This window comes from Chamaea fasciata, unplaced genomic scaffold (genome assembly GCF_029207755.1).
Source record: "Chamaea fasciata isolate MVZ Bird 193981 ecotype frontalis unplaced genomic scaffold, bChaFas1.0.hap1 SCAF_32, whole genome shotgun sequence".
In the NCBI taxonomy this organism is placed as follows: Eukaryota; Metazoa; Chordata; class Aves; order Passeriformes; family Sylviidae; genus Chamaea; species Chamaea fasciata.
In genome coordinates, this window is record NW_027094117.1 from 2,148,083 (window position 1) to 2,218,537 (window position 70,455).

Genomic DNA, 70,455 nt, shown 5'->3' on the forward strand with positions numbered 1-70,455 from the left:
ATGGGAACATCAGAACCTGAGCAGAAACAAAGGGCAAGTCAGGGTGAAGTGACCGCGCCTGCTGACTCGTACTGGTCGACACCGTACCTGCTGACGACCGACTTGTTCTGAGTTCTCTAAATGAACACACTGCAATGATTTCCCCCGCCTGTTTGGCCAACTGCCTGTCGCTTCGGAGAGGACTATAAAAACCCTAGAGACTCCTGCTCACTTTTGAGATCTCCCCACTGGAGAAACTCACGTCTATAGGCATCTTCAAAAGCCTCGAGGACTCCACCCTCCATGCTGGTAGCTCCATCCCCGCGATGATTTGGGGGGATCATGTGTCCCTCCAAGCCCTGCTGTCACTCTGGTCCCAACCCAAGACGATCTCAGTGTACCCAATAAAGCTTCCCAGTTCACCGCAGTCCCAGGGAGCAGCTGGAGCAGCTGCTCCAGAACCTCCGCCAGGGTCTCCCAGCGCAGCCGGAGCCGCTGGGCCTGGGGTCCCCAAAGCCATCAGCAAGCCCCAAGGCCCTCCCAGGAACCCTCAACTCCCTCAAACCCAGCATCCCCCACAGCCCCTGCAAGTTCCCCCCATGGCACCGGCCATGGCCATGTCCCCACATGTCACTGGCCATGTCCCACCATGTCCTCACCCACGACTGTCTCCCCACCATGTTTCCATCCCTGTCATTGTCCCCCACGTCCTTATCTGTGCCCGTGTTCCCCTCGTGTCCCCATGCATGGCCACGTCCCACTCAAATGTCCATGTGCGCCCATGCCACTCTCCATGTCTCTGTCCCACCATGTCTATGTCTCCCCCATCATCCCAACCACATCTTAGCTCAATGTCTTTATTTTTACCCCACTGTTGGATATTTTAAATGCATGAAGAGAAATGAAAAGCAAATCAAGGCCAAAAGAAAAGGATTTCCCTGTCCATGCCGGCTGAGGATCCACGTGCTTGGGTCGGAGGGAAGAACCATTTTTGGAGGGATTCCCACCCCACTGCCTCCAAAATCTTGGTCTTGGCCCCAGATCATCACCATGTGGCTGCACAAGATGCCCCCGGGCAATAGGAAATCAAAATCGTGTGGAATCCCTGAGGTTGGAAAAGATCTCCAAGACCATCCAGTATTCCTTGATGCCACCAAAAGATAGGACTGAACGAAATAAAAAATTCTGGGGTTGAAAGTCAACAAATCCACTCTCCCCAAGGAATTCCCAATGTCAGTCTGCGTCACAAGGGATGTTTCTGCCCCTGTGTTCATCCAGGTGCCCACGGGGAGACAGGAAGATGTGGATCCCCCACAGCCAGGTGTCTTCCCAACACAGATCACCAGGACCATGGATCACCAGGGCTCTGCCCAACGGGTGTCACTGGGGATCATCCAACGCCGATCCTCCCATGGGGGATGGAGCTGGAGCAGCACACGAAGCTCTTTCCGCACTCTGTGTGCTCTAAGGGCTTCCCTTAGTGGTGCCTCTGTTGGTGTCTGGTCACTTTAGATCTGTCTGAGAAGCCCTTCCCACACTCAGGACACTCGTAGGGCCTCTCCCCGGTGTGGATGCGCCGGTGCCTGATGAGGGTGGAGTTGTACTTGAAGCCCTTCCCGCAGTCGGGGCAGCGGAATAGCCTCTCATCCGTGTGAATCCGCTGATGTTGGAGGAGTTCGGAGCTCCTTACAAACCTCTTCCCACACTCAGGACACTCATAGGGCCTCTCCCCAGTGTGGATGTGCTGGTGGTATATCAGGTTTGAGCTCCATCCAAAGCTCTTCCCACAATCCAAGCAGGTGTAGGGCCCTTCCCCCGTGTGGATCACCTGGTGCCGGATCAGGTCATAGCTTCCTCTGAAGCTCTTCCCACATTCCCCACACTTGTAGGGCTTTTCCCCAGTGTGGATCCTCTGGTGTTCCCTCAGCTGGAATCTCTGGATGAAGCTCTTCCCACATACCCCACACTTGTAGGGCTTTTCCCCCGTGTGGATCCTCTGGTGTTTCCTCAGGCCGGAGCTGTACCTGAAGCTCTTCCCACATTCCACACATCCATAGGGCCGTTCCCCAGTGTGGAGCCTCTGGTGCTGCATAAGACTGCCCTTCTGGCCGAAGCTCATCCCACATCACCCACACTCACAGGGCCGTTCTCTGGTGTGGATCATCTGGTGTTTCAGCAGGTGGCCCTTCCGGCTGAAGCTTTTCCCACACTCCCCACACTTAAAGGTCCGTTCCCCGGTGTGGATTCTCTTGTGTTGGATCAGGTGGGAGCTCCAGGCGAAGCTCTTCCCACATTCCCCACACTCGTAGGGCCGTTCCCCAGTGTGGATCACCTGGTGCTGGATCAGGTGGCAGCTGTAGCTGAAACCCTTCCCACATTCCAGGCACCTGTGGGGCTTCTCCCCTCCATGAGGCTTCTCCACCAGCTCCGAGCTCCGGATGGATCTCCGGCCGCCCTCCTGGAACAGGGCGGGTCTCTCCTCCTCGCAGCTCCCTGGGCTGGGTTTGCAGCCCCTCCTCCTGCGGGATCTCCGGGGCTTTTCCTCCTTCTCCATATGGACACTCCTTGGGTATGACAAATCCTGGTTTGGGGAGAAAACAAGAGGAGAGTGCTTTAGGCTGGGGGTTTCTCCTTGCCCAAGTTCATCTCAGGAAGTCATTGCTACCTCGTGTCTGTAAGAACCTCCAAAACACCAAGATTCAGCGCACAAGTCCTCCAAACATCAAGATACAGATCAAAAACTCCACAAATACTGTACTTTACACCAAACTTTCTCCAAAATATAAAGATGCAGCCCCTTGCAATAAACCGCGATACCAACATTTAGGCCCAATAATACTCAGAAAAACCAAGATTCACTCCCACGAAAATGATGAAGACCCATGAAAGGAAGAAAGTGTCTTTACAAACAGATGCTGCGAATCTGTTTGGGGATAGGGCCAGGCACTTGGACATAAGGAAGGGACAGAAGAAACCATCACTTCCACAAAATGTTACTAACTGACCACACAGACTGCTGCTCAGCCAAGGTCCTGCTAAATCCATGAACATTGAGAAGAAGAACAAGGACATAATAGAGATATGAACATCGTTACCTATACAGAAGTGGGGTGCATATTAACGGAGGGTATGTAGTAGGTAGATTGGGAAGTCTGTACCTCCCAATACTTCAGCCAATGGGGAAAAGGAGAGGGAGATGCAGCCAGGAAAATTAGGATGGAAAGGAGACTGTGTGCTCCAACAGCTGTAGAGATCCCATGGGAAATGTCCCATAGCTTCTCCCTTTTTCTATAAATGAAATTACTTTTACAAGACTCCTCTGTCTTCTTTGTGGACACAAACCCCTGGTGATGTCAATTTTTCCACACACCTTGGGGCTCCTCTGGAATTCCTTCCACCGTCCGGGGCGGCGGGCAGTGAGTGGAGCTGAAGGTGCCTCACCCAGTTTGGGTGATCGGCTCCCTGGGGTGGCGGCGGCACCGGGGGTTTGACTGGGGACCCGAGAGTGTCCAGGAGACAGATCAGCAGTGACACATCAGGGGGGTCTGTGAAGAGTCGGCAGGGAGAGAGCACTGAAAATCTCATCAGTGAGGACACTGGGATCTTCAGGGAGTGAACATGGCAGGGCATCCATGGAGGGTGGAAAAGGGAAAGCCAGGAAGGCGTCCTGGCAAAAGGGATGATGATCCCGAAATATCTCTGAAGGGTCCCTTTGGAGAATGTTGAGGCAGTCTGCACATTCTCATTAATTACTCCCAGAGGTAATTAAGGACATGAACACCCAGCAAGGCAATAAAGGAAGTCCAGAAGGGATTTAGACAAGTGGGGATGGATGGCGTTGGTGTGCTGGGAAGGCACTGGGTGAAGGGGAGTCTGCAGGAATATGGTTAATGCAAGAAGCAGCAGGAGGAATCTCTGCAGTAAAAATAAGGATGATGGAAAAGAGGAGGAAGAGAAAAATACTGAGGACTGGGACATTTTTCAGCAGGGTCTTATCCTCTAAATTTGCCAGCTGCTGCAGATCCTTTGTGCCCCCAGTTTCCAGGAGAGGAAAACAAGGAGGTCAGGATCCCAGGGGGGTTCTCCGTGCTGGGGAGCGGCAGCAGCGGGCGCAGAGGTGCGGCACCGGGAGCACGGGCTGGGGGCCTGTGGGGAGCTGTGGGGCAGCCGGGGCTCAGCAGGAAGGAAGGAACAGCTGGGAAATGTGGATGGATCGAGATTCTCCTTTAAGGATTTTGTTTGGGTCGCTGGAGAAAGGAATGACTCTGCAGAAAGCTCAGCAGCTGTCAGAGGAGGAGCACCCACAGGCACTCAGGGGGGCTGCAGGAGCGGCACAAGAAGCCCCTGGAGCACTTGGGCACAAAGGCACAGCAGGTGAAGGCAAGAAGGGAGGAGGAAAAGGCCAAGCTGGAGGCAAAGGCCATGGCAGAGTTTCTACAGCCCCTGAGGGATGAACCCCAGCGCCCAAGGGGGCCCCAGCACCGAGGGGACGGGCTCGGCCACAAGCACCTGGCACAGGCATTGCCCTCCTCGGCGGGGGAGAGCCCACCCAAACAGCCCCTGGCAAGGAAGCAGGGTTCCATCTGCAGGCCACAAGGACACTGCAGGCACACACAGCAGCACCCTCAGCAGGAGCAAGTCCAGCCCTGCATGGACATGGATTCCTGGGGCTGCCAGAGCTCCCATTCCACCAGGGACCCACCACACTGCAGCCCTTGACAACATTCAGGCTGGGGCTGCATCCACATGAGGCCTTTCCTCATACACACAGGGGCCTCTCCATCCACTCTGGATCTTAGACCTAAGGGGGGAAAATCCCAAAAATGTCTTTGATTATTCAGGGGACAAGTGGGAAAGATGAGCAGCAGTGTTTTATCCAACAATTATCAGCAGATGTGGGGGATGAGTTTGAAATGCAGGAATTTTTACTTGTTCCTAATTGTGATTGTAATTTACTGGGAAGGGATTTGATGGGTAAATTGGGAATTAAAATTAATACTGTAAAAGATGATACAGAGGCCAGTTCTGTGGTACCTTTGTGTCAAATGTCTGGCAAGGCCTGTGCTGAAGTGAACCCACAAGTGTGGGCAGCGCCAGGGAAAGAGGGAAAATCAGATACCCAGCCTCTCCAAATGACTCTGCAGCAACTAGGACAAGTGGTGTCTAAAAGCAATCCCCTATTCCAGGGAGGGAAGGAAGGGCGTACAGCCTGTTACTGAGCCCCTGTTCAAGGCAGGGCTTTGGGAGCCAGGCATCTCTCCCTATAATGCTCCTCCTATGCTGCCAATCAAGAAATCAGATGGAATCCACAGAATGGTGCAGGACCTAAGAAGAAGAAATGAGATGATCAAACCCAGGCACCCCACAGTCTCAGATCCTTACACCATCTGGAACCAGGTTCCCTCCTCACACTGCTGCCATTCAGGACTTGATGTCAAAGATGCTTTGGGGGATGCCCACTGACACAGGATGCTGAACAGGAGTTGGCCTTTGAGCGGGAACAAGAAAGAGAAAGGAAATGGGAAAGACATGGACGGTCCTTCTGCAGGGATGCACAGAAGCACCAGCCTTATTGGGGCAAGCTTTACAGAAAATATCAAAAGAATTTACCTCACCCCCAGGGACAGGGGTAATGCAGGATGAGGATGACTTGCTCCAGTCAGGAGGACACGAAGTGGTAGAAGAAGCCTCTGTGGAATGGCTCCATTTTCAGGCTAAAAAGCATTTTGGAGTATTTGAAAGAAAAAGCGCAAAAGGTGGAGAAAGAAGTTAAATATTTGGGGCATTATTTGACTGAAGGTTTGTAGTGAATTGACCAACAGAAGGTCAAGGGAATCTCAGAAGTAACTTTACCCAGGATAAAAAGGAGCTGCAACAATTCTGAGGATTAATAGGGAATTGGAGGACTGGATTGAGGATTCTCTGTTCTACCCAGAACATTGTGTGGCATTTTAACCCCAGACAGCCTCAATGTTATGGTATGGACATGAGAAAGAGAACAAAACATGAGAAAATGAAAAAACGAAAATGATTGATGCCCCAGCCATGGCTCTCCCAGACTCCCAAAAGGAATTGGAATTGTCTGTGCATGTTAAACAGGCCACGACTGACCCCGCACTGAAGGCACCGGAGCAGCAGCCAGGGCTCCACAGCGGGGGAAGCCCCTGTGCCTGCCCACAGATCCTCTGCTGGATCTGTGGGTCAGACTGTAGAAAGTTTAGGGAAAATCCAGTAAAACTCACGTGTCATGGAATGATTTTCGCTGCACACCCAGGCTACGTGTAGATGAAATGGTTTCTGTTGCACATCCTGGCCAAAATCAAGTAATGCCTTGACTCTCTAACACTAAATGTATTATTGGAGAATTACTGTTTATCTCGCAGTTTCAGTGAAATGATTACACCATCAGAATAATCTCTCATAATAATCCTACTTTTAAATTGTCAGTTATGTTTGGACCAGGGGTGTGAGAAACAATTTTTAGTCCTAGGAGAAGAAGCAGAAAAAACTTGATGGCTTCGGAATGTTTTTGTGTATGTTTGTGGAAGGCACTTAGTGATGGCAAAATTTTGGTATGGGTTTTTCGATGTTCACCGTTAGGTTGCATTTTACAAAACCAGAAGAGCTTTAAAAGCGACCCTTTAACAGTAAACAGTGAAAAGAATTAAACAGCTAAATTCACAGTTAAAACAAAAGTAGATTGTAGGGAACCACATGAGAGTCATTCCATGGCTGCTCTGGAAGAGAAGCTTCCTTCCAGGCAGCCAGGAGAGGAGCTTTAGAAATGCAAATTAACACTGCTGGGGAAAAGTGTGGACAATGCACCAGGCTCTTCTTGCCCGGGGGTGGAATTGGGCTGATTCCCTCTGTCCCTCACCCCAAGCTCTGCCTGCTGGCACAGATGGAATTGGCACAGCCAAAGGCAGAGCCCACAGTGAGGAGATCTGACTCTGCAACACAAATTGCTTCAGCTGCAAAGGGAAATAGCAAATGGAGAATGTTGTGAAAACTTCACTAAAAGTAGTGGAGGGGAATCATCCCTCTCCCCACTCCAACATGTGCTCTCACTGTCTGTGTCACACAGGGAGCATTAGACCACTGGGGTGTTTGTGCTACCACAGGTTCAGAGAAATCACTTGGGAATCCAAGTGTGTGATGATTTAATCAGAGAAAAGAGATCAATTGATGCAGCCCTGGCTGGAGGGAGCACCCAAAAATGGGAAAAGATGAACGGCCATCAGAACAAATCCTGCAACACCATGGACCAGCCCCAGGGAACCCGAACCAATTCAGATCAGGGGCCAGAGAACCCACTGATCATTTCAATGGCAGAATTAGATTACAAGACGTCCACAAGACAGATCCAGCTCCTCAGTCTGGCTCACCAATCCACTCAAACGAAGAATGCAACATTTCACCGGGGGATGGGATCAGATTATATATTAGCAGAAGGAGGAGGACAGTGTGGAAAATTAAATGACTCAAGATGCTGTTGACAAATAGATGACAACAGAAAAGTGGTGAAACACTTAACAAAGGAAATAAGAAAGCAGCTCATGTTCCGGTCCAAACGTGGAAAGGATGGGAATGGGACACGGTTTCATGGTTCCCTGGCACACCATGGGTTAAACGAAGGCTCTTTCTCCTCTGTTGTGCTCCAGCAACTCTCATCTTTGGACCGTGCACAAACCTCGCTGAGGGCAGCTCATTCAGCAGCTGAGCAAGGGGATGCAGGTGGCAGCCAGGCCTCCTGATCCACACACGGCTACAAAAGGACAGGGAATGAGGCCACTGACAATAATCCCAAAGTCAAAGAGGACCCAGCAAGAAAAAACAGAGTGAATCAGTGAATCTGCTTGGTCATAGGGACAGGGACTTGGAGATAAGGAAGGAACGGGAGAAACCATCAGATTGAGAAAATGTTACTCATTGACATGGACTGCTGCTCAGCCAAGGTCCTGCGAAATTCCTTAACATCAAAAAGAAGAAAAAAGACTGAACAGAGCCATGAATATCGGATGTTATACAAAAGGGGGGGCATATTAACGAGGACATGCAGGCGGCGGATCGGGAAGTCGGAACTTTCCAAGGATCTTCGCCACTGGGCAAAGGGACAGGGAGATGCACAAGGGAAAATCAGGATAAAAAGGAGCCAGCGTAATACAACAACTGGAGAGACCCCGCGGCAAACGCCGCACGGCCTCTCCCTTTGTTCAGGAATAAAGTCACTTTTACAGGACTCCTCGGTCTCCTCCGGGGACAGAAACCTCTGGCCACGGGAATTTTCCCGCACAGCCCCGGGGACAGGGCGGCCACCTCCGTCCTACCCGGAGGAAGCAGGACGAGGCAGCGCTGCTCCGGCACCGGCTCCTGCCGAGGCAGCGGCGGGAAGGAGACCGCGGGCAGCCGCTCCCGCAGCGCCCTCAGGCCACGGGGAACACGGCGCCGACACGGCACAAGGAACCCGCCAGAGCCCCCTGCCGCCCCCTCCGCCCGCAGCCGGCCCCGAGCCCCGGCAGAACCGAGCGCGGCTCCCACCCGCGCTGGGGCCGCCTCCGAGCTCCGCCGCCGCCTCACCGGGCTCCGGCCGCTGCCGCCGCTCCCGGGCCCGCACACACGCTCCGCCAATGGCGCCTCTGCCGAGCCACGCCCGCCCGGGGGGCGGCCCCGGGGCCGGGCTTGGCCCCGCTCGGCCCAATCAGCGCGCGAGATTCTAGAGTGACGGCACACTCCAATAATGGCAGCGAGCCAGGGGCGGGCTCTGCACACGCCCCATGCCCGCCCCGCGCTCTCAGGCCCCGCCCCCGGGCTGTGTGAGGGGAAAGCCGCAGATGAGGAGCAGCGCTGGGACGGGCCCGGGCCCGAGTCGGGATTGAGCTGGAAACACAAACAAACTTCTCCGCACCTCCCGGCCCGCCTTTCCCAGCCCCGCGTGTTCCCCGGCACCGGCTCCGAGGAAAGCCGTGAGTTCTCCTGGCCCTAATTATGAGCATGAAGTGCATGGCTTTGATTTCGCCAAATAAAAGGGAAAACCCCCCAGGCCCTTGGGCTGAGTGGAGGAGGGGAGAGATTTCTGGCAGAAACTTCCAAAAATCTTTTTTCCTGAGGCTGGGAAGAACAAACCAAACCCAAGCGAGGTGGGTCCCATCCCTCAGCATCGCCCCCCTGCCGTCCCAGCTGAAGCCCTCGCCGGCTGCTCCGGGCTGGATGGGCAGACTGGGAGCGCTGGGAAGGGGCCCCGGCTCAGGGCGCAGCCCCCGGGGCAGCCCCACGGCCCCCACGGCAGCTCCAAGGCTCCGCCAGCCCGGACGGGACGTGGGAGGGGGAGCAGGGAAGGGACGGGGCTGCCGGCGCCGGGGGAACACGAGGGACACCGGGGGCACTTCGCAAGGATTCAGTAAAAACCCCAAAATTATAAAGAATACAAAAACAGCAGCAACAGTGGCACCCTAAATACTGATGGAGGACATGCAGGGTCATTCCACAAAAGGCTCTGAATTGGAAGGGACCCACAAGGATCGAGTCCAACCCTTAAGGTAATGGTACCTGTGGGGTTAAATCACACATTGGCATTATTGGCACCTTGCCCCAACCAAGGTCACATCCACATGGAAGCACTTGTTTGTGGTCTGTATTCAGTGTTATACCAATATAGATATAAAAGCTTAGTGTATAAATACAGTGTTAGAAGAATGCATTTGAAATCTATTTCCACAGTGTTATACCTGTGTATATACATATATATACAGGCTTAGTGTATAAATGTGTAGTGCAAGAGAAACAGGATGAGTCCTGGAGTGGCTGCAGAAGGAGAAAGGAACCCCCAGCCCCAGCACAGGCAGCCACACGTCAGCTTCCACATCACGTCCTATTCCTGCAGGTTCATCTCCTGGAGACCAGGCACTGAGGTGACCCTGAGACCAAACAGGGTGAGATGTTGATGAGATCAGGTACTGAGGTGACCCTGAGGGTCAGTGCAAGGCAGACACTGCGCCTGAGGAAGGACATCCCAGGGTTTGGAAAAGGGGCAAAGCTGTGACTGCCCAGCACAGAGAAGGTGCTTTGTCCATCCCCTGTCACAGGCGAGTTTGGGGTCTGTTGCACAGGTAAGGCATTGGATTTGAGCAGGTCACACTCCCAAAATGATTCTCAGCCAGGTATACACACTCTGCATTGCCCAGGACAGGAACCCTGCAAGGAGGAGCAGAGACAATGCTGGCACACAAAAGGACACTTCCTGTCCCATCCCCTGTCCATCCGCACATGCCCCGACATGCCCCCCAGGTCCTGCTCGGCTCCCTGGGACTCACCAGGAGTTGAAGCTGCTGCCGTCCTCCCACTGAAGCTGCTGTCCCCGTCTGCGAAGCCCAAGCCAGCAAGTGACGTTCCCACTGAGGCAGAACAGGAACCGCTGGGAAGTGGAGAGGAGCCAGCAGTGGGAGCTGCACCCCCAGCCCAGGAGCCCCCAGGCTCCCCTCGGCCACCCCACACCCTCCCAGCCCCTCACTCACCATTTCCTCATCCCTGAGCACGGCCAGGGAGGCCCCGAGCTCAGAGCACTGAGCCTGACCCTGATCCCAGGTGCGCTCATCCTTCGAGAGGAAGTGGCACATCCCATTGTACCCAACCCACCCAGCAGGACAGGCCAGCAGCCGCGGAGTGTCAGGAACAACTGGAATATATCCTTGTCTTCCCCCTGCAGAGGGAAGAGGAGAAGGTCCAGGATTCCCCTCCACAGGCAATAGGGACCCTGCTGTGCCCCCAGGGGCTGGGCTGAGGCAGCTGCCCCTCCCTTACCTGACAGCACAGCCAAGGCCGGCACCAAAGCCAGGACCAGGATCACGAGCAGAGCCAGGACCAGAGTGACCTTGGGATGGGATATGAACCTCTCCCCTGGAGCAGTAAAGAGCCTCTGGCTGTGAGGACGGGGCTGTCCTGAGCGCGCCCAGCCCTCACATCCCCCCACCCAACACCCGGGGGACACAGGAGGGACCCCCCATTCTGCGGGGGGTCCCCAGGTCACTTGAAAGCCAGGGCTGGGGCTGAGAGAGGCGGGCAGATCCCGGTGGTGCAGTTTGGGAGATGTGGAAGTGAAAGTGACAGAGGGAGTGTGAGGGGACAGGGGGACAGGGGGAAAGGGGGAATATTAGGGAATTCACCTGGGTCCCCTCCTCAGACCCCCCTGGATCTCCCTGGACTGCCCTGACACCCTCCATGGCCACGCACTGTGGGACCCCCGGGCCGGGCTGTGCTGAGCTCTGGGGCCCTGCACTCAAACTCTGCCTGGAACTTGCTGGGTTTGTCCCAAAGCAGGGGAAGCAGCGGGAGCAGTGGATCCAATTTTTCTTGTGGGGAGGGGTTCCTAACCCTGGGCCGGTAGATCCCCAGTTAGCTCTGATTGCTGGCAGCACCAGGGGCCGTTCCTGAATCTGCTTGCAGTCTCAGGTAATGGTGCAGAACAAGGCTGTTGTTCTACGGCAACAGGTGTTGGAGTGTCCAGGTTTCAGAGCAAGGACCAGAGAAGGCTCTTTTCCATATGGTTTCTCAGAGATCTTTATTCCCGAAGAGAGGGGGGACGAAAAAGAGATCGAACAAAGCCTGTGTGCTCACCTTTCAACTGGGGGATAGAGAGCGCGAAGCAGAAAGGTGATTGACCCCAGGCTGGACTGACAGGTATTTCTCTATAACATAGGGCAGGGTCAGGGGGAAAATGGACAGCTGACCAAAGCTTCCAGAGCAAGGGCAGGGTCAGGAGAGATGGACAGAGGGACAGGGGGGGAGATACCTTTGGATGGTACCTGATTTATTGGGGGGAGAAGCAGGGATGAACCATTGGGATCCAACTCCAAAACAGCTTAACAAAACTCACCACCAGAGGTTCCCATCCCCAGGGGAGTAGGACTGGGCACTGGGACTCCAATCCCTGATTCCAAATCTCTTCTCCTCTCCTCTCCTCTCCTCTCCTCTCCTCTCCTCTCCTCTCCTCTCCTCTCCTCTCCTCTCCTCTCCTCTCCTCTCCTCTCCTCTCCTCTCCTCTCCTCTCCTCTCCTCTCCTCTCCTCTCCTCTCCTCTCCTCTCCTCTCCTCTCCTCTCCTCTCCTCTCCTCTCCTCTCCTCTCCTCTCCTCTCCTCTCCTCTCCTCTCCTCTCCTCTCCCTTTGGGTGATCATAAATCCCAGAGCAGCTTAAGAGCCCCATTGCAAGTTCAGGTTTCCCAGGAAAGGGAGGCCTGGGTGTGAGGTGCCCCAGGATGGCCAGGAGTGTGGGTCTGGGGGCCCCCAAGTCCACGGAAACAGGGGATCAAGGGTCTGAGAGAGGAGGATAGGCAGGAAAGAGGGTGCAGGGGGATGTTGGTGGGAGATAAGGGGCTGCAGGGCATCCTGGAGCTGAGGATGGAGATGCAGGGGGGTCCCAGTGCCCAGGAACGCGGCAGGGGGGCAGGATCTGGGAAACAGTGGTGGTTGCCAGGAAGGGACCGGGACAGAGAGGGATGGGCTGGGACAGACTGGGACGCACCAGGACTGGGACAAGAACCCATTGGCAGCAGAATTGGGGCAACAGGGATCGTACTGGGATCTACTGGGACCACACTGAGGGCTACTGGGAGCATACTGGAGACAACTGGGAGCAGATGAGCATGACTGGGAGCATGCTGGGGACAACTGAGTTGTACTGCGAGAGACTGGGAATGGTTTGGATCATCCTGGCACTGACTGGAATCATACTGGGAGTGATCAGATCTATCGTAGGGGTGAACAGGAGAAACTGGAACAATGCAGGGAATAACTGGGATCATGCTGGGAGGAGCTGGGCCCATGCCGGGGTCATGCTGGGGTCATACAAGATCACTTGGAGTGACTGGCAAAGTCCTGGGGGTGTCTGGGATCATACTGGGTGTGACAGGGATCAAACTGGACTGATACTGGGAGTGTCTGGAGGTTACCGGGATCATACTGGGGTAACTGGACTTACACTGTGAGCAAGTGGGACCACAGCAAGGGTAAATGGCATCATAGAATGTGTCACTGGGTTCGTAGAGGAATTGACTGGGGCCACACTGAGCTATTCCTGAGAGAGACTGAAAGGAACCGTACAGGGCATGAGTGGGAACCACTGGGACCATGTTGTGGACAACTGGGATCCTAGCGGGGGCGATTTGGAACATCCTGTGGGTGACCAGGATCATCCTGGGGGTGACCAGGAACCACCGCTGAGGCGATGGCGGAGCTCGGAGGCGGCCCCAGCGCAGGTGGGAGCCGCGCTCGGTTCTGCCGGGGCTCGGGGCTGGCTGCGGGCGGAGGGGGCGGCAGGGGGCTCTGGCGGGTTCCTTGTGCCGTGTCGGCGCCGTGTTCCCCGTGGCCGGAGGGCGCTGCAGGAGCGGCTGCCCGCGGTCTCCTTCCCGCCGCTGCCTCGGCTGAGCCCATTCCCCTGCTTGCGCTGGCAGGTGCCATCAAATGCATCTCAGGATCCCATCTCCCCACCTGAAGCCTCCAGTGCCCAGCCTGTCCTGGGCTGGTGGCAGCCAGCCTGACAAAAACCAACAGCCACGGGCCACCAGCGTCCAGGGGCTCAGAAGCAGGCGAGGGACGCTTTGGTTGGCAGGAGCGGAAGGGCCGGGGCTTCTCCCCTGCCTCTCTTTGCCTTGGTTTAGGATTCAATTTTCTTGCCTCTGTCCGAGGGGATAAAGGCATGGTTTTTCTCCAAGACAGGGCAGGTTTTTTCTCTAGCATGGAGCCTTCCCCATGGCCCTTCTGGCCTTCCCCAGGCCCCTTCTGCCCTCTTGCAGAACCAGTGGCATTTTCCGCCACACGCAGTTTGTAACCCAGAGTCGAGTGCATCCGAGAAGGCTCCAAGCAAGTCCTTCCAGGCTGACTCTGCAGATGCCGAGGCTGCTCTGGCCTCTGCCGGGCCTCTGCTGGGGCTCAGCTCTGGGCAAGGCTGGGCCCACTGTGGCCTCGCATTGCTCCGCGCAGCTGAGTCACAGGGGGAGAAGGATGGCACATGTCAAGGGAGTTGAGGTTGAAGGGAGTTTTTATTCCAAAAGCTGCCGTAACAAACAGGGTCTCACAACAACCAGAACAAACAGGCTGTCCTAACTACCAGAACTAACTGGCAGTGCTAACTACCAGAACTGAGTAGTTGTCCCAAGTAGAAGAGAAAGCGCTTCATGTCCTCCGCTGCTCTTTCAGTTGCTTTGCTGCAGTGATCAGAGGGGTCAGGCTGGAGAGAGGCTTGGCTGATGCTAAAAATGGGTGCTGGCCAAAGGATAAAAAAGAAAGAAGTGAAGCGTTACTTTCCAAAGTCAAGTTCCTCCCAGGCTCTGTTGCAACAGGACAAAGGGGAATGGATTTGAACTGCAGGGAGGGAAGCAGGCTCAGATTAGATGTAAGGGAGAATTTTGTTTTTTTACCAGGAGAGTGGGGAACACACTGACAGAAGGTGCCCAGAGATGTGGGAGGTGCCTCCTCCCTGGAAAGAGCCAAGCTCAGCTCAGGCAGGGCTCTGGGGCACCTGATCTGCTTGAAGATGTCTGCGCCCATTGAGGGCACCAGGTGCAGAGGACCTGGAAAGGAGCCTGCCAACCCAAACCGGGCGAGGATTCTGCTTGCTTTGTGCGTGCAAAGCAGCCAGCCTAGAGATTACGGGAGAGGGCCCCAGAAGAAAACCCCTCCCTGCCGCTGCTGTTTCCCCTGCAGCCGCTTGGCATTCACCTGCAGCAGCTCCTGGGCAGACCAGCGCCGCTCCTCGTCCCACTCCAGGCTGCACTCGAGGAAGTCCCGCAGCAGAGCCGACAGGCGCCGGGGCTCCTGCAGCCGCGGGGTCCCGTTCTGCCGGATCAGAGTGCGAGCCTGCAGGAAAAGCAAACACAGCGCTCTACCAGCTTCCGTCACACCCACAGTGCTCACGTCGACCCCAGCTTCCCAGCCCCAGCTCCAGAGGCACTTTCCTCCCTGGCAGAGATGCTGCTCATTTTTCTTTACCAACCAAAAAACCCAAAGCCTGATGCAGCCACAGCCATTGCAACATCCAAATGATCTGGCCTGGAGAGCCAATCTCATTGGCTTTCTTAGTAGGCACTTCCATCAGAAAGAGCAGATTTTGCTTCTCCAAATACCGACACCAGCGTTCCAGGCCATTTGCAAGAGTCACTGTGGTCTGACTGTTATTTCAAAGGATTCTTACATCAAACGCATCTCTGCAGGGCCACTGACACTCAAGGAAATTCATTTGTGATGCCCCATCCCAGAAACTGCCAGACAAGAAACAGGTTTGTGTTGCTGAAAGCTCAGGCTTGATGACATGGAGAAAGGAGCTTGGGCTAGGAAAGAAACGTGTTAGACTTTGGGCATGTTAAATAATCATCTTGAGGTGTTAGACAACTTTCCCAGTGAGAAGAGCCGGGAGGGACTTAATCTCGCCAAACCTGTTTTACAAACTCCTTCATAGATTTCTTGTGTTTGGGGGTGGCTTTTGGGGTGCGTTTGGGGTTTTTTTGCAAGATAACATTGGAGCTGATACTGGCTTCACGTTTTCAGGTCATCCTCACAGATAGAAGAGCTGAACACCTTAAAGCCCAAAGCACATTGTTGCCAGAGACTGCAGAATATTGGTCTGTGTTCAGGCTCGAGTCCTCTGGGAATTCCCTTCCCCATGTCCAGAAACCTTCAGCTGCTCCTGCCAGGGCAGGGCCACGCTGTGCTCACAGGCCTCTGCAAACACTGGAGAATCTGCCTCTTACCATGGCCGCCGTTTCCTTGAAGTAAGGAGGTTCTCCTTCCACCATCTCGATGGTCACAATGCCCAAGGACCAGATGTCCACCTTGGGGCCGTAAGGAGAACTGGTGACAACTTCTGGGGCCATCCAGTGAGCAGTGCCCACCATGGAGCTGGGCTGGTCCTGCTCAGGGCTGAGCTGAGCGCAGAGGCCAAAATCAGCTGAGGACAGAAACAAACCCTGTCAAAGGCAGCTGGAATGAGGAAACCAACCCCAAAGATTCCCCACTCTCAGTGTGAGAATGCAGTCGTGAATACAGCTGCAAAAGTCCTCATGCTGGAGGCAAGGAAAGATGGAACTGGACCCTTCAAGAAACCCTCAGCTTTCATACAGTGGCTTTTACTGATTCCCTTGAAGATTTCCATTCCAACTCCTGCCCCTCTGCAAGGGCCATAGCCAGAGCAAAGCCACTCCTGACACTCCTGCTCCTCCCCTGAGCTCTCTGCAGGGGCAGCAGGAGCGCTTGTGGCAGTGCCACCAGCAGCACTTGTGGGGCTCTGGCCGCCACTGGCAAGCAGCCCCACACCCGCAGCCCGGGAGCGCCGTGCCTGGCCAGGAACACTCACCCAGCTTGACAGAGCCGTCCATTCCCAGAAGGATGTTGGAGCTCTTCAGATCCCTGTGGATCACCTGGTTGGAATGGAGGAAATCCAGGCCCTGAAGACACTGAGAGAGAAAAAGAAACACCAGGGTAAAAATCAATGGCTGGAATATATCAGCCAAGAAAGGAGAGTTTAGAATTCTGCCAGCAGAAACTTTGCTGTGACAGGCCAGGAGTGCAGTGCACACAAGCTCCAGGCAAATGGTTCCAAGGCAAAGCTGAGAAGAGCAAATCAAACCCAAAAAAACAGAGTACCCCAACAGCAGGAAAGGGGACAAGAACAGAAGTGCAGTGATGCTGGCAGGCCATTCATTTCAGTGGCTCTTTCCTCTCCAGCTCATAAAAACAAGACAGAAACAAAGCCCTGAGCGTGGAGCCGCTCCTCTTCTCCTGCCCTTCTGGAAGGAGCATCGTGTCCAAGCCATGGGAGGCACAAGCAGGATCCCTCACCTCCCGACTGACAGCTGCCATGTCTCCTTCAGCCATGCGTGTCTGTCTGACCACATCCTGCAAAGTTCCTCCATCCATGTATTCCATCACCAGCCAGAGATCTCCATCAACAAGGAAGCTGGAAAAGGAAAACAATGGCACAGAGATGAATGTGCAGTGCTCAATTCCCCCATGGCAAAGCCTCCAGTGGGGTTTCCTTTCCAGGTCACTTGTCAATGAGGACAGAATCCCATCTGATTTTCACAGGAGACACCTGTGAAAAAGGAGAGGCCTTAGATGGCAAGCAAGTGAAAGATGCACTTTTAGCAACAGCCCAGATCAATGTGAAACCACACCACTTGCCCCCAGCTGCTTCAGCATCTGAACTCATCACTTCCACCATTCACTCCACAACAAGGCAACACAATTTCTAGAGCTGTCCAGGGAGGGAGGTCGTGCAGCACTTGGGATAAAAGTGGTCAACTCTTTGGAAAACCTTGCAGAAAGTCTCTTCAGCAACAGGCAGGGCCATTGAAAAATGGGCAGATGAGGCCTTTCTGGAAACAAGAACCTGCTCTTCCTGGTAACTGAAGCAATGGAAAAGATTTGGGAAGAAGACACCAAGGGAAATAATTTCTGCCATGGATTATCAGCACTTGTTGTAAGACACAGAAAATAGGGTCCGCTTGAAGAGAAAACCAAAGTGGTGCAACAAAGGAACATGGAGGGAGTGAACTGCCAGGCTGCTGTTTTGGCAAGATATGGCCGGGTCAGGCTTCTTAAAACAGGCTACGGACTGCAGATGCCAGGAAAGATTAACTCAGGGCTCGTGCACGGGATGAGAGCTGAAGCACTCACCTGTCCAAAGAGTTGATAATGTTGGGGTTCTTCTTGTCCTTCAGGAGCAGGAGCTCATTCACAGCTCGTTCCCTCTTCTGCCCTTGGAGACTCATTTTCTTTATGGCCACCTGAAGGGACATTGCAGACCTTCAACTGGAGGAGTCTGTGGCAGGAGGCCACAGCAAACACGGAGCGAGTCTTTTTGGAGCGCCGCAGCCAGGCTGTGCCAAACTGCCTTGGGATGGGACACCAGAGCTCAGCAAGTGCCATTCCCACAGCCCATTGCTCTGCTGGCTGGGGGCTGCTTACAGGACACGTGGCCAGAGACATTTGGCCTTGTGAGCTCTGCAGAAATGGTCCCTCAGCTTCAAAGCTCTAACAACCTTCTCTGCACCTACACTCTTCTCAAATGGCCCTAGTTTACCACCACTCTTAGAATGATGATGATGATGTTCATTATTATTCAAACACATTTTGCAAGCAGGAGGTAATTCTGGTTCTGTGCAAACAGAGCAAAAGAGCTGGGAACCCTTTAGCAATTCTATGGCATTTGCTCATGATTTCAAACGCAGCTGCTCTGCTTGGGCTTGCACAACAAAGCAAACACACACATCCCATGCTCAGATGATCCCTGTCACAGGCTGGCACCCACAGCAGAGCCAAAGACAACTGCAGGCTTTAGGAGAGAGCTTTGCTCTGGACATCCATCTTCTCATTGCTCTCCCTCTCTCTCTGTCAGCAGACACTCACCTCTCGTCCAGTGGCCCTGTCGAGTCCTTTACAAACGGCTCCGAAAGCCCTGCAGACAAAACAGCAGAGAGGAAAGAAGCAGTGCTTTAGACCCTGGGAGTGAAAGTCAGGCAGACAGGAGATCTTTTCTAACTGTAGCATTCAGAAAACACCTGGGCGCGTCAAGCCTTGAAAGAAGGGCGCGGCAGCAACCAGCCCTCTGCCATGCAAGGTGTGCAAGGGAAAACTGAGGCCAAACATGAAGGAAAAGTGCTGGAGCAAACCCCAAATGTCCGTGATGAATTCCTTTAGTTCAAAACCTGGGCTGGGGGCCGGCTGTCTAAAGAACTAGAAAAGAATGTATTTCATCCTTTTGCGTTTCCTGCCTAAGAGCTGCAGGATCCACAAGAGCCCTGCATCAGGGCATCATGCATTTTCCCCTTGAGTGCAGCAGCTCTGTGTCTGTTACTGGATGTGTGGGGTCTACTACTTGTGCTGAAAAGAGCCCTTCTTAGTTCATCTCTGCTTTCTGTTTGGAAGCCATTCTCTTGATAATCCTGAGCGGTGAATAGTTTTGCAAGTAAAAGATTTGAAAGCAATCTTGTTGAGAACTCTTGTCTGACAGTCAGCAGATGGTGAGTTGCTCTCTTAGGCAATCCAATTGCATGGACAGAAGATCTTCCATGTCCTGCTCCTTGCTGCAGGCAGGACACTGCCAGCCTCAGGGGCCTTTGGAGGTGCCATCTGACCACAGTTGTCAATTCTGATCAGGACTGAGAGACAGCAGCATCATCCCCCAGTGCCTGAAGGTGTCTGCAGCTCTCCTGACTTCTCACTTGATACTGCACCAGCAAAATACCTGGGCCCTGCTCGTGTAGAAGTAACTGCCTTGCACTTACCCTTGGCCAATCTGCTCCAGTTCCAGGTATTTCTCCGCAGGCTCCCCCACGCTCACGCTGTTTCCTGAAAGAAACCACATGGAAGACACTCTCTCCCAGACAGAGACCCCACCTTGCAGCAGAGCCAGAATGCAGCCCCACTCCCTGGGGGCCCTTGTTCTCAGCTGGGGAAGGACAATCAGTCACTCTGGGACATTCAGCTGCAGAGCAACACCGGCTGCAGCTGATGCTGAGACACACACACAGCACCTGCTCTGGCACACAGGAACAGAGCAGACGTACTCAGCTGCATCAGGCACTGCTCCCCTCTTTCCTCTGCCTGCAGGGCTGTGCTGCTGCCAGAACCTTCAGCCCAGGATCCCGCAGCAGAGGGAGGTTCTCCGTCCTCTTCCCAAAACGCTGCAGGTTCTCCGTCCTCTTCCCAAAACGCTGCAGGTTGGCCATCGTCTTTCCAAGCCATGGGACGTTCAGCCTCCACTTCCCATGCTGGGAGACATTCACCCTCCTCTTCCCAAGCCACAGGATGTCCTCCGTCCTCATCCCACACCGGGAGATGTCCGTCATCCTCGTCCCACGCCATGGCAGCTTGGCCATTCTCGCCCTGTGCCGAGTGACGTCCACCATCCTCGTCCCACACTGGGAGATGTCCACTGTCCTTGTCCCACACGACGGGAGCCTCGCCGTTGTATTCCCAATCGGCGGGATGTTCACCCTCATCTCCCAGAAGAGCGGGAAGTTCACTGTCGTCTCCCGGCACAGAGGGAAGTTCACCATTATCTCCCTGAAGAGTGGGAAGTTCACCGCTGCCTTCCTCCTCTTTGGCCTCCTCTTTGGAGGCAGAGGGAGCTGGAGGAGGTGCTGATGCTGCTTTTGTGCCCTGTGGACAGACGGTAGTGTGAGGGATGGGAAGTTCCATCTCAGTTATCACCTTATTTATCCTCAGCTACACATCCAGCTGCACTAAGCAGAAATAGGGTTCCCAGCTGTTCAAACAAACAAACAATGGGCTAAAGTCGACATTGCCACTTATTGTTGGGAATTTGATACTCCACCATGGCTAAAGCCAGCAAGCAATCTTCTGCCTGCAAAACCACACCTGCAGCTCTTCAAAAGCATTTCAACAGAAAAGGAGAAAACTGCCGGGGATGCCTTTGCTGCTGCTGCTGCTGCTGCTGCAAAGACACTGACAGGAACTTTCCTTCAGCCTCCCAGGCTTGCACTCGGCTGCCACACGCTCAGCTCACAACTTGCTGCACAATTCCAAACACCAAAGGTTCCCTTTGAACTCACCAAAGGAGGAGCTGCTCGAGATCCACCTGTCAGGTGCCCTGCAATGGGAGAAGGAACATGAACCAGATGCTGTCAGGAAAAGAAATGCCTGTGGTGGGAAATGCCACAGAGCAAAGCAACCCCAAGAGAGCATTTTGCTTTCACAGCATCCCTCCAGGAGCCACAGTCCCTTCACACAGCAAGCAAGAGAACAGCACGAAATACTGGGCTGTGTCAGTTCTGGGCCCGACCAGCAAACGGAGGGAGTTCCAGGCTCGGCTGCCACACACTCTCCCCTTGAGAGTACGGAACTCCCCCAGCAACTCTCCCCTGCAAATGCTGTGCCCACCCTGCTGGCTGCAGACACCCCCTTTTTTCAGCTGCAGCTGCTGGCAGCCGCTCTCCCAAACCAATGGTGTCTTCATGGCAATTTGGTTACAAAGTCAACCCAGCTCCAGAGGAAGAACAGAAAGCACACAGCAAGCTCAAAGCCACAGATGCTGCACCGAGGGAAAAGCTTGACTTACGTGCCAAGTGGGTCAAGAAATACACCGAATAAGCCACAGAGTACAGGCTGCAAACTGCAGCAACCAAATTCTGGAACATTTTGGCTGCGCTGCACACGTCTGCAGACTGTAGCCCTGCAAGCACAGAAGGACAGCCGTCAGGGTGTGGGCTGACCACTGGGAATGCCTCGGACAGGAGAATCCTCCTGCAAGGAGCAGGCGCCCAGAGTCGCTCTGGACACTGCGGCCTCTGTGTCCCACAGCAAGAGCAACACCACGGGGACGTGGCAATGCTCCTGTGACATCACAGCAGCAGCTCATGCAAAAACCGCCTGGAAGGTTCTCCTGTGTCACCAAGGAGCAGAAAGAACCCTCCCAGGGCACAGGCTATTGCCCAAAGGATGCAAGAGGAACTGTGAAAATGCAGCCCTAAGGACGCCTGATAGCCCAGCCTGAACACTGAGGAGGAACAAGGATGGGAGAAAACCAAAGGAAACGTGTCCTTTGGTCACTGATGCTTCTGAGTGAAACCAGCAAGGCTCCTTCCATCTGGCATCTTTGTTCTAGTTCTAAAAACTAATTCTTGGCTTGAAACAGGGGAAAATGGGAAGTTGATCCATGGGGAAGAGAGGTGGCGGGGTCGGGTGGGTGGGAGCAGCGGGATGAGATCTTGCGGGAGCTCTTGGCTTTCCCTGGGAAGAGGAAAGGGGCTGGATGCAGCTCCTTGCGCAGGACTGCACAGGCGGTGATTCCTGCAGGGATGAGAGTGGGTCGTGGTGTTATCTTGTCCCAGGTGCACAAGATGGACTGTGGAGGATTTCGGCGAGGGAAGAATGCAATCAATCATTATGATTGGTAAAGCATTGTTCAACTTTATTGCTCATAACATCCGTTATTATACTTTTGCCCGAAGCGTTCAGCATACTTGTCAAATTATAATTGGTTAGCATCCACTACTCATCTATACTTGATTGGCTATATCAAGCGTGAGAAGGTTCTTCCCCTTGGCATGCTGAAAACTTTGGATACGTGCTTACTGCTACGCTCTATTAACCACAAGTTCTTTTATCTTTGGCCTGTAACCGTGCTTACTGCTGTCCCAAGGACAGCTTGTCTTAGCAGCACGTAGGCTGCCAGCACTTGGTATCGGGCCATAAGGCCTCTAATGATCCGTGGCCTTGCTCTGCTAACCATTCTTCAACAATGGACCTGGGCTGTGGAGCCCATGGAGAGCGGGAGCTGCTCCCAAATCCCACCTGATCCTGCTTCATCCACCCTGTCCCAGTCCTGCTCCACCCATGCCACCTGTTCCCACTCCAGAATCCAAGCCTGATCCTGCTCCATCCATTCCACACCAATCCTGCCCCATTCATCCTGCACCAAACCTGCCTCATCTATCCATGCCCACTGATCCTGCTCCATCCAACCTGCACCAATCCTGCCTCATCCATCCCAACTGATCCCCCTCCAGCATCCAGCCCCGATCCCACTCCACAATTTCATCTGATCCTGCTCTGGACCCTTGCTCTGATTGGAATCCCCCCCTGATCCAAGTCCGTCCATCCTGCCCCAATCTCCCTCTGGAATCCCACGCTGATCCCCTTCCGTACCTAAGGTCAGGCCCTTGGTTCCCACATCTTTTCCTGCAGAAAGAGAAGATCCATCAGATTCCAGCACAGATCACACACCAGGATTAATCCCAGCATCCATCCTGGGATCCACACAGAGGGGATCCAGAGCTGGATCTGCCACTGGCACTCACTGGCTGCCATGTTGTATCCATTCCTGTCCCTCTTCCCTTGGGAAACAAAGTGGGATCAGTGTCAGTGGCACAGGATTCCCGGAGCGGTGCTGGGTGGATGCCCCTTCCTGACCCCCCTGCAGTGTCTTACCAGATTGGAGCTTCCAGACTGTAAGAGACGGTCTGAAGATCCTTCATCTGCCTCACCACCATGGTCAAGGACAGAGACTGAAACCCCTCGAAGGGACTTGAAAATCTCAAGACGGGAGTTGTGGCCTGGCTGAGCTGGGATGTTGGCCAAGTGCTGCCTGCAGGTGTGTTTGATGGAAAAACCCAGCACCCACATGGGAACATCAGAACCTGAGCAGAAACAATGGGCAAGTCACGGTGAAGTGACCGCGCCTGCTGACTCGTACTGGTCGACACCGTACCTGCTGACGACCGACTTGTTCTGAGTTCTCTAAATGAACACACTGCAATGATTTCCCCCACCTGTTTGGCCAACTGCCTGTCGCTTCGGAGAGGACTATAAAAACCCTAGAGACCCCCGCTCACTTTTGAGATCTCCCCACTGGAGAAACTCACGTCTATAGGTATCTTCAAAAGCCTCGAAGACTCCACCCTCCATGCTGGTAGCTATAATCCCCTTGCCCTCTTTTCTGTCTTTCTTGCTATTCTCTTTTCTCTCCCCACTATGGCATTTGTTGGCACGAAATCAAAGTGCATTTGTGATTGAGTAAACTGAGTTTGTCCCCCGCTGTGTCTTTTGTAGTCTGAGATCCCTAAAACGAACCATCCTGAACCCCGCCTCTGGGAGCGGATCGTGACACGCTGCGGGAGCGGCTGCCCGCGGTCTCCTTCCTGCCGCTGCCTCGGCTGAGCCCATTCCCCTGCTTGCGCTGGCAGGTGCCATCAAATGCATCCCAGGATCCCATCTCCCCACCTGAAGCCTCCAGTGCCCACCCTGTCCTGGGCTGGTGGCAGCCAGCCTGACAAAAACCAACAGCCATGGGCCACCAGCGCCCAGGGGCTCAGAAGCAGCCGAGGGACGCTTTGGTTGGCAGGAACGGAAGGGCCGGGGCTGCTCCCCTGCCTCTCTTTGCCTTGGTTTAGGATTCAATTTTCTTGCCTCTGTCCGAGAGGATAAAGGCATGGTCTTTCTCCAACACAGGGCAGGTTTTTCCCTAGCATGGAGCCTTCCCCATGGCCCTTCTGGCCTTCCCCAGGCCCCTTCTGCCCTCTTGCAGAACCAGTGGCATTTTCCGCCACACACAGTTTGTAACCCAGAGTCGAGTGCAGCCCAGAAGGCTCCAAGCAAGTCCTTCCAGGCTGACTCTGCAGATGCCGAGGCTGCTCTGGCCTCTGCCAGGCCTCTGCTGGGGCTCAGCTCTGGGCAAGGCTGGGCCCACTGTGGCCTCGCATTGCTCCGCGCAGCTGAGTCACAGGGGGAGAAGGATGGCACATGTCAAGGGAGTTGAGGTTGAAGGGAGTTTTTATTCCAAAAGCTGCCGTAACAAACAGGGTGTCACAACAACCAGAACAAACAGGCTGTCCTAACTACCAGAACTAACTGGCAGTGCTAACTAACAGAACTAAGTAGTTGTCCCAAGTAGAAGAGAAAGCGCTTCATGTCCTCCGCTGCTCTTTCAGTTGCTTTGCTGCAGTGATCAGAGGGGTCAGGCTGGAGAGAGGCTTGGCTGATGCTAAAAATGGGTGCTGGCCAAAGGATAAAAAAGAAAGAAGTGAAGCGTTACTTTCCAAAGTCAAGTTCCTCCCAGTCTCTGTTGCAACAGGACAAAGGGGAATGGATTTGAACTGCAGGGAGGGAAGCAGGCTCAGATTAGCTGTAAGGGAGAATTTTGGTTTTTTACCAGGAGAGTGGGGAACACACTGACAGAAGGTGCCCAGAGATGTGGGAGGTGCCTCCTCCCTGGAAAGAGCCAAGCTCAGCTCAGGCAGGGCTCTGGGGCACCTGATCTGCTTGAAGATGTCTGCGCCCATTGAGGGCACCAGGTGCAGAGGACCTGGAAAGGAGCCTGCCAACCCAAACCGGGCGAGGATTCTGCTTGCTTTGCGCGTGCAAAGCAGCCAGCCTGGAGATTACGGGAGAGGGCCCCAGAAGAAAACCCCTCCCTGCCGCTGCTCTTTCCCCTGCAGCCGCTTGGCATTCACCTGCAGCAGCTCCTGGGCAGACCAGCGCCGCTCCTCGTCCCACTCCAGGCTGCACTCGAGGAAGTCCCGCAGCAGAGCCGACAGGCACCGGGGCTCCTGCAGCCGCGGGGTCCCGTTCTGCCGGATCAGAGTGCGAGCCTGCAGGAAAAGCAAACACAGCGCTCTGCCAGCTTCCGTCACACCCACAGTGCTCACGTCGACCCCAGCTTCTCAGCCCCAGCTCCAGGGGCACTTTCCTCCCTGGCAGAGATGCTGCTCACAGCTCATTTTTCTTTACCAACCAAAAAACCCAAAGCCTGATGCAGCCACAGCCATTGCAACATCCAAATGATCTGGCCTGGAGAGCCAATCTCATTGGCTTTCTTAGTAGGCACTTCCATCAGAAAGAGCAGATTTTGCTTCTCCAAATACCGACACCAGCGTTCCAGGCCATTTGCAAGAGTCACTGTGGTCTGACTGTTATTTCAAAGGATTCTTACATCAAACGCATCTCTGCAGGGACACTGACACTCAAGGAAATTCATTTGTGATGCCCCATGCCAGAAACTGTCAGACAAGAAACAGGTTTGCGTTGCTGAAAGCTCAGGCTTGGTGACATGGAGAAAGGAGCTTGGGCTAGGAAAGAAACGTGTTAGACTTTGGGCATGTTAAATAATCATCTTGAGGTGTTAGACAACTTTCCCAGTGAGAAGAGCCGGGAGGGACTTAATCTCGCCAAACCTGTTTTACAAACTCCTTCATAGATTTCTTGTGTTTGGGGGTGGCTTTTGGGGTGCGTTTGGGGTTTTTTTGCAAGATAACATTGGAGCTGATACTGGCTTGACGTTTTCAGGTCATCCTCACAGATAGAAGAGCTGAACACCTTAAAGCCCAAAGCACATTGTTGCCAGAGACTGCAGAATATTGGTCTGTGTTCAGGCTCGAGTCCTCTGGGAATTCCCTTCCCCATGTCCAGAAACCTTCAGCTGCTCCTGCCAGGGCAGGGTCACACTGTGCTCACAGGCCCCTGCAAACACTGGAGAATCTGCCTCTTACCATGGCCGCCGTTTCCTTGAAGTAAGGAGGTTCTCCTTCCACCATCTCGATGGTCACAATGCCCAAGGACCAGATGTCCACCTTGGGGCCGTAAGGAGAACTGGTGACAACTTCTGGGGCCATCCAGTGAGCAGTGCCCACCATGGAGCTGGGCTGGTCCTGCTCAGGGCTGAGCTGAGCGCAGAGGCCAAAATCAGCTGAGGACAGAAACAAACCCTGTCAAAGGCAGCTGGAATGAGGAAACCAACCCCAAAGATTCCCCACTCTCAGTGTGAGAATGCAGTCGTGAATACAGCTGCAAAAGTCCTCACGGCTGGAGGCAAGGAAAGATGGAACTGGACCCTTCAAGAAACCCTCAGCTTTCATGCAGTGGCTTTTACTGATTCCCTTGAAGATTTCCATTCCAACTCCTGCCCCTCTGCAAGGGCCATAGCCAGAGCAAAGCCACTCCTGACACTCCTGCTCCTCCCCTGAGCTCTCTGCAGGGGCAGCAGGAGCGCTTGTGGCAGTGCCACCAGCAGCACTTGTGGGGCTCTGGCCGCCACTGGCAAGCAGCCCCACACCCGCAGCCCGGGAGCGCCGTGCCTGGCCAGGAACACTCACCCAGCTTGACAGAGCCGTCCATTCCCAGAAGGATGTTGGAGCTCTTCAGATCCCTGTGGATCACCTGGTTGGAATGGAGGAAATCCAGGCCCTGCAGACACTGAGAGAGAAAAAGAAACACCAGGGTAAAAATCAATGGCTGGAATATATCAGCCAAGAAAGGAGAGTTTAGAATTCTGCCAGCAGAAACTTTGCTGTGACAGGCCAGGAGTGCAGTGCACACAAGCTCCAGGCAAATGGTTCCAAGGCAAAGCTGAGAAGAGGAAATCAAACCCAAAAAAGACAGAGTAACCCAACAGCAGGAAAGGGGACAAGAACAGAAGTGCAGTGATGCTGGCAGGCCATTCATTTCAGTGGCTCTTTCCTCTCCAGCTCATAAAAACAAGGCAGAAACAAAGCCCTGAGCATGGAGCCGCTCCTCTTCTCCTGCCCTTCTGGAAGGAGCATCGTGTCCAAGCCATGGGAGGCACAAGCAGGATCCCTCACCTCCCGACTGACAGCTGCCATGTCTCCTTCAGCCATGCGTGTCTGTCTGACCACATCCTGCAAAGTTCCTCCATCCATGTATTCCATCACCAGCCAGAGATCTCCATCAACAAGGAAGCTGGAAAAGGAAAACAATGGCACAGAGATGAATGTGCAGTGCTCAATTCCCCCATGGCAAAGCCTCCAGTGGGGTTTCCTTTCCAGGTCACTTGTCAATGAGGACAGAATCCCATCTGATTTTCACAGGAGACACCTGTGAAAAAGGAGAGGCCTTAGATGGCAAGCAAGTGAAAAATGCACTTTTAGCAACAGCCCAGATCAATGTGAAACCACACCACTTGCCCCCAGCTGCTTCAGCATCTGAACTCATCACTTCCACCATTCACTCCACAACAAGGCAACACAACTTCCAGAGCTATCCAGGGAGGGAGGCCGTGCAGCACTTGGGATAAAAGTGGTCAACTCTTTGGAAAACCTTGCAGAAAGTCTCTTCAGCAACAGGCAGGGCCATTGAAAAATGGGCAGATGAGGCCTTTCTGGAAACAAGAACCTGCTCTTCCTGGTAACTGAAGCAATGGAAAAGATTTGGGAAGAAGACACCAAGGGAAATAATTTCTGCCATGGATTATCAGCACTTGTTGTAAGACACAGAAAATAGGGTCCGCTTGAAGAGAAAACCAAAGTGGTGCAACAAAGGAACATGGAGGGAGTGAACTGCCAGGCTGTTGTTTTGGCAAGATATGGCCGGGTCAGGCTTCTCAAAACAGGCTACAGACTGCGGATGCCAGGAAAGATTAACGCAGGGCTCGTGCACGGGATGAGAGCTGAAGCACTCACCTGTCCAAAGAGTTGATAATGTTGGGGTTCTTCTTGTCCTTCAGGAGCAGGAGCTCATTCACAGCTCGTTCCCTCTTCTGCCCTCGGAGACTCATTTTCTTTATGGCCACCTGAAGGGACATTGCAGACCTTCAACTGGAGGAGTCTGTGGCAGGAGGCCACAGCAAACACGGAGCGAGTCTTTTTGGAGCGACGCAGCCAGGCTGTGCCAAACTGCCTTGGGATGGGATACCAGAGCTCAGCAAGTGCCATTCCCACAGCCCATTGCTCTGCTGGCTGGGGGCTGCTTACAGGACACGTGGCCAGAGACATTTGGCCTTGTGAGCTCTGCAGAAATGGTCCCTCAGCTTCAAAGCTCTAACAACCTTCTCTGCACCTACACTCTTCTCAAATGGCCCTAGTTTACCACCACTCTTAGAATGATGATGATGATGTTCATTATTATTCAAACACATTTTGCAAGCAGGAGGTAATTCTGGTTCTGTGCAAACAGAGCAAAAGAGCTGGGAACCCTTTAGCAATTCTATGGCATTTGCTCATGATTTCAAACACAGCTGCTCTGCTTGGGCTTGCACAACAAAGCAAACACACACATCCCATGCTCAGACGATCCCTGTCACAGGCTGGCACCCACAGCAGAGCCAAAGACAACTGCAGGCTTTAGGAGAGAGCTTTGCTCTGGACATCCATCTTCTCATTGCTCTCCCTCTCTCTCTGTCAGCAGACACTCACCTCTCGTCCAGTGGCCCTGTCGAGTCCTTTACAAACGGCTCCGAAAGCCCTGCAGACAAAACAGCAGAGAGGAAAGAAGCAGTGCTTTAGACCCTGGGAGTGAAAGTCAGGCAGACAGGAGATCTTTTCTAACTGTAACATTCAGAAAACACCTGGGCGCGTCAAGCCTTGAAAGAAGGGCGCGGCAGCAACCAGCCCTCTGCCATGCAAGGTGTGCAAGGGAAAACTGAGGCCAAACATGAAGGAAAAGTGCTGGAGCAAACCCCAAATGTCCGTGATGAATTCCTGTAGTTCAAAACCTGGGCTGGGGGCCGGCTGTCTAAAGAACTAGAAAAGAATGTATTTCATCCTTTTGCGTTTCCTGCCTAAGAGCTGCAGGATCCACAAGAGCCCTGCATCAGGGCATCATGCATTTTCCCCTTGAGTGCAGCAGCTCTGTGTCTGTTACTGGATGTGTGGGGTCTACTACTTGTGCTGAAAAGAGCCCTTCTTAGTTCATCTCTGCTTTCTGTTTGGAAGCCATTCTCTTGATAATCCTGAGCGGTGAATAGTTTTGCAAGTAAAAGATTTGAAAGCAATCTTGTTGAGAACTCTTGTCTGACAGTCAGCAGATGGTGAGTTGCTCTCTTAGGCAATCCAATTGCATGGACAGAAGATCTTCCATGTCCTGCTCCTTGCTGCAGGCAGGACACTGCCAGCCTCAGGGGCCTTTGGAGGTGCCATCTGACCACAGTTGTCAATTCTGATCAGGACTGAGAGACAGCAGCATCATCCCCCAGTGCCTGAAGGTGTCTGCAGCTCTCCTGACTTCTCACTTGATCCTGCACCAGCAAAATACCTGGGCCCTGCTCGTGTAGAAGTAACTGCCTTGCACTTACCCTTGGCCAATCTGCTCCAGTTCCAGGTATTTCTCCGCAGGCTCCCCCACGCTCACGTTGTTTCCTGAAAGAAACCACATGGAAGACACTCTCTCCCAGACAGAGACCCCACCTTGCAGCAGAGCCAGAATGCAGCCCCACTCCCTGGGGGCCCTTGTTCTCAGCTGGGGAAGGACAGTCAGTCACTCTGGGACATTCAGCTGCAGAGCAACACCGGCTGCAGCTGATGCTGAGACACACACACAGCACCTGCTCTGGCACACAGGAACAGAGCAGACGTACTCAGCTGCATCAGGCACTGCTCCCCTCTTTCCTCTGCCTGCAGGGCTGTGCTGCTGCCAGAACCTTCAGCCCAGGATCCCGCAGCAGAGGGAGGTTCTCCGTCCTCTTCGCAAAACGCTGCAGGTTCTCCGTCCTCTTCCCAAAACGCTGCAGGTTGGCCATCGTCTTTCCAAGCCATGGGACGTTCAGCCTCCACTTCCCATGCTGGGAGACATTCACCCTCCTCTTCCCAAGCCACAGGATGTCCTCCGTCCTCATCCCACACCGGGAGATGTCCGTCATCCTCGTCCCACGCCATGGCAGCTTGGCCATTCTCGCCCTGTGCCGAGTGACGTCCACCATCCTCGTCCCAAACTGGGAGATGTCCACTGTCCTTGTCCCACACCGCGGGAGCCTCGCCGTTGTATTCCCAATCGGCGGGATGTTCACCCTCATCTCCCAGAAGAGCGGGAAGTTCACTGTCGTCTCCCGGCACAGAGGGAAGTTCACCATTATCTCCCTGAAGAGTGGGAAGTTCACCGCTGCCTTCCTCCTCTTTGGCCTCCTCTTTGGAGGCAGAGGGAGCTGGAGGAGGTGCTGATGCTGCTTTTGTGCCCTGTGGACAGGCGGTAGTGTGAGGGATGGGAAGTTCCATCTCAGTTATCACCTTATTTATCCTCAGCTACACATCCAGCTGCACTAAGCAGAAATAGGCTTCCCAGCTGTTCAAACAAACAAACAATGGGCTGAAGTCGACCTTGCCACTTATTGTTGGGAATTTGATACTCCACCATGGCTAAAGCCAGCAAGCAATCTTCTGCCTGCAAAACCACACCTGCAGCTCTTCAAAAGCATTTCAACAGAAAAGGAGAAAACTGCCGGGGATGCCTTTGCTGCTGCTGCTGCTGCTGCAAAGACACTGACAGGAACTTTCCTTCAGCCTCCCAGGCTTGCACTCGGCTGCCACACGCTCAGCTCACAACTTGCTGCACAATTCCAAACACCAAAGGTTCCCTTTGAACTCACCAAAGGAGGAGCTGCTCGAGATCCACCTGTCAGGTGCCCTGCAATGGGAGAAGGAACATGAACCAGATGCTGTCAGGAAAAGAAATGCCTGTGGTGGGAAATGCCACAGAGCAAGGGAACCCCAAGAGAGCATTTTGCTCTCACAGCATCCCTCCAGGAGCCACAGTCCCTTCACACAGCAAGCAAGAGAACAGCACCAAATACTGGGCTGTGTCAGTTCTGGGCCGGACCAGCAAACGGAGGGAGTTCCAGGCTCGGCTGCCACACACTCTCCCCTTGAGAGTACGGAACTCCCCCAGCAACTCTCCCCTGCAAATGCTGTGCACACCCTGCTGGCTGCAGACACCCCCTTTTTTCAGCTGCAGCTGCTGGCAGCAGCTCTCCCAAACCAATGGTGTCTTCATGGCAATTTGGTTACAAAGTCAACCCAGTTCCCGAGGAAGACCAGAAAGCACACAGCAAGCTCAAAGCCACAGATGCTGCACCGAGGGAAAAGCTTGACTTACGTGCCAAGTGGGTCAAGAAATACACCGAATAAGCCACAGAGTACAGGCTGCAAACTGCAGCAACCAAATTCTGGAACATTTTGGCTGCGCTGCACACGTCTGCAGACTGTAGCCCTGCAAGCACAGAAGGACAGCCGTCAGGGTGTGGGCTGACTGCTGGGAATGCCTCGGGCAGGAGGATCCTCCTGCAAGGAGCAGGCACCCAGAGTCGCTCTGGACACTGCGGCCTCTGTGTCCCACAGCAAGAGCAACACCACGGGGACGTGGCAATGCTCCTGTGACATCACAGCAGCAGCTCATGCAAAAACCGCCTGGAAGGTTCTCCTGTGTCACCAAGGAGCAGAAAGAACCCTCCCAGGGCACAGGCTATTGCCCAAAGGATGCAAGAGGAACTGTGAAAATGCAGCCCTAAGGACGCCTCATAGCCCAGCCTGAACACTGAGGAGGAACAAGGATGGGAGAAAACCAAAGGAAACGTGTCCTTTGGTCACTGATGCTTCTGACTGAAACCAGCAAGGCTCCTTCCATCTGGCATCTTTGTTCTAGTTCTAAAAACTAATTCTTGGCTTGAAACAGGGGAAAATGGGAAGTTGATCCATGGGGAAGAGAGGTGGCGGGGTCGGGTGGGTGGGAGCAGCGGGATGAGATCTTGCGGGAGCTCTTGGCTTTCCCTGGGAAGAGGAAAGGGGCTGGATGCAGCTCCTTGCGCAGGACTGCACAGGCGGTGATTCCTGCAGGGATGAGAGTGGGTCGTGGTGTTATCTTGTCCCAGGTGCACAAGATGGACTGTGGAGGATTTCGGCGAGGGAAGAATGCAATCAATCATTATGATTGGTAAAGCATTGTTCAACTTTATTGCTCATAACATCCGTTATTATACTTTTGCCCGAAGCGTTCAGCATACTTGTCAAATTATAATTGGTTAGCATCCACTACTCATCTATACTTGATTGGCTATATCAAGCGTGAGAAGGTTCTTCCCCTTGGCATGCTGAAAACTTTGGATACGTGCTTACTGCTACGCTCTATTAACCACAAGTTCTTTTATCTTTGGCCTGTAACCGTGCTTCCTGCTGTCCCAAGGACAGCTTGTCTTAGCAGCACGTAGGCTGCCAGCACTTGGTATCGGGCCATAAGGCCTCTAATGATCCGTGGCCTTGCTCTGCTAACCATTCTTCAACAATGGACCTGGGCTGTGGAGCCCATGGAGAGCGGGAGCTGCTCCCAAATCCCACCTGATCCTGCTTCATCCACCCTGTCCCAGTCCTGCTCCACCCATGCCACCTGTTCCCACTCCAGAATCCAAGCCTGATCCTGCTCCATCCATTCCACACCAATCCTGCCCCATTCATCCTGCACCAAACCTGCCTCATCTATCCATGCCCACTGATCCTGCTCCATCCAACCTGCACCAATCCTGCCTCATCCATCCCAACTGATCCCCCTCCAGCATCCAGCCCCGATCCCACTCCACAATTTCATCTGATCCTGCTCTGGACCCCTGCTCTGATTGGAATCCCCCCCTGATCCAAGTCCGTCCATCCTGCCCCAATCTCCCTCTGGAATCCCACGCTGATCCCCTTCCGTACCTAAGGTCAGGCCCTTGGTTCCCACATCTTTTCCTGCAGAAAGAGAAGATCCATCAGATTCCAGCACAGATCACACACCAGGATTAATCCCAGCATCCATCCTGGGATCCACACAGAGGGGATCCAGAGCTGGATCTGCCACTGGCACTCACTGGCTGCCATGTTGTATCCATTCCTGTCCCTCTTCCCTTGGGAAACAAAGTGGGATCAGCGTCAGTGGCACAGGATTCCCGGAGCGGTGCTGGGTGGATGCCCCTTCCTGACCCCCCTGCAGTGTCTTACCAGATTGGAGCTTCCAGACTGTAAGAGACGGTCTGAAGATCCTTCATCTGCCTCACCACCATGGTCAAGGACAGAGACTGAAACCCCTCGAAGGGACTTGAAAATCTCAAGACGGGAGTTGTGGCCTGGCTGAGCTGGGATGTTGGCCAAGTGCTGCCTGCAGGTGTGTTTGATGGAAAAACCCAGCACCCACATGGGAACATCAGAACCTGAGCAGAAACAATGGGCAAGTCACGGTGAAGTGACCGCGCCTGCTGACTCGTACTGGTCGACACCGTACCTGCTGACGACCGACTTGTTCTGAGTTCTCTAAATGAACACACTGCAATGATTTCCCCCACCTGTTTGGCCAACTGCCTGTCGCTTCGGAGAGGACTATAAAAACCCTAGAGACCCCCGCTCACTTTTGAGATCTCCCCACTGGAGAAACTCACGTCTATAGGTATCTTCAAAAGCCTCGAAGACTCCACCCTCCATGCTGGTAGCTATAATCCCCTTGCCCTCTTTTCTGTCTTTCTTGCTATTCTCTTTTCTCTCCCCACTATGGCATTTGTTGGCACGAAATCAAAGTGCATTTGTGATTGAGTAAACTGAGTTTGTCCCCCGCTGTGTCTTTTGTAGTCTGAGATCCCTAAAACGAACCATCCTGAACCCCGCCTCTGGGAGCGGATCGTGACACGCTGCGGGAGCGGCTGCCCGCGGTCTCCTTCCCGCCGCTGCCTCGGCTGAGCCCATTCCCCTGCTTGCGCTGGCAGGTGCCATCAAATGCATCTCAGGATCCCATCTCCCCACCTGAAGCCTCCAGTGCCCAGCCTGTCCTGGGCTGGTGGCAGCCAGCCTGACAAAAACCAACAGCCACGGGCCACCAGCGCCCAGGGGCTCAGAAGCAGCCGAGGGACGCTTTGGTTGGCAGGAGCGGAAGGGCCGGGGCTGCTCCCCTGCCTCTCTTTGCCTTGGTTTAGGATTCAATTTTCTTGCCTCTGTCCGAGGGGATAAAGGCATGGTTTTTCTCCAACACAGGGCAGGTTTTTTCTCTAGCATGGAGCCTTCCCCATGGCCCTTCTGGCCTTCCCCAGGCCCCTTCTGCCCTCTTGCAGAACCAGTGGCATTTTCCGCCACACGCAGTTTGTAACCCAGAGTCGAGTGCAGCCCAGAAGGCTCCAAGCAAGTCCTTCCAGGCTGACTCTGCAGATGCCGAGGCTGCTCTGGCCTCTGCCAGGCCTCTGCTGGGGCTCAGCTCTGGGCAAGGCTGGGCCCACTGTGGCCTCGCATTGCTCCGCGCAGCTGAGTCACAGGGGGAGAAGGATGGCACATGTCAAGGGAGTTGAGGTTGAAGGGAGTTTTTATTCCAAAAGCTGCCGTAACAAACAGGGTGTCACAACAACCAGAACAAACAGGCTGTCCTAACTACCAGAACTAACTGGCAGTGCTAACTACCAGAACTAAGTAGTTGTCCCAAGTAGAAGAGAAAGCGCTTCATGTCCTCCGCTGCTCTTTCAGTTGCTTTGCTGCAGTGATCAGAGGGGTCAGGCTGGAGAGAGGCTTGGCTGATGCTAAAAATGGGTGCTGGCCAAAGGATAAAAAAGAGAGAAGTGAAGCGTTACTTTCCAAAGTCAAGTTCCTCCCAGGCTCTGTTGCAACAGGACAAAGGGGAATGGATTTGAACTGCAGGGAAGGAAGCAGGCTCAGATTAGCTGTAAGGGAGAATTTTGGTTTTTTACCAGGAGAGTGGGGAACACACTGACAGAAGGTGCCCAGAGATGTGGGAGGTGCCTCCTCCCTGGAAAGAGCCAAGCTCAGCTCAGGCAGGGCTCTGGGGCACCTGATCTGCTTGAAGATGTCTGCGCCCATTGAGGGCACCAGGTGCAGAGGACCTGGAAAGGAGCCTGCCAAGCCAAACCGGGCGAGGATTCTGCTTGCTTTGCGCGTGCAAAGCAGCCAGCCTGGAGATTACGGGAGAGGGCCCCAGAAGAAAACCCCTCCCTGCCGCTCCTCTTTCCCCTGCAGCCGCTTGGCATTCACCTGCAGCAGCTCCTGGGCAGACCAGCGCCGCTCCTCGTCCCACTCCAGGCTGCACTCGAGGAAGTCCCGCAGCAGAGCCGACAGGCGCCGGGGCTCCTGCAGCCGCGGGGTCCCGTTCTGCCGGATCAGAGTGCGAGCCTGCAGGAAAAGCAAACACAGCGCTCTGCCAGCTTCCGTCACACCCACAGTGCTCACGTCGAGCCCAGCTTCTCAGCCCCAGCTCCAGGGGCACTTTCCTCCCTGGCAGAGTTGCTGCTCATTTTTCTTTACCAACCAAAAAACCCAAAGCCTGATTCAGCCACAGCCATTGCAACATCCAAATGATCTGGCCTGGAGAGCCAATCTCATTGGCTTTCTTAGTAGGCACTTCCATCAGAAAGAGCAGATTTTGCTTCTCCAAATACCGACACCAGCATTACAGGCCATTTGCAAGAGTCACTGTGGTCTGACTGTTATTTCAAAGGATTCTTACATCAAACGCATCTCTGCAGGGACACTGACAGTCAAGGAAATTCATTTGTGATGCCCCATCCCAGAAACTGCCAGACAAGAAACAGGTTTGTGTTGCTGAAAGCTCAGGCTTGGTGACATGGAGAAAGGAGCTTGGGCTAGGAAAGAAACGTGTTAGACTTTGGGCATGTTAAATAATCATCTTGAGGTGTTAGACAACTTTCCCAGTGAGAAGAGCCGGGAGGGACTTAATCTCGCCAAACCTGTTTTACAAACTCCTTCATAGATTTCTTGTGTTTGGGGGTGGCTTTTGGGGTGCGTTTGGGGTTTTTTTGCAAGATAACATTGGAGCTGATACTGGCTTGACGTTTTCAGGTCATCCTCACAGATAGAAGAGCTGAACACCTTAAAGCCCAAAGCACATTGTTGCCAGAGACTGCAGAATATTGGTCTGTGTTCAGGCTCGAGTCCTCTGGGAATTCCCTTCCCCATGTCCAGAAACCTTCAGCTGCTCCTGCCAGGGCAGGGTCACGCTGTGCTCACAGGCCTCTGCAAACACTGGAGAATCTGCCTCTTACCATGGCCGCCGTTTCCTTGAAGTAAGGAGGTTCTCCTTCCACCATCTCGATGGTCACAATGCCCAAGGACCAGATGTCCACCTTGGGGCCGTAAGGAGAACTGGTGACAACTTCTGGGGCCATCCAGTGAGCAGTGCCCACCATGGAGCTGGGCTGGTCCTGCTCAGGGCTGAGCTGAGCGCAGAGGCCAAAATCAGCTGAGGACAGAAACAAACCCTGTCAAAGGCAGCTGGAATGAGGAAACCAACCCCAAAGATTCCCCACTCTCAGTGTGAGAATGCAGTCGTGAATACAGCTGCAAAAGTCCTCACGGCTGGAGGCAAGGAAAGATGGAACTGGACCCTTCAAGAAACCCTCAGCTTTCATGCAGTGGCTTTTACTGATTCCCTTGAAGATTTCCATTCCAACTCCTGCCCCTCTGCAAGGGCCATAGCCAGAGCAAAGCCACTCCTGACACTCCTGCTCCTCCCCTGAGCTCTCTGCAGGGGCAGCAGGAGCGCTTGTGGCAGTGCCACCAGCAGCACTTGTGGGGCTCTGGCCGCCACTGGCAAGCAGCCCCACACCCGCAGCCCGGGAGCGCCGTGCCTGGCCAGGAACACTCACCCAGCTTGACAGAGCCGTCCATTCCCAGAAGGATGTTGGAGCTCTTCAGATCCCTGTGGATCACCTGGTTGGAATGGAGGAAATCCAGGCCCTGCAGACACTGAGAGAGAAAAAGAAACACCGGGGTAAAAATCAATGGCAGGAATATATCAGCCAAGAAAGGAGAGTTTAGAATTCTGCCAGCAGAAACTTTGCTGTGACAGGCCAGGAGTGCAGTGCACACAAGCTCCAGGCAAATGGTTCCAAGGCAAAGCTGAGAAGAGCAAATCAAACCCAAAAAAGACAGAGTAACCCAACAGCAGGAAAGGGGACAAGAACAGAAGTGCAGTGATGCTGGCAGGCCATTCATTTCAGTGGCTCTTTCCTCTCCAGCTCATAAAAACAAGGCAGAAACAAAGCCCTGAGCATGGAGCCGCTCCTCTTCTCCTGCCCTTCTGGAAGGAGCATCGTGTCCAAGCCATGGGAGGCACAAGCAGGATCCCTCACCTCCCGACTGACAGCTGCCATGTCTCCTTCAGCCATGCGTGTCTGTCTGACCACATCCTGCAAAGTTCCTCCATCCATGTATTCCATCACCAGCCAGAGATCTCCATCAACAAGGAAGCTGGAAAAGGAAAACAATGGCACAGAGATGAATGTGCAGTGCTCAATTCCCCCATGGCAAAGCCTCCAGTGGGGTTTTCTTTCCAGGTCACTTGTCAATGAGGACAGAATCCCATCTGATTTTCACAGGAGACACCTGTGAAAAAGGAGAGGCCTTAGATGGCAAGCAAGTGAAAAATGCACTTTTAGCGACAGCCCAGATCAATGTGAAACCACAACACTTGCCCCCAGCTGCTTCAGCATCTGAACTCATCACTTCCACCATTCACTCCACAACAAGGCAACACAACTTCCGGAGCTATCCAGGGAGGGAGGCCGTGCAGCACTTGGGATAAAAGTGGTCAACTCTTTGGAAAACCTTGCAGAAAGTCTCTTCAGCAACAGGCAGGGCCATTGAAAAATGGGCAGATGAGGCCTTTCTGGAAACAAGAACCTGCTCTTCCTGGTAACTGAAGCAATGGAAAAGATTTGGGAAGAAGACACCAAGGGAAATAATTTCTGCCATGGATTATCAGCACTTGTTGTAAGACACAGAAAATAGGGTCCGCTTGAAGAGAAAACCAAAGTGGTGCAACAAAGGAACATGGAGGGAGTGAACTGCCAGGCTGCTGTTTTGGCAAGATATGGCCGGGTCAGGCTTCTCAAAACAGGCTACGGACTGCGGATGCCAGGAAAGATTAACGCAGGGCTCGTGCACGGGATGAGAGCTGAAGCACTCACCTGTCCAAAGAGTTGATAATGTTGGGGTTCTTCTTGTCCTTCAGGAGCAGGAGCTCATTCACAGCTCGTTCCCTCTTCTGCCCTCGGAGACTCATTTTCTTTATGGCCACCTGAAGGGACATTGCAGACCTTCAACTGGAGGAGTCTGTGGCAGGAGGCCACAGCAAACACGGAGCGAGTCTTTTTGGAGCGACGCAGCCAGGCTGTGCCAAACTGCCTTGGGATGGGACACCAGAGCTCAGCAAGTGCCATTCCCACAGCCCATTGCTCTGCTGGCTGGGGGCTGCTTACAGGACACGTGGCCAGAGACATTTGGCCTTGTGAGCTCTGCAGAAATGGTCCCTCAGCTTCAAAGCTCTAACAACCTTCTCTGCACCTACACTCTTCTCAAATGGCCCTAGTTTACCACCACTCTTAGAATGATGATGATGATGTTCATTATTATTCAAACACATTTTGCAAGCAGGAGGTAATTCTGGTTCTGTGCAAACAGAGCAAAAGAGCTGGGAACCCTTTAGCAATTCTATGGCATTTGCTCATGATTTCAAACGCAGCTGCTCTGCTTGGGCTTGCACAACAAAGCAAACACACACATCCCATGCTCAGATGATCCCTGTCACAGGCTGGCAGCCACACCAGAGCCAAAGACAACTGCAGGCTTTAGGAGAGAGCTTTGCTCTGGACATCCATCTTCTCATTGCTCTCCCTCTCTCTCTGTCAGCAGACACTCACCTCTCGTCCAGTGGCCCTGTCGAGTCCTTTACAAACGGCTCCGAAAGCCCTGCAGACAAAACAGCAGAGAGGAAAGAAGCAGTGCTTTAGACCCTGGGAGTGAAAGTCAGGCAGACAGGAGATCTTTTCTAACTGTAGCATTCAGAAAACACCTGGGCGCGTCAAGCCTTGAAAGAAGGGCGCGGCAGCAACCAGCCCTCTGCCATGCAAGGTGTGCAAGGGAAAACTGAGGCCAAACATGAAGGAAAAGTGCTGGAGCAAACCCCAAATGTCCGTGATGAATTCCTGTAGTTCAAAACCTGGGCTGGGGGCCGGCTGTCTAAAGAACTAGAAAAGAATGTATTTCATCCTTTTGCGTTTCCTGCCTAAGAGCTGCAGGATCCACAAGAGCCCTGCATCAGGGCATCATGCATTTTCCCCTTGAGTGCAGCAGCTCTGTGTCTGTTACTGGATGTGTGGGGTCTACTACTTGTGCTGAAAAGAGCCCTTCTTAGTTCATCTCTGCTTTCTGTTTGGAAGCCATTCTCTTGATAATCCTGAGCAGTGAATAGTTTTGCAAGTAAAAGATTTGAAAGCAATCTTGTTGAGAACTCTTGTCTGACAGTCAGCAGATGGTGAGTTGCTCTCTTAGGCAATCCAATTGCATGGACAGAAGATCTTCCATGTCCTGCTCCTTGCTGCAGGCAGGACACTGCCAGCCTCAGGGGCCTTTGGAGGTGCCATCTGACCACAGTTGTCAATTCTGATCAGGACTGAGAGACAGCAGCATCATCCCCCAGTGCCTGAAGGTGTCTGCAGCTCTCCTGACTTCTCACTTGATACTGCACCAGCAAAATACCTGGGCCCTGCTCGTGTAGAAGTAACTGCCTTGCACTTACCCTTGGCCAATCTGCTCCAGTTCCAGGTATTTCTCCGCAGGCTCCCCCACGCTCACGCTGTTTCCTGAAAGAAACCACATGGAAGACACTCTCTCCCAGACAGAGACCCCACCTTGCAGCAGAGCCAGAATGCAGCCCCACTCCCTGGGGGCCCTTGTTCTCAGCTGGGGAAGGACAATCAGTCACTCTGGGACATTCAGCTGCAGAGCAACACCGGCTGCAGCTGATGCTGAGACACACACACAGCACCTGCTCTGGCACACAGGAACAGAGCAGACGTACTCAGCTGCATCAGGAACTGCTCCCCTCTTTCCTCTGCCTGCAGGGCTGTGCTGCTGCCAGAACCTTCAGCCCAGGATCCCGCAGCAGAGGGAGGTTCTCCGTCCTCTTCGCAAAACGCTGCAGGTTCTCCGTCCTCTTCCCAAAACGCTGCAGGTTGGCCATCGTCTTTCCAAGCCATGGGACGTTCACCCTCCACTTCCCATGCTGGGAGACATTCACCCTCCTCTTCCCAAGCCACAGGATGTCCTCCGTCCTCATCCCACACCGGGAGATGTCCGTCATCCTCGTCCCATGCCATGGCAGCTTGGCCATTCTCGCCCTGTGCCGAGTGACGTCCACCATCCTCGTCCCACTCTGGGAGATGTCCACTGTCCTTGTCCCACACTGCGGGAGCCTCGCCGTTGTATTCCCAATCGGCGGGATGTTCACCCTCATCTCCCAGAAGAGCGGGAAGTTCACTGTCGTCTCCCGGCACAGAGGGAAGTTCACCATTATCTCCCTGAAGAGTGGGAAGTTCACCGCTGCCTTCCTCCTCTTTGGCCTCCTCTTTGGAGGCAGAGGGAGCTGGAGGAGGTGCTGATGCTGCTTTTGTGCCCTGTGGACAGACGGTAGTGTGAGAGATGGGAAGTTCCATCTCAGTTATCACCTTATTTATCCTCAGCTACACATCCAGCTGCACTAAGCAGAAATAGGCTTCCCAGCTGTTCAAACAAACAAACAATGGGCTAAAGTCGACATTGCCACTTATTGTTGGGAATTTGATACTCCACCATGGCTAAAGCCAGCAAGCAATCTTCTGCCTGCAAAACCACACCTGCAGCTCTTCAAAAGCATTTCAACAGAAAAGGAGAAAACTGCCGGGGATGCCTTTGCTGCTGCTGCTGCTGCTGCTGCAAAGACACTGACAGGAACTTTCCTTCAGCCTCCCAGGCTTGCACTCGGCTGCCACACGCTCAGCTCACAACTTGCTGCACAATTCCAAACACCAAAGGTTCCCTTTGAACTCACCAAAGGAGGAGCTGCTCGAGATCCACCTGTCAGGTGCCCTGCAATGGGAGAAGGAACATGAACCAGATGCTGTCAGGAAAAGAAATGCCTGTGGTGGGAAATGCCACAGAGCAAAGCAACCTCAAGAGAGCATTTTGCTTTCACAGCATCCCTCCAGGAGCCACAGTCCCTTCACACAGCAAGCAAGAGAACAGCACCAAATACTGGGCTGTGTCAGTTCTGGGCCGGACCAGCAAACGGAGGGAGTTCCAGGCTCGGCTGCCACACACTCTCCCCTTGAGAGTACGGAACTCCCCCAGCAACTCCCCCCTGCAAATGCTGTGCACACCCTGCTGGCTGCAGACACCCCCTTTTTTCAGCTGCAGCTGCTGGCAGCAGCTCTCCCAAACCAATGGTGTCTTCATGGCAATTTGGTTACAAAGTCAACCCAGTTCCCGAGGAAGAACAGAAAGCACACAGCAAGCTCAAAGCCACAGATGCTGCACCGAGGGAAAAGCTTGACTTACGTGCCAAGTGGGTCAAGAAATACACCGAATAAGCCACAGAGTACAGGCTGCAAACTGCAGCAACCAAATTCTGGAACATTTTGGCTGCGCTGCACACGTCTGCAGACTGTAGCCCTGCAAGCACAGAAGGACAGCCGTCAGGGTGTGGGCTGACCGCTGGGAATGCCTCGGGCAGGAGGATCCTCCTGCAAGGAGCAGGCACCCAGAGTCGCTCTGGACACTGCGGCCTCTGTGTCCCACAGCAAGAGCAACACCACGGGGACGTGGCAATGCTCCTGTGACATCACAGCAGCAGCTCATGCAAAAACCGCCTGGAAGGTTCTCCTGTGTCACCAAGGAGCAGAAAGAATCCTCCCAGGGCACAGGCTATTGCCCAAAGGATGCAAGAGGAACTGTGAAAATGCAGCCCTAAGGACGCCTGATAGCCCAGCCTGAACACTGAGGAGGAACAAGGATGGGAGAAAACCAAAGGAAACGTGACCTTTGGTCACTGATGCTTCTGACTGAAACCAGCAAGGCTCCTTCCATCTGGCATCTTTGTTCTAGTTCTAAAAACTAATTCTTGGCTTGAAACAGGGGAAAATGGGAAGTTGATCCATGGGGAAGAGAGGTGGCGGGGCCGGGTGGGTAGGAGCAGCGGGATGAACTCTTGCGGGAGCTCTTGGCTTTCCCTGGGAAGAGGAAAGGGGCTGGATGCAGCTCCTTGCGCAGGACTGCACAGGCGGTGATTCCTGCAGGGATGAGAGTGGGTCGTGGTGTTATCTTGTCCCAGGTGCACAAGATGGACTGCGGAGGATTTCAGCGATGGAAGAATGCAATCAATCATTATGATTGGTAAAGCATTGTTCAACTTTATTGCTCATAACATCCGTTATTATACTTTTGCCCGAAGCGTTCAGCATACTTGTCAAATTATAATTGGTTAGCATCCACTACTCATCTATACTTGATTGGCTATATCAAGCGTGAGAAGGTTCTTCCCCTTGGCATGCTGAAAACTTTGGATACGTGCTTACTGCTACGCTCTATTAACCACAAGTTCTTTTATCTTTGGCCTGTAACCGTGCTTCCTGCTGTCCCAAGGACAGCTTGTCTTAGCAGTACGTAGGCTGCTAGCACTTGGTATCGGGCCATAAGGCCTCTAATGATCCGTGGCCTTGCTCTGCTAACCATTCTTCAACAATGGACCTGGGCTGTGGAGCCCATGGAGAGCGGGAGCTGCTCCCAAATCCCACCTGATCCTGCTTCATCCACCCTGTCCCAGTCCTGCTCCACCCATGCCACCTGTTCCCACTCCAGAATCCAAGCCTGATCCTGCTCCATCCATTCCACACCAATCCTGCCCCATTCATCCTGCACCAAACCTGCCTCATCTATCCATGCCCACTGATCCTGCTCCATCCAACCTGCACCAATCCTGCCTCATCCATCCCAACTGATCCCCCTCCAGCATCCAGCCCTGATCCCACTCCACAATTTCATCTGATCCTGCTCTGGACCCCTGCTCTGATTGGAATCCCCCCCTGATCCAAGTCCGTCCATCCTGCCCCAATCTCCCTCTGGAATCCCACGCTGATCCCCTTCCGTACCTAAGGTCAGGCCCTTGGTTCCCACATCTTTTCCTGCAGAAAGAGAAGATCCATCAGATTCCAGCACAGATCACACACCAGGATTAATCCCAGCATCCATCCTGGGATCCACACAGAGGGGATCCAGAGCTGGATCTGCCACTGGCACTCACTGGCTGCCATGTTGTATCCATTCCTGTCCCTCTTCCCTTGGGAAACAAAGTGGGATCAGTGTCAGTGGCACAGGATTCCCGGAGCGGTGCTGGGTGGATGCCCCTTCCTGACCCCCATGCAGTGTCTTACCAGATTGGAGCTTCCAGACTGTAAGAGACGGTCTGAAGATCCCTCATCTGCCTCACCACCATGGTCAAGGACAGAGACTGAAACCCCTCAAAGGGACTTGAAAATCTCAAGACGGGAGTTGTGGCCTGGCTGAGCTGGGATGTTGGCCAAGTGCTGCCTGCAGGTGTGTTTGATGGAAAAACCCAGCACCCACATGGGAACATCAGAACCTGAGCAGAAACAATGGGCAAGTCACGGTGAAGTGACCGCGCCTGCTGACTCGTACTGGTCGACACCGTACCTGCTGACGACCGACTTGTTCTGAGTTCTCTAAATGAACACACTGCAATGATTTCCCCCACCTGTTTGGCCAACTGCCTGTCGCTTCGGAGAGGACTATAAAAACCCTAGAGACCCCCGCTCACTTTTGAGATCTCCCCACTGGAGAAACTCACGTCTATAGGTACCTTCAAAAGCCTCGAAGACTCGACCCTCCATGCTGGTAGCTATAATCCCCTTGCCCTCTTTTCTGTCTTTCTTGCTATTCTCTTTTCTCTCCCCACTATGGCATTTGTTGGCATGAAATCAAAGTGCATTTGTGATTGAGTAAACTGAGTTTGTCCCCCGCTGTGTCTTTTGTAGTCTGAGATCCCTAAAACGAACCATCCTGAACCCCGCCTCTGGGAGCGGATCGTGACACGCTGCGGGAGCGGCTGCCCGCGGTCTCCTTCCCGCCGCTGCCTCGGCTGAGCCCATTCCCCTGCTTGCGCTGGCAGGTGCCATCAAATGCATCTCAGGATCCCATCTCCCCACCTGAAGCCTCCAGTGCCCAGCCTGTCCTGGGCTGGTGGCAGCCAGCCTGACAAAAACCAACAGCCACGGGCCACCAGCGCCCGAGGGCTCAGAAGCAGGTGAGGGACGCTTTGGTTGGCAGGAGCGGAAGGGCCGGGGCTGCTCCCCTGCCTCTCTTTGCTTTGGTTTAGGATTCAATTTTCTTGCCTCTGTCCGAGGGGATAAAGGCATGGTTTTTCTCCAACACAGGGCAGGTTTTTTCTCTAGCATGGAGCCTTCCCCATGGCCCTTCTGGCCTTCCCCAGGCCCCTTCTGCCCTCTTGCAGAACCAGTGGCATTTTCCGCCACACGCAGTTTTTAACCCAGAGTCGAGTGCAGCCCAGAAGGCTCCAAGCAAGTCCTTCCAGGCTGACTCTGCAGATGCCGAGGCTGCTCTGGCCTCTGCCAGGCCTCTGCTGGGGCTCAGCTCTGGGCAAGGCTGGGCCCACTGTGGCCTCGCATTGCTCCGCGCAGCTGAGTCACAGGGGGAGAAGGATGGCACATGTCAAGGGAGTTGAGGTTGAAGGGAGTTTTTATTCCAAAAGCTGCCGTAACAAACAGGGTGTCACAACAACCAGAACAAACAGGCTGTCCTAACTACCAGAACTAACTGGCAGTGCTAACTACCAGAACTAAGTAGTTGTCCCAAGTAGAAGAGAAAGCGCTTCATGTCCTCCGCTGCTCTTTCAGTTGCTTTGCTGCAGTGATCAGAGGGGTCAGGCTGGAGAGAGGCTTGGCTGATGCTAAAAATGGGTGCTGGCCAAAGGATAAAAAAGAAAGAAGTGAAGCGTTACTTTCCAAAGTCAAGTTCCTCCCAGGCTCTGTTGCAACAGGACAAAGGGGAATGGATTTGAACTGCAGGGAAGGAAGCAGGCTCAGATTAGCTGTAAGGGAGAATTTTGGTTTTTTACCAGGAGAGTGGGGAACACACTGACAGAAGGTGCCCAGAGATGTGGGAGGTGCCTCCTCCCTGGAAAGAGCCAAGCTCAGCTCAGGCAGGGCTCTGGGGCACCTGATCTGCTTGAAGATGTCTGCGCCTATTGAGGGCACCAGGTGCAGAGGACCTGGAAAGGAGCCTGCCAAGCCAAACCGGGCGAGGATTCTGCTTGCTTTGCGCGTGCAAAGCAAGCCTGGAGATTACGGGAGAGGGCCCCAGAAGAAAACCCCTCCCTGCCGCTGCTGTTTCCCCTGCAGCCGCTTGGCATTCACCTGCAGCAGCTCCTGGGCAGACCAGCGCCGCTCCTCGTCCCACTCCAGGCTGCACTCGAGGAAGTCCCGCAGCAGAGCCGACAGGCGCCGGGGCTCCTGCAGCCGCGGGGTCCCGTTCTGCCGGATCAGAGTGCGAGCCTGCAGGAAAAGCAAACACAGCGCTCTGCCAGCTTCCGTCACACCCACAGTGCTCACGTCGACCCCAGCTTCTCAGCCCCAGCTCCAGGGGCACTTTCCTCCCTGGCAGAGATGCTGCTCACAGCTCATTTTTCTTTACCAACCAAAAAACCCAAAGCCTGATGCAGCCACAGCCATTGCAACATCCAAATGATCTGGCCTGGAGAGCCAATCTCATTGGCTTTCTTAGTAGGCACTTCCATCAGAAAGAGCAGATTTTGCTTCTCCAAATACCGACACCAGCGTTCCAGGCCATTTGCAAGAGTCACTGTGGTCTGACTGTTATTTCAAAGGATTCTTACATCAAACGCATCTCTGCAGGGACACTGACAGTCAAGGAAATTCATTTGTGATGCCCCATGCCAGAAACTGTCAGACAAGAAACAGGTTTGCGTTGCTGAAAGCTCAGGCTTGGTGACATGGAGAAAGGAGCTTGGGCTAGGAAAGAAACGTGTTAGACTTTGGGCATGTTAAATAATCATCTTGAGGTGTTAGACAACTTTCCCAGTGAGAAGAGCCGGGAGGGACTTAATCTCGCCAAACCTGTTTTACAAACTCCTTCATAGATTTCTTGTGTTTGGGGGTGGCTTTTGGGGTGCGTTTGGGGTTTTTTTGCAAGATAACATTGGAGCTGATACTGGCTTGACGTTTTCAGGTCATCCTCACAGATAGAAGAGCTGAACACCTTAAAGCCCAAAGCACATTGTTGCCAGAGACTGCAGAATATTGGTCTGTGTTCAGGCTCGAGTCCTCTGGGAATTCCCTTCCCCATGTCCAGAAACCTTCAGCTGCTCCTGCCAGGGCAGGGTCACACTGTGCTCACAGGCCCCTGCAAACACTGGAGAATCTGCCTCTTACCATGGCCGCCGTTTCCTTGAAGTAAGGAGGTTCTCCTTCCACCATCTCGATGGTCACAATGCCCAAGGACCAGATGTCCACCTTGGGGCCGTAAGGAGAACTGGTGACAACTTCTGGGGCCATCCAGTGAGCAGTGCCCACCATGGAGCTGGGCTGGTCCTGCTCAGGGCTGAGCTGAGCGCAGAGGCCAAAATCAGCTGAGGACAGAAACAAACCCTGTCAAAGGCAGCTGGAATGAGGAAACCAACCCCAAAGATTCCCCACTCTCAGTGTGAGAATGCAGTCGTGAATACAGCTGCAAAAGTCCTCACGGCTGGAGGCAAGGAAAGATGGAACTGGACCCTTCAAGAAACCCTCAGCTTTCATGCAGTGGCTTTTACTGATTCCCTTGAAGATTTCCATTCCAACTCCTGCCCCTCTGCAAGGGCCATAGCCAGAGCAAAGCCACTCCTGACACTCCTGCTCCTCCCCTGAGCTCTCTGCAGGGGCAGCAGGAGCGCTTGTGGCAGTGCCACCAGCAGCACTTGTGGGGCTCTGGCCGCCACTGGCAAGCAGCCCCACACCCGCAGCCCGGGAGCGCCGTGCCTGGCCAGGAACACTCACCCAGCTTGACAGAGCCGTCCATTCCCAGAAGGATGTTGGAGCTCTTCAGATCCCTGTGGATCACCTGGTTGGAATGGAGGAAATCCAGGCCCTGCAGACACTGAGAGAGAAAAAGAAACACCAGGGTAAAAATCAATGGCTGGAATATATCAGCCAAGAAAGGAGAGTTTAGAATTCTGCCAGCAGAAACTTTGCTGTGACAGGCCAGGAGTGCAGTGCACACAAGCTCCAGGCAAATGGTTCCAAGGCAAAGCTGAGAAGAGCAAATCAAACCCAAAAAAGACAGAGGACCCCAACAGCAGGAAAGGGGACAAGAACAGAAGTGCAGTGATGCTGGCAGGCCATTCATTTCAGTGGCTCTTTCCTCTCCAGCTCATAAAAACAAGGCAGAAACAAAGCCCTGAGCATGGAGCCGCTCCTCTTCTCCTGCCCTTCTGGAAGGAGCATCGTGTCCAAGCCATGGGAGGCACAAGCAGGATCCCTCACCTCCCGACTGACAGCTGCCATGTCTCCTTCAGCCATGCGTGTCTGTCTGACCACATCCTGCAAAGTTCCTCCATCCATGTATTCCATCACCAGCCAGAGATCTCCATCAACAAGGAAGCTGGAAAAGGAAAACAATGGCACAGAGATGAATGTGCAGTGCTCAATTCCCCCATGGCAAAGCCTCCAGTGGGGTTTTCTTTCCAGGTCACTTGTCAATGAGGACAGAATCCCATCTGATTTTCACAGGAGACACCTGTGAAAAAGGAGAGGCCTTAGATGGCAAGCAAGTGAAAGATGCACTTTTAGCAACAGCCCAGATCAATGTGAAACCACAACACTTGCCCCCAGCTGCTTCAGCATCTGAACTCATCACTTCCACCATTCACTCCACAACAAGGCAACACAACTTCCAGAGCTATCCAGGGAGGGAGGCCGTGCAGCACTTGGGATAAAAGTGGTCAACTCTTTGGAAAACCTTGCAGAAAGTCTCTTCAGCAACAGGCAGGGCCATTGAAAAATGGGCAGATGAGGCCTTTCTGGAAACAAGAACCTGCTCTTCCTGGTAACTGAAGCAATGGAAAAGATTTGGGAAGAAGACACCAAGGGAAATAATTTCTGCCACGGATTATCAGCACTTGTTGTAAGACACAGAAAATAGGGTCCGCTTGAAGAGAAAACCAAAGTGGTGCAACAAAGGAACATGGAGGGAGTGAACTGCCAGGCTGTTGTTTTGGCAAGATATGGCCGGGTCAGGCTTCTCAAAACAGGCTACGGACTGCGGATGCCAGGAAAGATTAACGCAGGGCTCGTGCACGGGATGAGAGCTGAAGCACTCACCTGTCCAAAGAGTTGATAATGTTGGGGTTCTTCTTGTCCTTCAGGAGCAGGAGCTCATTCACAGCTCGTTCCCTCTTCTGCCCTCGGAGACTCATTTTCTTTATGGCCACCTGAAGGGACATTGCAGACCTTCAACTGGAGGAGTCTGTGGCAGGAGGCCACAGCAAACACGGAGCGAGTCTTTTTGGAGCGACGCAGCCAGGCTGTGCCAAACTGCCTTGGGATGGGATACCAGAGCTCAGCAAGTGCCATTCCCACAGCCCATTGCTCTGCTGGCTGGGGGCTGCTTACAGGACACGTGGCCAGAGACATTTGGCCTTGTGAGCTCTGCAGAAATGGTCCCTCAGCTTCAAAGCTCTAACAACCTTCTCTGCACCTACACTCTTCTCAAATGGCCCTAGTTTACCACCACTCTTAGAATGATGATGATGATGTTCATTATTATTCAAACACATTTTGCAAGCAGGAGGTAATTCTGGTTCTGTGCAAACAGAGCAAAAGAGCTGGGAACCCTTTAGCAATTCTATGGCATTTGCTCATGATTTCAAACACAGCTGCTCTGCTTGGGCTTGCACAACAAAGCAAACACACACATCCCATGCTCAGATGATCCCTGTCACAGGCTGGCAGCCACACCAGAGCCAAAGACAACTGCAGGCTTTAGGAGAGAGCTTTGCTCTGGACATCCATCTTCTCATTGCTCTCCCTCTCTCTCTGTCAGCAGACACTCACCTCTCGTCCAGTGGCCCTGTCGAGTCCTTTACAAACGGCTCCGAAAGCCCTGCAGACAAAACAGCAGAGAGGAAAGAAGCAGTGCTTTAGACCCTGGGAGTGAAAGTCAGGCAGACAGGAGATCTTTTCTAACTGTAGCATTCAGAAAACACCTGGGCGCGTCAAGCCTTGAAAGAAGGGCGCGGAAGCCACCAGCCCTCTGCCATGCAAGGTGTGCAAGGGAAAACTGAGGCCAAACATGAAGGAAAAGTGCTGGAGCAAACCCCAAATGTCCGTGATGAATTCCTGTAGTTCAAAACCTGGGCTGGGGGCCGGCTGTCTAAAGAACTAGAAAAGAATGTATTTCATCCTTTTGCATTTCCTGCCTAAGAGCTGCAGGATCCACAAGAGCCCTGCATCAGGGCATCATGCATTTTCCCCTTGAGTGCAGCAGCTCTGTGTCTGTTACTGGATGTGTGGGGTCTACTACTTGTGCTGAAAAGAGCCCTTCTTAGTTCATCTCTGCTTTCTGTTTGGAAGCCATTCTCTTGATAATCCTGAGCGGTGAATAGTTTTGCAAGTAAAAGATTTGAAAGCAATCTTGTTGAGAACTCTTGTCTGACAGTCAGCAGATGGTGAGTTGCTCTCTTAGGCAATCCAATTGCATGGACAGAAGATCTTCCATGTCCTGCTCCTTGCTGCAGGCAGGACACTGCCAGCCTCAGGGGCCTTTGGAGGTGCCATCTGACCACAGTTGTCAATTCTGATCAGGACTGAGAGACAGCAGCATCATCCCCCAGTGCCTGAAGGTGTCTGCAGCTCTCCTGACTTCTCACTTGATCCTGCACCAGCAAAATACCTGGGCCCTGCTCGTGTAGAAGTAACTGCCTTGCACTTACCCTTGGCCAATCTGCTCCAGTTCCAGGTATTTCTCCGCAGGCTCCCCCACGCTCACGTTGTTTCCTGAAAGAAACCACATGGAAGACACTCTCTCCCAGACAGAGACCCCACCTTGCAGCAGAGCCAGAATGCAGCCCCACGCCCTGGGGGCCCTTGTTCTCAGCTGGGGAAGGACAATCAGTCACTCTGGGACATTCAGCTGCAGAGCAACACCGGCTGCAGCTGATGCTGAGACACACACACAGCACCTGCTCTGGCACACAGGAACAGAGCAGACGTACTCAGCTGCATCAGGCACTGCTCCCCTCTTTCCTCTGCCTGCAGGGCTGTGCTGCTGCCAGAACCTTCAGCCCAGGATCCCGCAGCAGAGGGAGGTTCTCCGTCCTCTTCGCAAAACGCTGCAGGTTCTCCGTCCTCTTCCCAAAACGCTGCAGGTTGGCCATCGTCTTTCCAAGCCATGGGACGTTCACCCTCCACTTCCCATGCTGGGAGACATTCACCCTCCTCTTCCCAAGCCACAGGATGTCCTCCGTCCTCATCCCACACCGGGAGATGTCCGTCATCCTCGTCCCACGCCATGGCAGCTTGGCCATTCTCGCCCTGTGCCGAGTGACGTCCACCATCCTCGTCCCAAACTGGGAGATGTCCACTGTCCTTGTCCCACACCGCGGGAGCCTCGCCGTTGTATTCCCAATCGGCGGGATGTTCACCCTCATCTCCCAGAAGAGCGGGAAGTTCACTGTCGTCTCCCGGCACAGAGGGAAGTTCACCATTATCTCCCTGAAGAGTGGGAAGTTCACCGCTGCCTTCCTCCTCTTTGGCCTCCTCTTTGGAGGCAGAGGGAGCTGGAGGAGGTGCTGATGCTGCTTTTGTGCCCTGTGGACAGGCGGTAGTGTGAGGGATGGGAAGTTCCATCTCAGTTATCACCTTATTTATCCTCAGCTACACATCCAGCTGCACTAAGCAGAAATAGGCTTCCCAGCTGTTCAAACAAACAAACAATGGGCTGAAGTCGACCTTGCCACTTATTGTTGGGAATTTGATACTCCACCATGGCTAAAGCCAGCAAGCAATCTTCTGCCTGCAAAACCACACCTGCAGCTCTTCAAAAGCATTTCAACAGAAAAGGAGAAAACTGCCAGGGATGCCTTTGCTGCTGCTGCTGCTGCAAAGACACTGACAGGAACTTTCCTTCAGCCTCCCAGGCTTGCACTCGGCTGCCACACGCTGAGCTCACAACTTGCTGCACAATTCCAAACACCAAAGGTTCCCTTTGAACTCACCAAAGGAGGAGCTGCTCGAGATCCACCTGTCAGGTGCCCTGCAATGGGAGAAGGAACATGAACCAGATGCTGTCAGGAAAAGAAATGCCTGTGGTGGGAAATGCCACAGAGCAAGGGAACCCCAAGAGAGCATTTTGCTCTCACAGCATCCCTCCAGGAGCCACAGTCCCTTCACACAGCAAGCAAGAGAACAGCACCAAATACTGGGCTGTGTCAGTTCTGGGCCGGACCAGCAAACGGAGGGAGTTCCAGGCTCGGCTGCCACACACTCTCCCCTTGAGAGTACGGAACTCCCCCAGCAACTCTCCCCTGCAAATGCTGTGCCCACCCTGCTGGCTGCAGACACCCCCTTTTTTCAGCTGCAGCTGCTGGCAGCAGCTCTCCCAAACCAATGGTGTCTTCATGGCAATTTGGTTACAAAGTCAACCCAGTTCCCGAGGAAGACCAGAAAGCACACAGCAAGCTCAAAGCCACAGATGCTGCACCGAGGGAAAAGCTTGACTTACGTGCCAAGTGGGTCAAGAAATACACCGAATAAGCCACAGAGTACAGGCTGCAAACTGCAGCAACCAAATTCTGGAACATTTTGGCTGCGCTGCACACGTCTGCAGACTGTAGCCCTGCAAGCACAGAAGGACAGCCGTCAGGGTGTGGGCTGACCGCTGGGAATGCCTCGGGCAGGAGGATCCTCCTGCAAGGAGCAGGCACCCAGAGTCGCTCTGGACACTGCGGCCTCTGTGTCCCACAGCAAGAGCAACACCACGGGGACGTGGCAATGCTCCTGTGACATCACAGCAGCAGCTCATGCAAAAACCGCCTGGAAGGTTCTCCTGTGTCACCAAGGAGCAGAAAGAACCCTCCCAGGGCACAGGCTATTGCCCAAAGGATGCAAGAGGAACTGTGAAAATGCAGCCCTAAGGACGCCTCATAGCCCAGCCTGAACACTGAGGAGGAACAAGGATGGGAGAAAACCAAAGGAAACGTGTCCTTTGGTCACTGATGCTTCTGACTGAAACCAGCAAGGCTCCTTCCATCTGGCATCTTTGTTCTAGTTCTAAAAACTAATTCTTGGCTTGAAACAGGGGAAAATGGGAAGTTGATCCATGGGGAAGAGAGGTGGCGGGGTCGGGTGGGTGGGAGCAGCGGGATGAGATCTTGCGGGAGCTCTTGGCTTTCCCTGGGAAGAGGAAAGGGGCTGGATGCAGCTCCTTGCGCAGGACTGCACAGGCGGTGATTCCTGCAGGGATGAGAGTGGGTCGTGGTGTTATCTTGTCCCAGGTGCACAAGATGGACTGTGGAGGATTTCGGCGAGGGAAGAATGCAATCAATCATTATGATTGGTAAAGCATTGTTCAACTTTATTGCTCATAACATCCGTTATTATACTTTTGCCCGAAGCGTTCAGCATACTTGTCAAATTATAATTGGTTAGCATCCACTACTCATCTATACTTGATTGGCTATATCAAGCGTGAGAAGGTTCTTCCCCTTGGCATGCTGAAAACTTTGGATACGTGCTTACTGCTACGCTCTATTAACCACAAGTTCTTTTATCTTTGGCCTGTAACCGTGCTTCCTGCTGTCCCAAGGACAGCTTGTCTTAGCAGCACGTAGGCTGCCAGCACTTGGTATCGGGCCATAAGGCCTCTAATGATCCGTGGCCTTGCTCTGCTAACCATTCTTCAACAATGGACCTGGGCTGTGGAGCCCATGGAGAGCGGGAGCTGCTCCCAAATCCCACCTGATCCTGCTTCATCCACCCTGTCCCAGTCCTGCTCCACCCATGCCACCTGTTCCCACTCCAGAATCCAAGCCTGATCCTGCTCCATCCATTCCACACCAATCCTGCCCCATTCATCCTGCACCAAACCTGCCTCATCTATCCATGCCCACTGATCCTGCTCCATCCAACCTGCACCAATCCTGCCTCATCCATCCCAACTGATCCCCCTCCAGCATCCAGCCCCGATCCCACTCCACAATTTCATCTGATCCTGCTCTGGACCCCTGCTCTGATTGGAATCCCCCCCTGATCCAAGTCCGTCCATCCTGCCCCAATCTCCCTCTGGAATCCCACGCTGATCCCCTTCCGTACCTAAGGTCAGGCCCTTGGTTCCCACATCTTTTCCTGCAGAAAGAGAAGATCCATCAGATTCCAGCACAGATCACACACCAGGATTAATCCCAGCATCCATCCTGGGATCCACACAGAGGGGATCCAGAGCTGGATCTGCCACTGGCACTCACTGGCTGCCATGTTGTATCCATTCCTGTCCCTCTTCCCTTGGGAAACAAAGTGGGATCAGTGTCAGTGGCACAGGATTCCCGGAGCGGTGCTGGGTGGATGCCCCTTCCTGACCCCCCTGCAGTGTCTTACCAGATTGGAGCTTCCAGACTGTAAGAGACGGTCTGAAGATCCTTCATCTGCCTCACCACCATGGTCAAGGACAGAGACTGAAACCCCTCGAAGGGACTTGAAAATCTCAAGACGGGAGTTGTGGCCTGGCTGAGCTGGGATGTTGGCCAAGTGCTGCCTGCAGGTGTGTTTGATGGAAAAACCCAGCACCCACATGGGAACATCAGAACCTGAGCAGAAACAATGGGCAAGTCACGGTGAAGTGACCGCGCCTGCTGACTCGTACTGGTCGACACCGTACCTGCTGACGACCGACTTGTTCTGAGTTCTCTAAATGAACACACTGCAATGATTTCCCCCACCTGTTTGGCCAACTGCCTGTCGCTTCGGAGAGGACTATAAAAACCCTAGAGACCCCCGCTCACTTTTGAGATCTCCCCACTGGAGAAACTCACGTCTATAGGTACCTTCAAAAGCCTCGAAGACTCGACCCTCCATGCTGGTAGCTATAATCCCCTTGCCCTCTTTTCTGTCTTTCTTGCTATTCTCTTTTCTCTCCCCACTATGGCATTTGTTGGCACGAAATCAAAGTGCATTTGTGATTGAGTAAACTGAGTTTGTCCCCCGCTGTGTCTTTTGTAGTCTGAGATCCCTAAAACGAACCATCCTGAACCCCGCCTCTGGGAGCGGATCGTGACACGCTGCGGGAGCGGCTGCCCGCGGTCTCCTTCCCGCCGCTGCCTCGGCTGAGCCCATTCCCCTGCTTGCGCTGGCAGGTGCCATCAAATGCATCTCAGGATCCCATCTCCCCACCTGAAGCCTCCAGTGCCCAGCCTGTCCTGGGCTGGTGGCAGCCAGCCTGACAAAAACCAACAGCCACGGGCCACCAGCGCCCGAGGGCTCAGAAGCAGGTGAGGGACGCTTTGGTTGGCAGGAGCGGAAGGGCCGGGGCTGCTCCCCTGCCTCTCTTTGCTTTGGTTTAGGATTCAATTTTCTTGCCTCTGTCCTAGGGGATAAAGGCATGGTTTTTCTCCAACACAGGGCAGGTTTTTTCTCTAGCATGGAGCCTTCCCCATGGCCCTTCTGGCCTTCCCCAGGCCCCTTCTGCCCTCTTGCAGAACCAGTGGCATTTTCCGCCACACGCAGTTTGTAACCCAGAGTCGAGTGCAGCCCAGAAGGCTCCAAGCAAGTCCTTCCAGGCTGACTCTGCAGATGCCGAGGCTGCTCTGGCCTCTGCCAGGCCTCTGCTGGGGCTCAGCTCTGGGCAAGGCTGGGCCCACTGTGGCCTCGCATTGCTCCGCGCAGCTGAGTCACAGGGGGAGAAGGATGGCACATGTCAAGGGAGTTGAGGTTGAAGGGAGTTTTTATTCCAAAAGCTGCCGTAACAAACAGGGTGTCACAACAACCAGAACAAACAGGCTGTCCTAACTACCAGAACTAACTGGCAGTGCTAACTACCAGAACTAAGTAGTTGTCCCAAGTAGAAGAGAAAGCGCTTCATGTCCTCCGCTGCTCTTTCAGTTGCTTTGCTGCAGTGATCAGAGGGGTCAGGCTGGAGAGAGGCTTGGCTGATGCTAAAAATGGGTGCTGGCCAAAGGATAAAAAAGAAAGAAGTGAAGCGTTACTTTCCAAAGTCAAGTTCCTCCCAGGCTCTGTTGCAACAGGACAAAGGGGAATGGATTTGAACTGCAGGGAAGGAAGCAGGCTCAGATTAGCTGTAAGGGAGAATTTTGGTTTTTTACCAGGAGAGTGGGGAACACACTGACAGAAGGTGCCCAGAGATGTGGGAGGTGCCTCCTCCCTGGAAAGAGCCAAGCTCAGCTCAGGCAGGGCTCTGGGGCACCTGATCTGCTTGAAGATGTCTGCGCCCATTGAGGGCACCAGGTGCAGAGGACCTGGAAAGGAGCCTGCCAAGCCAAACCGGGCGAGGATTCTGCTTGCTTTGCGCGTGCAAAGCAGCCAGCCTGGAGATTACGGGAGAGGGCCCCAGAAGAAAACCCCTCCCTGCCGCTGCTCTTTCCCCTGCAGCCGCTTGGCATTCACCTGCAGCAGCTCCTGGGCAGACCAGCGCCGCTCCTCGTCCCACTCCAGGCTGCACTCGAGGAAGTCCCGCAGCAGAGCCGACAGGCGCCGGGGCTCCTGCAGCCGCGGGGTCCCGTTCTGCCGGATCAGAGTGCGAGCCTGCAGGAAAAGCAAACACAGCGCTCTGCCAGCTTCCGTCACACCCACAGTGCTCACGTCGAGCCCAGCTTCTCAGCCCCAGCTCCAGGGGCACTTTCCTCCCTGGCAGAGATGCTGCTCACAGCTCATTTTTCTTTACCAACCAAAAAACCCAAAGCCTGATGCAGCCACAGCCATTGCAACATCCAAATGATCTGGCCTGGAGAGCCAATCTCATTGGCTTTCTTAGTAGGCACTTCCATCAGAAAGAGCAGATTTTGCTTCTCCAAATACCGACACCAGCGTTCCAGGCCATTTGCAAGAGTCACTGTGGTCTGACTGTTATTTCAAAGGATTCTTACATCAAACGCATCTCTGCAGGGACACTGACAGTCAAGGAAATTCATTTGTGATGCCCCATGCCAGAAACTGTCAGACAAGAAACAGGTTTGCGTTGCTGAAAGCTCAGGCTTGGTGACATGGAGAAAGGAGCTTGGGCTAGGAAAGAAACGTGTTAGACTTTGGGCATGTTAAATAATCATCTTGAGGTGTTAGACAACTTTCCCAGTGAGAAGAGCCGGGAGGGACTTAATCTCGCCAAACCTGTTTTACAAACTCCTTCATAGATTTCTTGTGTTTGGGGGTGGCTTTTGGGGTGCGTTTGGGGTTTTTTTGCAAGATAACATTGGAGCTGATACTGGCTTGACGTTTTCAGGTCATCCTCACAGATAGAAGAGCTGAACACCTTAAAGCCCAAAGCACATTGTTGCCAGAGACTGCAGAATATTGGTCTGTGTTCAGGCTCGAGTCCTCTGGGAATTCCCTTCCCCATGTCCAGAAACCTTCAGCTGCTCCTGCCAGGGCAGGGTCACACTGTGCTCACAGGCCCCTGCAAACACTGGAGAATCTGCCTCTTACCATGGCCGCCGTTTCCTTGAAGTAAGGAGGTTCTCCTTCCACCATCTCGATGGTCACAATGCCCAAGGACCAGATGTCCACCTTGGGGCCGTAAGGAGAACTGGTGACAACTTCTGGGGCCATCCAGTGAGCAGTGCCCACCATGGAGCTGGGCTGGTCCTGCTCAGGGCTGAGCTGAGCGCAGAGGCCAAAATCAGCTGAGGACAGAAACAAACCCTGTCAAAGGCAGCTGGAATGAGGAAACCAACCACAAAGATTCCCCACTCTCAGTGTGAGAATGCAGTCGTGAATACAGCTGCAAAAGTCCTCACAGCTGGAGGCAAGGAAAGATGGAACTGGACCCTTCAAGAAACCCTCAGCTTTCATGCAGTGGCTTTTACTGATTCCCTTGAAGATTTCCATTCCAACTCCTGCCCCTCTGCAAGGGCCATAGCCAGAGCAAAGCCACTCCTGACACTCCTGCTCCTCCCCTGAGCTCTCTGCAGGGGCAGCAGGAGCGCTTGTGGCAGTGCCACCAGCAGCACTTGTGGGGCTCTGGCCGCCACTGGCAAGCAGCCCCACACCCGCAGCCCGGGAGCGCCGTGCCTGGCCAGGAACACTCACCCAGCTTGACAGAGCCGTCCATTCCCAGAAGGATGTTGGAGCTCTTCAGATCTCTGTGGATCACCTGGTTGGAATGGAGGAAATCCAGGCCCTGCAGACACTGAGAGAGAAAAAGAAACACCAGGGTAAAAATCAATGGCTGGAATATATCAGCCAAGAAAGGAGAGTTTAGAATTCTGCCAGCAGAAACTTTGCTGTGACAGGCCAGGAGTGCAGTGCACACAAGCTCCAGGCAAATGGTTCCAAGGCAAAGCTGAGAAGAGCAAATCAAACCCAAAAAAGACAGAGGACCCCAACAGCAGGAAAGGGGACAAGAAGAGAAGTGCAGTGATGCTGGCAGGCCATTCATTTCAGTGGCTCTTTCCTCTCCAGCTCATAAAAACAAGGCAGAAACAAAGCCCTGAGCATGGAGCCGCTCCTCTTCTCCTGCCCTTCTGGAAGGAGCATCGTGTCCAAGCCATGGGAGGCACAAGCAGGATCCCTCACCTCCCGACTGACAGCTGCCATGTCTCCTTCAGCCATGCGTGTCTGTCTGACCACATCCTGCAAAGTTCCTCCATCCATGTATTCCATCACCAGCCAGAGATCTCCATCAACAAGGAAGCTGGAAAAGGAAAACAATGGCACAGAGATGAATGTGCAGTGCTCAATTCCCCCATGGCAAAGCCTCCAGTGGGGTTTTCTTTCCAGGTCACTTGTCAATGAGGACAGAATCCCATCTGATTTTCACAGGAGACACCTGTGAAAAAGGAGAGGCCTTAGATGGCAAGCAAGTGAAAAATGCACTTTTAGCAACAGCCCAGATCAATGTGAAACCACAACACTTGCCCCCAGCTGCTTCAGCATCTGAACTCATCACTTCCACCATTCACTCCACAACAAGGCAACACAACTTCCAGAGCTATCCAGGGAGGGAGGCCGTGCAGCACTTGGGATAAAAGTGGTCAACTCTTTGGAAAACCTTGCAGAAAGTCTCTTCAGCAACAGGCAGGGCCATTGAAAAATGGGCAGATGAGGCCTTTCTGGAAACAAGAACCTGCTCTTCCTGGTAACTGAAGCAATGGAAAAGATTTGGGAAGAAGACACCAAGGGAAATAATTTCTGCCACGGATTATCAGCACTTGTTGTAAGACACAGAAAATAGGGTCCGCTTGAAGAGAAAACCAAAGTGGTGCAACAAAGGAACATGGAGGGAGTGAACTGCCAGGCTGTTGTTTTGGCAAGATATGGCCGGGTCAGGCTTCTCAAAACAGGCTACGGACTGCGGATGCCAGGAAAGATTAACGCAGGGCTCGTGCACGGGATGAGAGCTGAAGCACTCACCTGTCCAAAGAGTTGATAATGTTGGGGTTCTTCTTGTCCTTCAGGAGCAGGAGCTCATTCACAGCTCGTTCCCTCTTCTGCCCTCGGAGACTCATTTTCTTTATGGCCACCTGAAGGGACATTGCAGACCTTCAACTGGAGGAGTCTGTGGCAGGAGGCCACAGCAAACACGGAGCGAGTCTTTTTGGAGCGACGCAGCCAGGCTGTGCCAAACTGCCTTGGGATGGGATACCAGAGCTCAGCAAGTGCCATTCCCACAGCCCATTGCTCTGCTGGCTGGGGGCTGCTTACAGGACACGTGGCCAGAGACATTTGGCCTTGTGAGCTCTGCAGAAATGGTCCCTCAGCTTCAAAGCTCTAACAACCTTCTCTGCACCTACACTCTTCTCAAATGGCCCTAGTTTACCACCACTCTTAGAATGATGATGATGATGTTCATTATTATTCAAACACATTTTGCAAGCAGGAGGTAATTCTGGTTCTGTGCAAACAGAGCAAAAGAGCTGGAAACCCTTTAGCAATTCTATGGCATTTGCTCATGATTTCAAACACAGCTGCTCTGCTTGGGCTTGCACAACAAAGCAAACACACACATCCCATGCTCAGACGATCCCTGTCACAGGCTGGCACCCACAGCAGAGCCAAAGACAACTGCAGGCTTTAGGAGAGAGCTTTGCTCTGGACATCCATCTTCTCATTGCTCTCCCTCTCTCTCTGTCAGCAGACACTCACCTCTCGTCCAGTGGCCCTGTCGAGTCCTTTACAAACGGCTCCGAAAGCCCTGCAGACAAAACAGCAGAGAGGAAAGAAGCAGTGCTTTAGACCCTGGGAGTGAAAGTCAGGCAGACAGGAGATCTTTTCTACCTGTAGCATTCAGAAAACACCTGGGCGCGTCAAGCCTTGAAAGAAGGGCGCGGAAGCCACCAGCCCTCTGCCATGCAAGGTGTGCAAGGGAAAACTGAGGCCAAACATGAAGGAAAAGTGCTGGAGCAAACCCCAAATGTCCGTGATGAATTCCTGTAGTTCAAAACCTGGGCTGGGGGCCGGCTGTCTAAAGAACTAGAAAAGAATGTATTTCATCCTTTTGCATTTCCTGCCTAAGAGCTGCAGGATCCACAAGAGCCCTGCATCAGGGCATCATGCATTTTCCCCTTGAGTGCAGCAGCTCTGTGTCTGTTACTGGATGTGTGGGGTCTACTACTTGTGCTGAAAAGAGCCCTTCTTAGTTCATCTCTGCTTTCTGTTTGGAAGCCATTCTCTTGATAATCCTGAGCGGTGAATAGTTTTGCAAGTAAAAGATTTGAAAGCAATCTTGTTGAGAACTCTTGTCTGACAGTCAGCAGATGGTGAGTTGCTCTCTTAGGCAATCCAATTGCATGGACAGAAGATCTTCCATGTCCTGCTCCTTGCTGCAGGCAGGACACTGCCAGCCTCAGGGGCCTTTGGAGGTGCCATCTGACCACAGTTGTCAATTCTGATCAGGACTGAGAGACAGCAGCATCATCCCCCAGTGCCTGAAGGTGTCTGCAGCTCTCCTGACTTCTCACTTGATCCTGCACCAGCAAAATACCTGGGCCCTGCTCGTGTAGAAGTAACTGCCTTGCACTTACCCTTGGCCAATCTGCTCCAGTTCCAGGTATTTCTCCGCAGGCTCCCCCACGCTCACGTTGTTTCCTGAAAGAAACCACATGGAAGACACTCTCTCCCAGACAGAGACCCCACCTTGCAGCAGAGCCAGAATGCAGCCCCACTCCCTGGGGGCCCTTGTTCTCAGCTGGGGAAGGACAATCAGTCACTCTGGGACATTCAGCTGCAGAGCAACACCGGCTGCAGCTGATGCTGAGACACACACACAGCACCTGCTCTGGCACACAGGAACAGAGCAGACGTACTCAGCTGCATCAGGCACTGCTCCCCTCTTTCCTCTGCCTGCAGGGCTGTGCTGCTGCCAGAACCTTCAGCCCAGGATCCCGCAGCAGAGGGAGGTTCTCCGTCCTCTTCGCAAAACGCTGCAGCTTCTCCGTCCTCTTCCCAAAACGCTGCAGGTTGGCCATCGTCTTTCCAAGCCATGGGACGTTCACCCTCCACTTCCCATGCTGGGAGACATTCACCCTCCTCTTCCCAAGCCACAGGATGTCCTCCGTCCTCATCCCACACCGGGAGATGTCCGTCATCCTCGTCCCACGCCATGGCAGCTTGGCCATTCTCGCCCTGTGCCGAGTGACGTCCACCATCCTCGTCCCAAACTGGGAGATGTCCACTGTCCTTGTCCCACACCGCGGGAGCCTCGCCGTTGTATTCCCAATCGGCGGGATGTTCACCCTCATCTCCCAGAAGAGCGGGAAGTTCACTGTCGTCTCCCGGCACAGAGGGAAGTTCACCATTATCTCCCTGAAGAGTGGGAAGTTCACCGCTGCCTTCCTCCTCTTTGGCCTCCTCTTTGGAGGCAGAGGGAGCTGGAGGAGGTGCTGATGCTGCTTTTGTGCCCTGTGGACAGGCGGTAGTGTGAGGGATGGGAAGTTCCATCTCAGTTATCACCTTATTTATCCTCAGCTACACATCCAGCTGCACTAAGCAGAAATAGGCTTCCCAGCTGTTCAAACAAACAAACAATGGGCTGAAGTCGACCTTGCCACTTATTGTTGGGAATTTGATACTCCACCATGGCTAAAGCCAGCAAGCAATCTTCTGCCTGCAAAACCACACCTGCAGCTCTTCAAAAGCATTTCAACAGAAAAGGAGAAAACTGCCGGGGATGCCTTTGCTGCTGCTGCTGCTGCTGCTGCAAAGACACTGACAGGAACTTTCCTTCAGCCTCCCAGGCTTGCACTCGGCTGCCACACGCTCAGCTCACAACTTGCTGCACAATTCCAAACACCAAAGGTTCCCTTTGAACTCACCAAAGGAGGAGCTGCTCGAGATCCACCTGTCAGGTGCCCTGCAATGGGAGAAGGAACATGAACCAGATGCTGTCAGGAAAAGAAATGCCTGTGGTGGGAAATGCCACAGAGCAAAGCAACCCCAAGAGAGCATTTTGCTTTCACAGCATCCCTCCAGGAGCCACAGTCCCTTCACACAGCAAGCAAGAGAACAGCACCAAATACTGGGCTGTGTCAGTTCTGGGCCGGACCAGCAAACGGAGGGAGTTCCAGGCTCGGCTGCCACACACTCTCCCCTTGAGAGTACGGAACTCCCCCAGCAACTCTCCCCTGCAAATGCTGTGCCCACCCTGCTGGCTGCAGACACCCCCTTTTTTCAGCTGCAGCTGCTGGCAGCAGCTCTCCCAAACCAATGGTGTCTTCATGGCAATTTGGTTACAAAGTCAACCCAGTTCCCGAGGAAGACCAGAAAGCACACAGCAAGCTCAAAGCCACAGATGCTGCACCGAGGGAAAAGCTTGACTTACGTGCCAAGTGGGTCAAGAAATACACCGAATAAGCCACAGAGTACAGGCTGCAAACTGCAGCAACCAAATTCTGGAACATTTTGGCTGCGCTGCACACGTCTGCAGACTGTAGCCCTGCAAGCACAGAAGGACAGCCGTCAGGGTGTGGGCTGACCGCTGGGAATGCCTCGGGCAGGAGGATCCTCCTGCAAGGAGCAGGCACCCAGAGTCGCTCTGGACACTGGGGCCTCTGTGTCCCACAGCAAGAGCAACACCACGGGGACGTGGCAATGCTCCTGTGACATCACAGCAGCAGCTCATGCAAAAACCGCCTGGAAGGTTCTCCTGTGTCACCAAGGAGCAGAAAGAACCCTCCCAGGGCACAGGCTATTGCCCAAAGGATGCAAGAGGAACTGTGAAAATGCAGCCCTAAGGACGCCTCATAGCCCAGCCTGAACACTGAGGAGGAACAAGGATGGGAGAAAACCAAAGGAAACGTGTCCTTTGGTCACTGATGCTTCTGACTGAAACCAGCAAGGCTCCTTCCATCTGGCATCTTTGTTCTAGTTCTAAAAACTAATTCTTGGCTTGAAACACGGGAAAATGGGAAGTTGATCCATGGGGAAGAGAGGTGGCGGGGTCGGGTGGGTGGGAGCAGCGGGATGAGATCTTGCGGGAGCTCTTGGCTTTCCCTGGGAAGAGGAAAGGGGCTGGATGCAGCTCCTTGCGCAGGACTGCACAGGCGGTGATTCCTGCAGGGATGAGAGTGGGTCGTGGTGTTATCTTGTCCCAGGTGCACAAGATGGACTGTGGAGGATTTCGGCGAGGGAAGAATGCAATCAATCATTATGATTGGTAAAGCATTGTTCAACTTTATTGCTCATAACATCCGTTATTATACTTTTGCCCGAAGCGTTCAGCATACTTGTCAAATTATAATTGGTTAGCATCCACTACTCATCTATACTTGATTGGCTATATCAAGCGTGAGAAGGTTCTTCCCCTTGGCATGCTGAAAACTTTGGATACGTGCTTACTGCTACGCTCTATTAACCACAAGTTCTTTTATCTTTGGCCTGTAACCGTGCTTACTGCTGTCCCAAGGACAGCTTGTCTTAGCAGCACGTAGGCTGCCAGCACTTGGTATCGGGCCATAAGGCCTCTAATGATCCGTGGCCTTGCTCTGCTAACCATTCTTCAACAATGGACCTGGGCTGTGGAGCCCATGGAGAGCGGGAGCTGCTCCCAAATCCCACCTGATCCTGCTTCATCCACCCTGTCCCAGTCCTGCTCCACCCATGCCACCTGTTCCCACTCCAGAATCCAAGCCTGATCCTGCTCCATCCATTCCACACCAATCCTGCCCCATTCATCCTGCACCAAACCTGCCTCATCTATCCATGCCCACTGATCCTGCTCCATCCAACCTGCACCAATCCTGCCTCATCCATCCCAACTGATCCCCCTCCAGCATCCAGCCCCGATCCCACTCCACAATTTCATCTGATCCTGCTCTGGACCCCTGCTCTGATTGGAATCCCCCCCTGATCCAAGTCCGTCCATCCTGCCCCAATCTCCCTCTGGAATCCCACGCTGATCCCCTTCCGTACCTAAGGTCAGGCCCTTGGTTCCCACATCTTTTCCTGCAGAAAGAGAAGATCCATCAGATTCCAGCACAGATCACACACCAGGATTAATCCCAGCATCCATCCTGGGATCCACACAGAGGGGATCCAGAGCTGGATCTGCCACTGGCACTCACTGGCTGCCATGTTGTATCCATTCCTGTCCCTCTTCCCTTGGGAAACAAAGTGGGATCAGTGTCAGTGGCACAGGATTCCCGGAGCGGTGCTGGGTGGATGCCCCTTCCTGACCCCCCTGCAGTGTCTTACCAGATTGGAGCTTCCAGACTGTAAGAGACGGTCTGAAGATCCTTCATCTGCCTCACCACCATGGTCAAGGACAGAGACTGAAACCCCTCGAAGGGACTTGAAAATCTCAAGACGGGAGTTGTGGCCTGGCTGAGCTGGGATGTTGGCCAAGTGCTGCCTGCAGGTGTGTTTGATGGAAAAACCCAGCACCCACATGGGAACATCAGAACCTGAGCAGAAACAATGGGCAAGTCACGGTGAAGTGACCGCGCCTGCTGACTCGTACTGGTCGACACCGTACCTGCTGACGACCGACTTGTTCTGAGTTCTCTAAATGAACACACTGCAATGATTTCCCCCACCTGTTTGGCCAACTGCCTGTCGCTTCGGAGAGGACTATAAAAACCCTAGAGACACCCGCTCACTTTTGAGATCTCCCCACTGGAGAAACTCACGTCTATAGGTATCTTCAAAAGCCTCGAAGACTCCACCCTCCATGCTGGTAGCTATAATCCCCTTGCCCTCTTTTCTGTCTTTCTTGCTATTCTCTTTTCTCTCCCCACTATGGCATTTGTTGGCACGAAATCAAAGTGCATTTGTGATTGAGTAAACTGAGTTTGTCCCCCGCTGTGTCTTTTGTAGTCTGAGATCCCTAAAACGAACCATCCTGAACCCCGCCTCTGGGAGCGGATCGTGACACGCTGCGGGAGCGGCTGCCCGCGGTCTCCTTCCCGCCGCTGCCTCGGCTGAGCCCATTCCCCTGCTTGCGCTGGCAGGTGCCATCAAATGCATCTCAGGATCCCATCTCCCCACCTGAAGCCTCCAGTGCCCAGCCTGTCCTGGGCTGGTGGCAGCCAGCCTGACAAAAACCAACAGCCACGGGCCACCAGCGCCCGAGGGCTCAGAAGCAGGTGAGGGACGCTTTGGTTGGCAGGAGCGGAAGGGCCGGGGCTGCTCCCCTGCCTCTCTTTGCCTTGGTTTAGGATTCAATTTTCTTGCCTCTGTCCGAGGGGATAAAGGCATGGTTTTTCTCCAACACAGGGCAGGTTTTTTCTCTAGCATGGAGCCTTCCCCATGGCCCTTCTGGCCTTCCCCAGGCCCCTTCTGCCCTCTTGCAGAACCAGTGGCATTTTCCGCCACACGCAGTTTGTAACCCAGAGTCGAGTGCAGCCCAGAAGGCTCCAAGCAAGTCCTTCCAGGCTGACTCTGCAGATGCCGAGGCTGCTCTGGCCTCTGCCAGGCCTCTGCTGGGGCTCAGCTCTGGGCAAGGCTGGGCCCACTGTGGCCTCGCATTGCTCCGCGCAGCTGAGTCACAGGGGGAGAAGGATGGCACATGTCAAGGGAGTTGAGGTTGAAGGGAGTTTTTATTCCAAAAGCTGCCGTAACAAACAGGGTGTCACAACAACCAGAACAAACAGGCTGTCCTAACTACCAGAACTAACTGGCAGTGCTAACTACCAGAACTAAGTAGTTGTCCCAAGTAGAAGAGAAAGCGCTTCATGTCCTCCGCTGCTCTTTCAGTTGCTTTGCTGCAGTGATCAGAGGGGTCAGGCTGGAGAGAGGCTTGGCTGATGCTAAAAATGGGTGCTGGCCAAAGGATAAAAAAGAAAGAAGTGAAGCGTTACTTTCCAAAGTCAAGTTCCTCCCAGGCTCTGTTGCAACAGGACAAAGGGGAATGGATTTGAACTGCAGGGAAGGAAGCAGGCTCAGATTAGCTGTAAGGGAGAATTTTGGTTTTTTACCAGGAGAGTGGGGAACACACTGACAGAAGGTGCCCAGAGATGTGGGAGGTGCCTCCTCCCTGGAAAGAGCCAAGCTCAGCTCAGGCAGGGCTCTGGGGCACCTGATCTGCTTGAAGATGTCTGCGCCCATTGAGGGCACCAGGTGCAGAGGACCTGGAAAGGAGCCTGCCAAGCCAAACCGGGCGAGGATTCTGCTTGCTTTGCGCGTGCAAAGCAGCCAGCCTGGAGATTACGGGAGAGGGCCCCAGAAGAAAACCCCTCCCTGCCGCTGCTCTTTCCCCTGCAGCCGCTTGGCATTCACCTGCAGCAGCTCCTGGGCAGACCAGCGCCGCTCCTCGTCCCACTCCAGGCTGCACTCGAGGAAGTCCCGCAGCAGAGCCGACAGGCGCCGGGGCTCCTGCAGCTGCGGAGTCCTGTTCTGCCGGATCAGAGTGCGAGCCTGCAGGAAAAGCAAACACAGCGCTCTGCCAGCTTCTGTCACACCCACAGTGCTCACGTCGAGCCCAGCTTCTCAGCCCCAGCTCCAGGGGCACTTTCCTCCCTGGCAGAGTTGCTGCTCATTTTTCTTTACCAACCAAAAAACCCAAAGCCTGATTCAGCCACAGCCATTGCAACATCCAAATGATCTGGCCTGGAGAGCCAATCTCATTGGCTTTCTTAGTAGGCACTTCCATCAGAAAGAGCAGATTTTGCTTCTCCAAATACCGACACCAGCATTACAGGCCATTTGCAAGAGTCACTGTGGTCTGACTGTTATTTCAAAGGATTCTTACATCAAACGCATCTCTGCAGGGACACTGACAGTCAAGGAAATTCATTTGTGATGCCCCATCCCAGAAACTGCCAGACAAGAAACAGGTTTGTGTTGCTGAAAGCTCAGGCTTGGTGACATGGAGAAAGGAGCTTGGGCTAGGAAAGAAACGTGTTAGACTTTGGGCATGTTAAATAATCATCTTGAGGTGTTAGACAACTTTCCCAGTGAGAAGAGCCGGGAGGGACTTAATCTCGCCAAACCTGTTTTACAAACTCCTTCATAGATTTCTTGTGTTTGGGGGTGGCTTTTGGGGTGCGTTTGGGGTTTTTTTGCAAGATAACATTGGAGCTGATACTGGCTTGACGTTTTCAGGTCATCCTCACAGATAGAAGAGCTGAACACCTTAAAGCCCAAAGCACATTGTTGCCAGAGACTGCAGAATATTGGTCTGTGTTCAGGCTCGAGTCCTCTGGGAATTCCCTTCCCCATGTCCAGAAACCTTCAGCTGCTCCTGCCAGGGCAGGGCCACGCTGTGCTCACAGGCCTCTGCAAACACTGGAGAATCTGCCTCTTACCATGGCCGCCGTTTCCTTGAAGTAAGGAGGTTCTCCTTCCACCATCTCGATGGTCACAATGCCCAAGGACCAGATGTCCACCTTGGGGCCGTAAGGAGAACTGGTGACAACTTCTGGGGCCATCCAGTGAGCAGTGCCCACCATGGAGCTGGGCTGGTCCTGCTCAGGGCTGAGCTGAGCGCAGAGGCCAAAATCAGCTGAGGACAGAAACAAACCCTGTCAAAGGCAGCTGGAATGAGGAAACCAACCACAAAGATTCCCCACTCTCAGTGTGAGAATGCAGTCGTGAATACAGCTGCAAAAGTCCTCACGGCTGGAGGCAAGGAAAGATGGAACTGGACCCTTCAAGAAACCCTCAGCTTTCATGCAGTGGCTTTTACTGATTCCCTTGAAGATTTCCATTCCAACTCCTGCCCCTCTGCAAGGGCCATAGCCAGAGCAAAGCCACTCCTGACACTCCTGCTCCTCCCCTGAGCTCTCTGCAGGGGCAGCAGGAGCGCTTGTGGCAGTGCCACCAGCAGCACTTGTGGGGCTCTGGCCGCCACTGGCAAGCAGCCCCACACCCGCAGCCCGGGAGCGCCGTGCCTGGCCAGGAACACTCACCCAGCTTGACAGAGCCGTCCATTCCCAGAAGGATGTTGGAGCTCTTCAGATCTCTGTGGATCACCTGGTTGGAATGGAGGAAATCCAGGCCCTGCAGACACTGAGAGAGAAAAAGAAACACCGGGGTAAAAATCAATGGCTGGAATATATCAGCCAAGAAAGGAGAGTTTAGAATTCTGCCAGCAGAAACTTTGCTGTGACAGGCCAGGAGTGCAGTGCACACAAGCTCCAGGCAAATGGTTCCAAGGCAAAGCTGAGAAGAGCAAATCAAACCCAAAAAAGACAGAGTACCCCAACAGCAGAAAAGGGGACAAGAACAGAAGTGCAGTGATGCTGGCAGGCCATTCATTTCAGTGGCTCTTTCCTCTCCAGCTCATAAAAACAAGACAGAAACAAAGCCCTGAGCATGGAGCCGCTCCTCTTCTCCTGCCCTTCTGGAAGGAGCATCGTGTCCAAGCCATGGGAGGCACAAGCAGGATCCCTCACCTCCCGACTGACAGCTGCCATGTCTCCTTCAGCCATGCGTGTCTGTCTGACCACATCCTGCAAAGTTCCTCCATCCATGTATTCCATCACCAGCCAGAGATCTCCATCAACAAGGAAGCTGGAAAAGGAAAACAATGGCACAGAGATGAATGTGCAGTGCTCAATTCCCCCATGGCAAAGCCTCCAGTGGGGTTTTCTTTCCAGCTCACTTGTCAATGAGGACAGAATCCCATCTGATTTTCACAGGAGACACCTGTGAAAAAGGAGAGGCCTTAGATGGCAAGCAAGTGAAAAATGCACTTTTAGCAACAGCCCAGATCAATGTGAAACCACAACACTTGCCCCCAGCTGCTTCAGCATCTGAACTCATCACTTCCACCATTCACTCCACAACAAGGCAACACAACTTCCAGAGCTATCCAGGGAGGGAGGCCGTGCAGCACTTGGGATAAAAGTGGTCAACTCTTTGGAAAACCTTGCAGAAAGTCTCTTCAGCAACAGGCAGGGCCATTGAAAAATGGGCAGATGAGGCCTTTCTGGAAACAAGAACCTGCTCTTCCTGGTAACTGAAGCAATGGAAAAGATTTGGGAAGAAGACACCAAGGGAAATAATTTCTGCCACGGATTATCAGCACTTGTTGTAAGACACAGAAAATAGGGTCCGCTTGAAGAGAAAACCAAAGTGGTGCAACAAAGGAACATGGAGGGAGTGAACTGCCAGGCTGTTGTTTTGGCAAGATATGGCCGGGTCAGGCTTCTCAAAACAGGCTACGGACTGCGGATGCCAGGAAAGATTAACGCAGGGCTCGTGCACGGGATGAGAGCTGAAGCACTCACCTGTCCAAAGAGTTGATAATGTTGGGGTTCTTCTTGTCCTTCAGGAGCAGGAGCTCATTCACAGCTCGTTCCCTCTTCTGCCCTCGGAGACTCATTTTCTTTATGGCCACCTGAAGGGACATTGCAGACCTTCAACTGGAGGAGTCTGTGGCAGGAGGCCACAGCAAACACGGAGCGAGTCTTTTTGGAGCGACGCAGCCAGGCTGTGCCAAACTGCCTTGGGATGGGATACCAGAGCTCAGCAAGTGCCATTCCCACAGCCCATTGCTCTGCTGGCTGGGGGCTGCTTACAGGACACGTGGCCAGAGACATTTGGCCTTGTGAGCTCTGCAGAAATGGTCCCTCAGCTTCAAAGCTCTAACAACCTTCTCTGCACCTACACTCTTCTCAAATGGCCCTAGTTTACCACCACTCTTAGAATGATGATGATGATGTTCATTATTATTCAAACACATTTTGCAAGCAGGAGGTAATTCTGGTTCTGTGCAAACAGAGCAAAAGAGCTGGAAACCCTTTAGCAATTCTATGGCATTTGCTCATGATTTCAAACGCAGCTGCTCTGCTTGGGCTTGCACAACAAAGCAAACACACACATCCCATGCTCAGACGATCCCTGTCACAGGCTGGCACCCACAGCAGAGACAAAGACAACTGCAGGCTTTAGGAGAGAGCTTTGCTCTGGACATCCATCTTCTCATTGCTCTCCCTCTCTCTCTGTCAGCAGACACTCACCTCTCGTCCAGTGGCCCTGTCGAGTCCTTTACAAACGGCTCCGAAAGCCCTGCAGACAAAACAGCAGAGAGGAAAGAAGCAGTGCTTTAGACCCTGGGAGTGAAAGTCAGGCAGACAGGAGATCTTTTCTACCTGTAGCATTCAGAAAACACCTGGGCGCGTCAAGCCTTGAAAGAAGGGCGCGGAAGCCACCAGCCCTCTGCCATGCAAGGTGTGCAAGGGAAAACTGAGGCCAAACATGAAGGAAAAGTGCTGGAGCAAACCCCAAATGTCCGTGATGAATTCCTGTAGTTCAAAACCTGGGCTGGGGGCCGGCTGTCTAAAGAACTAGAAAAGAATGTATTTCATCCTTTTGCATTTCCTGCCTAAGAGCTGCAGGATCCACAAGAGCCCTGCATCAGGGCATCATGCATTTTCCCCTTGAGTGCAGCAGCTCTGTGTCTGTTACTGGATGTGTGGGGTCTACTACTTGTGCTGAAAAGAGCCCTTCTTAGTTCATCTCTGCTTTCTGTTTGGAAGCCATTCTCTTGATAATCCTGAGCGGTGAATAGTTTTGCAAGTAAAAGATTTGAAAGCAATCTTGTTGAGAACTCTTGTCTGACAGTCAGCAGATGGTGAGTTGCTCTCTTAGGCAATCCAATTGCATGGACAGAAGATCTTCCATGTCCTGCTCCTTGCTGCAGGCAGGACACTGCCAGCCTCAGGGGCCTTTGGAGGTGCCATCTGACCACAGTTGTCAATTCTGATCAGGACTGAGAGACAGCAGCATCATCCCCCAGTGCCTGAAGGTGTCTGCAGCTCTCCTGACTT

General features: G+C 53.4%; 1 protein-coding gene and 1 pseudogene across 1 annotated transcript; both read right to left on the minus strand.

Moving 5' to 3' along the window:
- Nucleotides 1–1,369: 1,369 nt before the first annotated feature.
- Nucleotides 1,370–8,606, minus strand: LOC136303305 (zinc finger protein 418-like; annotated as a pseudogene).
- A 1,245-nt stretch (nucleotides 8,607–9,851) lies between these two features.
- LOC136303306 (early activation antigen CD69-like) lies at nucleotides 9,852–13,401 on the minus strand. Its single transcript, XM_066207000.1, has 5 exons — nucleotides 13,155–13,401; nucleotides 10,777–10,980; nucleotides 10,491–10,675; nucleotides 10,290–10,390; nucleotides 9,852–10,170 (listed from the first exon to the last, which is right to left on the minus strand). Exons 1-5 carry the CDS (start codon nucleotides 13,399–13,401, stop codon nucleotides 10,056–10,058), a joined length of 852 nt encoding a protein of 283 aa, XP_066063097.1. The 3' UTR covers nucleotides 9,852–10,055.
- Between the last annotated feature and the right edge of the window lie 57,054 nt (nucleotides 13,402–70,455).

Coding starts and splice junctions, on each gene's coding strand:
- LOC136303306 (XM_066207000.1), bottom strand. CDS start 13,401: ATGGGCTCAGCCGAGGCAGCGGCGGGAAGGAGACCGCGGGCAGCCGCT. Junction 10,981..13,154: donor TCACCCCCAGGATGATCCTG/GTCACCCACAGG, acceptor GACCCCCCGCAG/AATGGGGGGTCCCTCCTGTG. Junction 10,171..10,289: donor GGCAGCAGCTTCAACTCCTG/GTGAGTCCCAGG, acceptor TCCTCCTTGCAG/GGTTCCTGTCCTGGGCAATG.